At 43.3% G+C, this 63,546-nt stretch overlaps 2 protein-coding genes across 3 annotated transcripts; one reads left to right on the forward strand and one right to left on the reverse strand.

The window, feature by feature from the left end:
- Positions 1-598: 598 nt before the first annotated feature.
- On the forward strand, positions 599-11,135 carry SPC24 (SPC24 component of NDC80 kinetochore complex). Its single transcript, XM_038771534.1, has 5 exons — positions 599-785; positions 4,463-4,607; positions 8,175-8,276; positions 10,790-10,866; positions 10,980-11,135. Exons 1-5 carry the CDS (start codon positions 626-628, stop codon positions 11,084-11,086), a joined length of 591 nt encoding a protein of 196 aa, XP_038627462.1. The 5' UTR covers positions 599-625; the 3' UTR covers positions 11,087-11,135.
- Positions 11,136-29,540: 18,405 nt separating this feature from the next.
- LDLR (low density lipoprotein receptor) lies at positions 29,541-55,985 on the reverse strand. Of its 2 annotated transcripts, none has more exons than XM_038770760.1 (18): positions 55,794-55,985; positions 47,087-47,209; positions 45,974-46,096; positions 45,118-45,495; positions 44,464-44,586; positions 44,129-44,251; positions 43,407-43,526; positions 42,020-42,145; positions 40,845-41,016; positions 40,457-40,681; positions 39,586-39,704; positions 38,935-39,074; positions 36,916-37,057; positions 36,564-36,716; positions 35,585-35,779; positions 34,766-34,843; positions 34,132-34,289; positions 29,541-33,833 (listed from the first exon to the last, which is right to left on the reverse strand). In XM_038770760.1, exons 1-18 carry the CDS (start codon positions 55,873-55,875, stop codon positions 33,798-33,800), a joined length of 2,616 nt encoding a protein of 871 aa, XP_038626688.1. In that variant the 5' UTR covers positions 55,876-55,985; the 3' UTR covers positions 29,541-33,797. The 2 variants fall into 2 exon arrangements, with proteins under 2 accessions (XP_038626688.1, XP_038626687.1); XM_038770759.1 differs by having other exon boundaries at positions 34,766-34,846.
- Between the last annotated feature and the right edge of the window lie 7,561 nt (positions 55,986-63,546).

The following is a 63,546-nucleotide window of genomic DNA, read 5'->3' on the forward strand; positions in this document are numbered from 1 at the left end:
GCGCTTACTGTGTGCAGAGCACTGTACTAAGCGCTTGGGAAGTACAAGTCGGCAACATATAGAGACAGTCCCTACCCAACAGTGGGCTCACAGTCTAAAAGATCAATCGTATTTATTGAGCGCTTACTGTGTGCAGAGCACTGTACTAAGCGCTTGGGAAGTACAGATTGGCAACATATAGAGACAGTCCCTACCCAACGGTGGGCTCACAGTCTAAAAGGGGGGAGACAGAGAACAAAACCAAACATACTAACAAAATAAAATAAATAGAATAGATATGGACAAGTAAAATAAATAAATAAATAGAGTAATAAAAATGTACAAACATATATACAGGTGCTGTGGGGAAGGGAAGGAGGTAAGAAGCCTAGCGGAAAACACCAGCCCGGCGAAGCTCCCCGCCTCCGGCCCAATTCCCCAGCGGCGAGTGGCAACACTTAACGCGTGCGCCTCGGCAAAGGCGCGATTGGACAGCCAATTTCTCCCTCAGACCTGATTGGCCGATGTAACCCCAGCGAGCCAATGGGATCGCAGAGGTGGGCGGGGATTCGTGGCCTTTGAGTTTTAGCGGGCCCGAGGAGCGGTTACTAAGATTTCAACCGCCCCGGTTTGCTTCCCCGCGGTCATGGCAGCGTTTTCTGACCTCGAGAAGGTGAACCAGGAGCTGCTCAAGTTCCTCCATGCCAACCGGTCCGGGACCCTGCTGCGGCGGCTCTTGGAACGACAGGAACAGCTAGGGGACCGACTGCTGGAGACCCAAGACGACGCTGGTCGGAAACTCAAAGGTGGGGCGGGGGGACCCGGACGCCTGGGACGCTTGTGTCTCCACCGCCTGCCGGCCCGAGTAGTAGTAGTAGTAGTAGTAGTAGCTAGCTCTCTTCCTCCCTTCGCCTGTCCCGCCATCGACCCCCGGCCCACGTCATCCCCCGGGCCTGGAATGCCCTCCCTCTGCCCATCCGCCAAGCTCGCTCTCTTCCTCCCTTCAAGGCCCTGCTGAGAGCTCACCTCCTCCAGGAGGCCTTCCCACACTGAGCCCCTTCCTTCCTCTCCCCCTCGTCCCCCTCTCCATCCCCCCATCTTACCTCCTTCCCTTCCCCACAGCACCTGTATATATGTATATATGGTTGTACATATTTATTACTCTATTTCACTTGTGCATTTCTATCCTGTTTATTTTATTTTGTTGGTATGTTTGGTTCTGTTCTCTGTCTCCCCCTTTTAGACTGTGAGCCCACTGTTGGGTAGGGACTGTCTCTATGTGTTGCCAATTTGTACTTCCCAAGCGCTTAGTACAGTGCTCTGCACACAGTAAGCGCTCAATAAATACGATTGATTGATTGATTGATTCAAGGCCCTACTGAGAGCTCACCTCCTCCAGGAGGCCTTCCCAGACTGAGTCCCTTCCTTCCTCGTCCCCCTCTCCATCCCCCCCATCTTACCTCCTTCCCTTCCCCACAGCACCTGTATATATATTTGTACATATTTATTACTCTAGTACATATCTATTCTATTTATTTGATTTTGTTAGTATGTTTGGTTTTGTTCTCTGTCTCCCCCTTTTAGACTGTGAGCCCACTGTTGGGTAGGGACTGTCTCTATATGTTGCCAACTTGGACTTCCCAAGCGCTTAGTACAGTGCTCTGCACATAGTAAGCGCTCAATAAATACGATTGATGATGATGATGATGTTCTCTGTCTCCCCCTTTTAGACTGTGAGCCCACTGTTGGGTAGGGACTGTCTCTATATGTTGCCAACTTGGACTTCCCAAGCGCTTAGTACAGTGCTCTGCACACAGTAAGCGCTCAATAAATACAATTGATTGATTGATTGATAGTACTAGTAATAGCATCGACTGAGCGTCCGCGGGGTGCAATCGATAACTGTATTCAGCGATTGGGGGGTGTGAAACAAAGAAGTGACATAATAATAATAATAATAATAATGATGGCATTTATTAAGCGTTCCCAGCCCGCCAGGCATATTCCCTAACGGGGAGGTGGGGGAGAAGGGATGACAGGCGTAAAAGGATTTCCAACCACTAATCTAAATAATTGAATGTAGAGAAGCAGCGTGGCCTAGTGTGGAGACATCAGGCCTGGGAGTAAGGAGGACCCGGGTTCTAATCAATCAATCAATCAATCAATCGTATTTATTGAGCACTTACTGTGTGCAGAGCACTGTACTAAGCTCTTGGGAAGTACAAGTTGGCAACATATAGAGACAGTCCCTACCCAACAGTGGGCTCACAGTCTAGAAGGGGGAAACAGAGAACAAAACCAAACATATTAATAAAATAAATAGAATAGATATGTACAAGACAGTCCCTACCCAACAGCGGGTTCACAGTCTAGAAATAAATAAGTTTATTTATTTAGTGGCTCAATAAAATCCTGGCTTTGCCACTTCATTCATTCATTCAATCGTATGTATTGAGCGCTTACTGTGTGCAGAGCACTGTAAGGGAGAGACACTCCCTGCCCACACTGGGCTTACAGTCTAGAAGGGGGGGGGACAGACATCAAAACAAGTAAACAGGCATCAATATAAATAAATAGAATTATAGATATATAGACATCAAACAAATGTACCATTAAAAAAGGTGTTGATGGGGTTGGGGGAGAGAAGTAATAAAATGATAATTATGGTATTTATGCACTCACTAGGTACTGTATTAAGCACTGGAGTGGACACAGGCAAATCAAGTTGGACACGGTGCCTGTCCCACGTGGGGCTCACAATCTCAATCCCCATTTTATAGATGAAATAACTGAGGCACAGAGAAGTGAAGTTACTTGCCCAGGGTCACACAGCAGACAAGTGCTCTAGTCACTACGCCGTGCTGCTTCTCTAAGTATATACATAAGTGCTAAAGGTGGCTGTTGGGGTGATGTGACTTGGGTGTTGGGTTCTAATCCCGGCTTTGCCAGTTGTCTACTGTGTGACCTTGGGCAAACTACTTCACTTTTCCGTGTCTGTTTCCTCAATTGTAAAATGAGGGTTCAAAACCTGTGCTCCCTCTTATTTAGACTGCGAGTGCCATGTGGGACAGGGACTATGTCCAACCTGATTAGCTTGTGTCTACCCCAGCGCTTAGTGCTGGACACTTAATAAACGTTTAACGAATACCAGCGCTTAGAACAGTGTTTGGCCCATAGTAAGAGCTTAACAAATGCCATCATCATTATTAGTATTACCATAAAAAATAATAATCCGTGCAAATTAGGAAGGGGGTGGCAGGGGGAGCAAATTGTCTTCACTACATTGCTAAGAGGACTCAAACCCCAGATACTCTGATCTTCCTAAACAAATCAAACTGCAGTAGCATAGGAGCCTGAGTGGAAGTTGTTTTCATTTGTCCATATTTGCATATAAATTGCAGTTTTCTTATTCCCAACACTTGAGTTTGAGTTTTTAGCGTGAAAATAGAAAATTACGTTTTTTAGGCAAGGGTGATTATAAGTCAGTTTGTAAAGACCCAGGCAATTGGGAACTGGATTGAAGTTTACAGACTCATGAAGGGTGTGGAAAAGTTGAACACTGCATTGTTTCCCAAATCCCACACCACCAGGATAGGGGTCACCCATTGAGGCTTGGGGATGCAAAACAAACTACAGGTAGCCCACGTGGCCAGTGGGAAGCAGGCATGTGAAATTGATGCCTAGCCTCAAGATTAATAACAGTGATATTTAAGTGCTGGTGCTTAATTGGATCAGACCTGGTCCGTCTCCCACTTGGGGGTCTCAGTCTAAAGGGGAGGAAGAACAGGTGTTTAATCCCCATTTTACAGGTAAGGAAACCGAGGTCCAGAGTAGTCGTGACTTCTCAAGGTCATGAAGCGAGTGGCAGACCTGTGATTGGAACCCACTATTTCAACTCTCAGGCCTGTGCTCTTTCCTCATGGACCATAAATCAGACCGACCCTACGATATTCTGTCTCCAGCAGCAGCAACAGAACGTGAGCCAGGATGGTCCATTAGTTTGGCTCCAGAAGTGCATTATTTATATTCTTATTTTCTCACTATCAAATAACTATGATCATTTAGACTGAAGACTAAGTTTGTTGTGGGTAGGGAACATGTCTCTTAATTCTAATGTACTCTCCCAAGTGCTTAGTACAGGGCTCTGCACAAAGTAAGCACTCAATAAATATGATTCATTTCACTGCACTTCCTCTCTCTTGCCCCCCTCCAAAAGCCCTCAGTGACCTGTTTTGAGGTGGGCCCCAGTGTTTCTCTGAATGCTTTTTCTCTAAGGAATGGAGATCTGGGGCCTTTAAATTCAGGGAAATAGTGTCCACTGCCTTTTGTAGGGGGGACAGACGGATGAACATACATTTGTTCTAGAGTCCTGGCACACTACCAATAAAGAAGGAAACAAAAATAATTTGATTTTCTTTCTCATTTTCATAATGTGAATCTCTCTTTCTCTCTCTGATTTTCATAAGTGTCCTCTTGTCTGCAGATGCTTTAGCTTTGGAGGAAGGTGTGGCCAGGAAATTTCTTGATAAAAGAGAAGAGATGCAATGTACTGTCTCCACGATGGAGCAAGTTGAAAAGGAGTTGCAGGAAGCAACTGAGAAGAATGCCAGTCTGAAAGCCGAGCTCAAATATCCTTTACAACAAGTGTTTAGATGGAGCAGCCACAACTAAAGAGCTACAGTTTGAGAAATACTTATATGTCAAAACCTATGTATAGCCAAACAGGAGAGACCTAATTTGATCACCTGGGTTCTTTTAGACAAGGCAGAGGCAGTTTGTGTGTGTAATAACAGATGTATGTATGTACAGTAGACAAGTTTGGGGTTTTTTTTTGTATGGTACCTAATCCCTCAGTCTTTCTCCATGACAATTCCTTCCAGCTTTTCACACTTTTAGTTCTTTTGAAATTTCCTCCTCTTGTGGATAGTGTTTATGCAGAATGTGCAGGTGGAAGAGCGGTAAAGTCAAATGAACACAGAGCTTCCCATCTCCCAGAATGTTATCAGAGTAGGAAATGGAGCCTTGTTAGTATTCTGTTCATTCCGTCACCAAATCCTGTTAGTTCTAATAAATCAGTCAGTCAATCATATTTATTGAGTGCTGGGTGCAGAGCACTGTACTAAGCATTTGGAAGAGTTCATTTATTCATTCAATCGTATTTATTGAGCGCTTACTGTATGCAGAGCACTATACTAAGCACTTAGAAAGTACAATTCGGCAACAAATAGAGACAATCCCTACCCAAGAACAGGCTCACAGTCTAGACGGGGGGAGACAGACAACAAAACAAGTAGATAGGCATCAATAGCATCAAAATAGATAAATAGAATTATAGATATATAGACATCCTTTATAAAATAGTACACAAGTGCTGTACGGCGGGGAGGGGGGTAGAGCAGAGGGAAGGAGTAGGGGTGATGGGAAGGGGAGGAAGAGCAGAGGAAAGGTGTGGGGGTGTTTGTCTGGGAAGGCCTGGAGGAGGTGAGCTCTCAGAAGGGCTTTTAAGGGGGGAAGTGAGCTAGCCCCGCAGATGTGAAGAGGGAGGGCACTCCAGGCCATACCACAGAGCTGGTAGACATGTTCCCTGCCCACAAGGAGCTTATAGTCTGGAGGGGGAGACAGACATTAAAAACAAATTACAGATATGTGCATAAGTGGGACTGAGGGTAGGATGAATAAAGGGTACAAATCCAAGTGTACGATCAACGCAGAAGAGAGAGGGAATTGGGGAAATGAGGGCTTAATTGGGGAAGAACTCTCGGAGGAGATGTGATCTTTAATAAGGTTTTAAAGGTGGGGAGAGTGACGGTGTGTTGGATATGAAGGGGGAGGGAGATCCAGGCCAGAGGCAGGACGTGGTTAAGGAGTCGGTGTGCGAGACAGAGGAATCAAATGAATGTGCTGGGTTGTAGTTGGAAATCAGCAACGTAAGATAGGAAGGGGAGAGGTGATTGAGTGCTTTCAAGTCAATGGTAAGAAGTTTCTGTTTGTGGAGATGGATGGCAACTATTGGAGGTTCTCGGAGTGGGGAAACATGGATGAATGTTGTTTTAGAAAAATGATCTGGGTAGCAGAGTGAAGTATGGACTTGAGTGGGGAGAGGCAGGAAGCAAGGGAGGTCAGCAAGGAGGCTGATGCAGTAATCAAGGTGGGATAAGATAAATGCTTGGATCAACTTGGTGGCATTTTGGATGGAGAGAAAAGGGTGCATTTTAGCGGTGTTGTGAAGGTTGAATTGGCAAGATTTGAATGTGTGGGTTGAATGAGAGATGAGTTGAGGATAATGCCGAGGTTATGGGCTTGTGAGACAGGGAGGATGATGGTGCTGTCTACGGTGATTAGCAAATCACAGGGAGGACAGGAGGGCATATGAGGAGTTCTGTTTTGGACATGTAAAGTTTGAGGTGTCGGTGGGACATCCAAATCAAGATGCCCTGAGGGCAGGAGGAAAAAAAATGACTGCAGGGGAGGAGAGCGATCAGGGCTGGAGAAGATGTTTCTCTTCAAAACCTGTACTGCATTGATCCAAACACTTATCATTTTCTGCTTCAACTACTGCATCAGCCTTCATGCTGACCTTCTTGCCTCCTGTCTCTCCCCTCTCCAGTCCATACTTCACTCTGTCGTCCAAATCATTCTTCTAAAAAAAGCATTCAGTCTAAATCTCCCAAGTCCTCCTACCTTACCTCACTTAACTACTACAACCCAATCCATCTTCTAACACCAACCTACTCACTCATCTCACTGCCAACCCCTTTGCCCACGACTTCCTTCTAGTTTGGAATTCCCTCCTCCTTCATAATATGACAGACCATCATTCTCCCCCACTTCAAACTGCCCCCCTCCAACAACGATATAATCTCCAAGAGGCCTTCCCTGTCCAAACCCTCATTTCCCTACTTGCCCTCCCTTCTGTGTCACCTGTACACTTGGAGCTGTACTCCTTAAGCACTTGATATTCACCCTACTCTCAGCCCCACCACATTTATGTCCATATCCTAACACTCAGCCATTTCCCCAATCGGTAACCTTTAATGCCTGTCTTCCCCCTCTGGACTATTAACTTGTGGGCAGGGATTGTGTCTACCAACTCTATTGTATTGTACTTTCCCAACTGCTTAGTACAGTGCTTTGCACATAGTAAGCGCTCAATAAATACCACTGTTTGATTGTGGCCTAGTGGAAAGAGCATGGGTTCAGGAGTTAGGGGACCTGGATTCTAATCCCAGTTTTGCCTCCTGTCTTCTGTGAGATCTTTGAGTAAGTCACTTGACTTTGCTGTGTCTCCATTTCATCATCCTGTAAAATGGGAAGTAAATCCCAGTTCTCCCTCTCCTTTAGACTGATATGGGCATCAGGTAGGGAGACTTGAGAGCATTCACTGCTAAGAGCCAGATCCTGGTATCCAAACTCCATTACTTCATTTGGCTTTTAAAGGGAGTGAAGAGGGAAACTTTCCCCCCATGCCCTCATTTTGAATCTCCTTCCTCACCAGGACACCAACTAGCATTCAGCACTTTACCCTTGTTTTCCCAGGCCCGAGAGTTCATGCTTTGTAGACAGGAAAAATCAAAGGGTAAAGAGCACTTTAGAAATCTTACTTAAGAATTCAACAACAAAAAAAATCAGATTACCTTCCTCCTCAACTTCTACTTCCAGACTGGAAGTTTCTAGGGGAAAGGGTGGTGTTGTGGAGGTTCTCAGGGGGAATGTGAGAAGAATTGGAAAGGAGAGCTGCAATTTTTAGGGGAAAAGGCAGCAGAGTTTCCTTTAGCAGAATTTGATCTCTGTCTGTAAGTGACAATGAATCTCTGTAAGAGCTAAACCAGTGAGAGGACTGTCTCGGTAGGTTTGAAATAATCAAGTGGGAAGGGGTCCCCTAAAGGAGAGGTTCAGATATACTAAAATTATGACGAAAGGGAATAGTCACATCTGTTAAGGTTAAAAGTTTTGAATGTATCCAGTTTGTGTCAGGGTCGAAAGGGAAAAGCTGTATAGAATTTCTTACGAAGGTGTTCTATGGGAGAGGTTTTAGTGTTTAGAGAAAATATTTCCTAGGTGGGTCTTGTTTCTAGAAATCAATAAACAAGGAATAAGACCTTGCTTGAGCAGGGTGGCTGGGATTACGCAGGCCTGGCAAACATTGTGCCATTGTGGAGTCTTGAATGAGCAATTGTCCTTGACTTCTGTTGTACTATGTTAAGTAATGAGCTGAAAGAGCTCAAGGAGATGGAGGTGGACATCCAAAGACTAGAAGAAGAAGTAGGTGAAGATACTGCTATGATACCTTCAACAGTGTAAGTTCCACATGGTGTACTTTGCTCTCGAGTCTCTGGTGAACATCAGTAGCCCCTCCCAATGCTTACAGATGTATTCATAAAAGAGCTTGTTATTCATATTAGCATTTGCAAACTATTGTTTTCATGGTTAAGGGGATGTGTTCATGCTTTGTTGCGCCATAGTGTTGTTTTAAAATCAATTATTGAGGGCTTACTATATGCAGAGCCCTGTACTAAGCCCTTGGAAGAGTACAATACAGTAGAGTTAGCAGACATGTTCCCTGCCCACAATGAGGTTACAGTCTAGAGGGGGAGACAGACATTAATATAAATAAATAATTTATAATATTATTTAATGGTGTTGTATTCCAGGCTAGCTTTTTTTGCTTTCGTAATTTTGAAATACTATATACTTACTGGTAAGCTCCTATTTCACCCGCAAAAATCACAATGTCTTTCCTAGGTGTTAAAAGCAATCAGAAACTATTTTTCATACAAACTGATCTTTTTGTTCCTGCAAATCCCTATGTAATCCCCCCTGCCAAAAAAATCAGTGTCCACCATTGTTTCAGTGGGAAATTAGGGGGTCCAGGGAAAGACGTTCATAAACAACTGAAACAGTATATGGCTTCTATCACATTGGGTGAAATTCAAGAAGGTTGTGAAAAAGAAATGCATTTTCTGCATTATGTCACTTTATCTGAAGTTCATTAGCAGCATACAGTTAAACAACCAATTGGCAACTGCTTAAGGTTCACTTTTCTAATGGATCAGGGGTGGGAAATTCAGAGTGGGGTACAGCTAAGAGTGCAGATGTACTCAGTGTGGTGTCACTACACATCTACCTCCGGTGGCAAAATCATCCCCTCTTCCAATGGGGAAAGAGCTGACCGAGGCCGGGCACCTCTGTGTCCCATTTCCACAAGCCATCCTCCGTCAATCTGGATGGCCTCGCCCGGGGCTGGGACCGCGGGCGCTCCGAGAGACGCTATCCTTTCCGGTTGTAGAAGTGACACTTATACGTAGTGCAGTAGGATGGACAAAGTTAAAAACTCACCCTCTGCACACAATAAGTGCTCAAAAAGATACAATACTGAGTGAACCCCATGTAGACTGTGATCCCCATGCAGGAGAGGGACTGTGTCCAACCTAATTGACCTGTACCTACCCCAGCGCTTAGAAGAGTGACACATAGTCCGTGCTTAACAAATACCATAAAAAACAAAACAAAAAAGCCCTTCCCTCCTCTCTCAAATCAGCCAAACCATGTCTTTCCCTACCTTCAGGGCTCCCTTGAAGACATCTCAATAGTATTTGAATGCTTACTGTCTGTAGAGCACCATACTATGCACTTTCTTGCAAAAAAACTGATAGGCAAAAAATAGGAATAAATAAGTGGAATAAACCAATGGGAACTTAAGGGTCAAGGAGGTGACCTGACAAAAGGTGGCGATTAATTAGAGCTTGCCTCCTGAAGGTGTGTTTTTAGGAGGGCCTTGAAGATGGGAAGGGGTACAGTTTGGCAGATTTGAGAGGAAATGGAATTCCATGCAGGGAAAAGGGAGGGTTGAGTAATAATTGTGGTATTTAGGTGTACTATGTACTAAGCACTGGGGTACATACAAGGTATTCGGGTCTGACACAGTCCCTCCCCCAACCAGAGTTCCCATTCTAAGTAGGAAGGACAACAGGCATTGAAATCGCCATTTTACAGGAGAGGAAACTGGGAAATACAAGTGAAGCGACTTGCCCAGGGTCACGCAGCAGACAAGTGGCAGAGCCAGAATTAGAATCCAGATCCTCTGACTCTCAGGCCTGTGCTCTTTCTGATCTTGAAGGTGGGAGTTCAGAGCAAGGCATAGATAGGAGTGAAGAGTGCAAGCTGAGGTGTAATGGAAGAAAGCACAAAGGTAAAGAGCAAACACCTGGTGGAGAGCTTTGAATCCAGTAGTTTCAATATGTATGGCCACAATATCATAATTCTTTGGAAGCCTCAGGATTTTAATTTTGGTTTTTTCCCTTTTTTGGTATTAAAATCATTTTGATGAAAAATTACTTACACAGAGACCAGTGTTTTGGAGAGGGTAATATTAACTGAATCAACGTCTTACCCTGGCAGGAGAGTTTGCGTACGCTAATGAAGCTTAGAGCTATGCCACTGAGAGAGACTCTCTCGTCAGGGTTACCCAGAATGGAAAGGTCTAAGCCAAAGTGTCAGACAAAGTTGCTTCACCTATGCTGGGCAGCAGCGGCATGGGAAAGAGTCAAAGATAGATGATCAAGTGATCAAAATGTAGATCAGAGACAATGTCAGAGACTTACGTTTTACTTCGCAGAAGGCAATGGTAAACCACTTCTGTATTTTTACCAAGAAAACTCTCTGGAAAAAGAACCATAGAGTCGCTATGACTTGGAAACGACTCGACAGCATCTACGAAGAAGAACGTGGGTTTTGAGTGGCTACGTGATTAGGATAAATAAGTGGTTGGATTACATTTTCATCTCTTAACCTGTTGTCTTTTATATTACAGATACATGACTCAGCTTTACCACCGAATCAGTAAAATTGAGTGGGATTTTGAATGCGAATCGACTCTAATCAAAGGCAGTATCCTTTTCCCAAGACTTTTTCCTGGGGTGGGAAAGGGAGGGAAGGATGGAGAGGGGCCTCTGAGTGAGAGGAGTTATAAATGGAAGTATTTTCATTAACTATCTCTACAGTTCATCATGGTCCTGAAATTGCCCATCCCATCCATATTGACAGCATGCAGCATTCGAAAAAGTTTGTCAGTGACTACCTGTGGAGTTTGATAGACACTCAGTGGTAACTTGCCTCAGGGATTGGTCATGAATAAAGGATTTCGCTGCTTAACAAAGTAATTGGCTCAGGATGTGACTGGAGGGCAGTGTGATCTACTGGCCTGCTCCATGACCTTTGCCAACACATTAATAATAATGGTATTTGATAAGCCTTTGCTATATGTCAAGCACTGTACTAAGTACAGGGGGTAGATATAAGATAATTAAGTTGGACACAGTCCACAGTGTAAGGGGAAGGGAGGTCTTTAATCCTCACTTTACACATGAGGAAATTGAAGCCCAGAGAAGTGACTTGCCCAAGGTCACCCAGCAGGCAAATGGCAGAGTGGGGGGGAGTCTGTCAATCAGTGGTATTCATTGAGTGCTTATTTTGTGCAGAGCACTGTATTAAGCGCTTGAGGGAGAACAGTACAACAGAGCTGGTAGGCACATTCCCTGCTCACAAAGAGCTTATAGAGGGAATATTTAAAATAAATTATGGATCTGTACATAAGACATGTGGGGCTGAGGGTGCAGTGAATATCAAGTCCTTGAAGGGTACAGATACAAGTGCATAGGTGATGCAGAAGGGAGAGGGAGTAGGGGAAATGAGGGCTTAGAACCCAGGCTCATTTTCTTTCCAATAGACCACGCTGCTTCTTAACTTCCCTGGACCACAGTTTCCTCATCTGTACAATGTGGATAATACTCACTTCTCCCTACCTCCCAGGGATGTTGTGAAGAAAAAATGATATCATTGACTTGAAAGCAAAAAGTAAGGGACTATTAGCTGTCTTGTTAATCCCTAAATATGTTTGCTTCTTGAATCTTCTACTCTGGCCTCAAACCTGGAAAAGATATACAATACAAACCCATGTCTTAGAGGTTTGGGATGACGTGGGAGCCCGTAAAGGAGACAATTTGGACCACATGTTGCCCTTCAAATAGGAAGCTAGATGTCTACATGACTCAGAGTAAGTGGCTCTCTTGTTCTTGGCCATTTCTCCTAATAGGATGCTCATCCACTGAATCACCAATTCACAAACTGCCCTTTTTACCCAAAGCCTTTACCCTCTTCATTAATATTTCGCTCACTTCATGAGAAGCAGCATGGCCCAGTGGATAGTGTACGGGCCTGGGGGTCAGAAGGACCTGGGTTCTAATTCTGGCCCTGTCACGTCTCTGCTGAGTGACCTTGGGCAAGTCATTTAACTTCTCTGTGCCTGTTACTTCATCTATAAAATGAGGATTGATACTGTGAGCCCCATGTAGGACATGGACTTTGTTCAACTTGATTAGCTTATCAAGCTAATTGATTGATTACCCAGTACTTTGTACAGTGTCTGACACATAATAATAATAATAATAATAATAATAATAATGGTACTTGTTAAGCGCTTACTATGTACCAAACACTGTTCTAAGTGCTGGGGTAGATACAAGTTAATCAGGTTGGACACAGTCCCTGTCCCCCATGGGGCTCACATTCTTAATCCCCATTTTACAGATGAGGCACGTAGAAGTGAAGTGACTTACCCAAGGTCACACAGCAGACAAGTGGTGGAGCTGGTATTAGAACCCAAGTCCTTCTGACTCTCAGGCCTGTGCTCTTTCCACTAAGCCATGCTACTTCTCCATAATAAGTGCTTAAATACCATTAAAAAAAAAAGCCTTGTAGGAATGGAAAACCTTCCCTTGTTTTATGGTACTTGTTAAGCGCTGACTGTGTCAAACACTGTTCTAAGCACTGGGGTAAGTACAAGACAATTAGGTTGGACACAGTCCCTGTCCCACATGGGGCTCACAGTCTTAAGTGAGAGGGAGAACAGGTATTGAATCCCCATTTTACAGCTGAGGAAACCATTTTTTAATGGTACTTTAACTTTTTTTATGGCATTTGCTGAGTGCTTACTACGTGCCAGGCACTGTACCAACAACTAGGGTAGATACAAGAAAGTTGTGTTGGACATAGACCCTGTTCCACATAGGACTCGAGCGTATTCCCTATTTTACAAATAAGGTAACTGAGGCACAAAGAAGTTGTGATTTGCCCAAGGTCACACTGCAGACAAGTGGCAGAGCTAGGATTAGAACCCAGGCCCATGCTTTTTCCACTAGGCCATGCTGTTTCTCTGAGTCCCAGAGTGGGGAGGAGAGGACATCCCACTGCCCCATGAGGACCAAAAACCTAGTTGCAGCCCCCTCTTGGCTCCACCTCTTAGCCCTCTACCACTCCAAAGTGGGAGGTGAGCTAGCTCTGGTTGATCTCCTTGCAGAAAAACCTTTGGGGGCCCAAAGTAATGGCATCACCCCCTACACTGCTGAGCCTCCTTGCTGACCTCCCAACCTCTTAACTCTCCCCAACTCCAGTCCATACTTCTCTCTGTTGCCCGGATCATTTTTCTACAACGACGTTCAGTCCATGTTTCCCCACTCCTCAAGAACCTCCAGTGGTTGCCCATCCACCTCCACATCAAATAGAAACTTCTCACCATTGGTCTTAAAACCCTCCATCACCTTGCCCTCTTCTACCTCACCTCACTACTCTCATTCTACAACCCAGCTCGTACACTTGGCTCCTCTAATGCCAACCTTCTCACTGTACCTTGATATCGTCTATCTCGCCACTGATCTCTCTCCCACATCCTGCCTCTGGCCTCCCTCCTCATATCCAACAGACAATTACTCCCCCACACTTCAAAGCCTTATTGAAGACACATCTCTTCCCAGTGGCCCTCCCTGACTAAGCCTTCTTCTCTTCTTCAACTCCTTTTCTGCATCGCCCTGACTTGCTCCCTTTATTCATCCCCCACTCTCAGCCCCACGGCACTTATGTACATATCTGTAATTTATTTATATGGTCTGTCTCCTCCTCTAGACTATAAACTCACTGTGGGCAGGGAATGTGTCTTTAATATTGTACTCTTCCAAGCGCTTAGTACAGTGCTCTGCACACAGTAAGTGCTCAATAAATACAATTGACTGACTAGACATCTAGAGCTGCCCATGACCCCCACCCTCTTACCCACCTCTGATACCCTCCCCTCCATTAACAATGGACTGAACTGTCCCTACCCTCTCCATAAGCTCACTGTTGGCGGGGAACATGTCTCCAACTCTGTTGCACTGTCCTCTCCCAAGCACTTAATACAGTGCTGTGCACACAGTAAGCACTCAATAAATACCTTTGATGGTTCCACAGTCATCTGGAATTGTGACTGCCTGGCTGTCATCTTGGGAATGCGTCAGGCAACTGCTTACCTCATGCTCTGGACCAGCTTTGGCAATCAATCAATCATATTGAGCGCTTACTTTGTACAGAGCACTAAGTGCTTGGTAGAAAACAGTATAAGAATTGGTAATAATAATAATTATAGTATTTGTTAAGTGCTTACTATGTGTCAAGCACTGTTCTAAGCGCTGGGGTAGATACGAGGTAATCAGGTTGTCCCACGTGGGGCTCACAGTCTTAATCCCCGTTTTACAGATGAGGTAACTGTGGCACAGAGAAGTTAAGTGACTTGCCCAAGGTCACATGGCAGACATGTGGCAGAGCTGGGAGATATGTTCAGTGAAACTGGTCTGTTTGTAAAAGGTGGGGCTGGCTCAGTTGGGGCGGCGGGGGTGGAAATGAGGAAATATAAAACAAAACCTAAAAGCTGTGGTGGAGAAATTTAAAGAAGGTGTGGGGAGAACTCCAGCGGATGATGCCCCTCGAGCCTGTAAACTCGTTATGGGCAGGGAACGTATCTGTTAATTCTGTTGTACCTTCCCAGGCGCTTAGTACAGTGCTCTGCGCATGGTAGGCGCTCAATAAATAGGATTGGTTGATTGGAGACGACACGACTTTTACGGTATCGGGAACCTCCCTGATTTCTCCTTTACGTTGCTTGTACTGTCCACTAGCTGCCAGAAGATGGCGCCCAGCACCAAGCTATTCTTTAAAACGCTGCCACCGTTTTAAGAAAATCATCCATAATAATAATAATGGCATTTATTAAGCATTTACTATGTGCAAAGCACTGTTCTAAGCGCTGGGGAGGTTACAAGGTAATCAGGTTGTCCCACGTGGGGCTCACAGTCTTCATCCCCATTTTACAGATGAGGTAACTGAGGCCCAGAGAAGTTAAGTGACTTGCCCAAAGTCACACAGCTGACAATTGGCAGAGCCGGGATTTGAACCCATGACCTCTGACTCCAAAGCCCGTGCTCTTTTCCATTGAGCCATGCTGCTTCTCAATAATAATAATAATGATGGCATTTATTAAGCACTTACTATGTGCAAAGCACTGTTCTAAGCGCTGGGGAGGTTACAAGGTGATCAGGGTATCCCACGGGGGGCTCACAGTCTTAATCCCCATTTTATAGATGAGGTAACTGAGGCCCAGAGAAGTTAAGTGACTTGCTCAAAGTCACACAGCTGACAACTGGCGGAGTGGGGATTTGAACCGAACCCATGACCTCTGACTCCAAAGCCCGTGCTCTTTCCACTGAGCCATGCTCTGAGTAGCCACCCTTAATTTTTGCTATGCTGTAATATGCATCAGATACGGATTTTTAGTATTTTACCAGGAAAAAAATAGATTTCATTTAGTTTTCCTTTAACTGCCGTTGTTGATAGTAAAAATACTAAATTGATTTACCAATCCATCCCAATTCTACCAGTCAGTCGTATTTATTGAGTGCTTACTGTGTGCCCAGCACTGTCCTAGCGTTTGGGAGAGTACAATGTAACAGACCCATTCTCTGTCCACAGTGAGCTTACAGTCTAGAGGGAGAGACTGACATTTATAAAAACTAAATTAAAGATATGTACATAAGTGCTGTAGGGCTGGGAGGGGGGATGAATAAAGGGAGCAAGTCAGGGTGATGCAGAAGGGAGTGGAAGAAGAGGAAAAGTGGGCTCAGGGAAGGCCTCTTGGAGATGTGCCTTCAATAAGGCTTTGAAGGGGGGGAGTAATTCAATTTAATATGTTTGTGTAATAATTTGTCAGTATCTCTGACTGATTCATTTGGCCTGTTAATCTTGAAGATTTGACCCTTTTAAAAGTCAATTTTTTTTTCTGGGTGATTTTCCTTCTTCCCTCTCTGAAAAGTATCTGGAGATTTCATAATTTTTGCTGATCTAATTTGAATGCCCTCATACTGGTTCCAGTATAGAGTTGTCACCTCAAAACCAAGATTTGGATGTTAAATTTAGTACTGGCATGAGTCAGATGCCCTACATAAATCTAGGTTGCCTTAATTTTGCAATGAATCAATATTGTTTAAGGATCTACTGTGTAGAGAGCAGCTGTACTCCATCCTTGGGAGAGTATAATAATTTAGTAGACATGATAACTTTCATTTGATCGTATTTATTGAGCGCTTACTGTGTGCAAAGCACTGTACTAAGCACTTGGGAGAGTACAATAGAATAAACATTCCCTGTCCACAATGAGCTTATAGTCTAGATGGGGAGACTGATATTAATATAAATAAATATCCTTGCACTCAAGGACTTTACAATCCAGTGGGGGAGACATACTTTCATAACTTAAAGATGGGAAGGAGTAATAAAGTATGTAAATAGATATCTAAGTGCTTTGGGGGCCTCTGGTTTGCAGAAAAAAAACAATTTTGAAGGGAGGGAATGTGTGAGAGAGAAGGCAGTTTAGGAGTTTGTGGTTGGAGAGTGGGATTTCAGAGTTGGTGAGGTTAGAGATGATACAGTGACTAGTGATGATAAGATCTAGTGTCCAAGTTGGTGAGGTGGGGTGGAGCAGGTGGTTTCCAGAATTGAGGAGTGAGAGGAAGCAGGTGGCTTGGTGAGGGGGAAGAAGAATCACCACATGGATTTTGAAGCCCCCAAGGATCAGTGAGAAGGAGGAGGTGTTGAAATTGCTTAGAAAATTGGAGGTGAAGCCAGAGGGCTGGAGATGCTGGCCACTAGTAATTGTAGTGTGTGGAAGAGTCAGGTGACTTGGGCTTCAAAAAGAGAATCAATCAATCGATGGTATTTATTAAGCATGCATTTGAGTGCAAGCAAATACTTGGAAGAATACAATTCAATAGAGTTATATTGTAACTCTGTAACAGAGAAGGTGAGGGTCGGAGCCAAGCGAGAGTGAGGAACCAGGAGCAGGCTGACTCTTCCCCCCACTCTCCCCCCACCCCTTCCCTGGGAGTTTGGGGGTATGGAAGAAGGTGAGGCCCCTTTGGGAGGAACTGCTGTGTATGTCAACAAGTAGTTGTGATGCTGAGCTTATATAAACCATTTGTAAATGCCAGCGAGAAACACTTGCCATGCAGGTATAGAAAACCCGGTTTTAAAAATTTAAATCCTATTTTTACCTGAACTGATAATTACCCCAAAATTGTTTTTTGCCTGAAAATGCTGTACCATAAATTTACCATTTTCAGGAACTATGGTTTTCTGTGATTGTCCGTCAGCCTGCCATCTGCCCTTTCAAACCACCTCATCCTTATGCTTACCTTTTGCTTCATATCTTCAAGAATAAGTTGCAGATCTTTTTTTCCCCAATGTTATGATTTTTTTTCATTCTTGACCTAAACATGACCTCTAAGGAAAAAGCTAGTGTGCCAATTCAAGGTAAGTAAAGATTATTTCTACACATTATGTTCCTTTATTCCTGTATTTAATTTGGGTTTAGAATGTTTATTTTTGACTGCCAAAGACTTTCTTGAACTTTACCCAGCCTGCCTGAAGCTGCAGAGTCCCTAACTCCATTTGTCTCATAAGCCTTTAGTGTTTGCAACCACAGGAACTTTCAGAAGCCTCACCCCTGTAGTTGGCAAGAGAAACCTGAAACTTAAGTCCTCAGTTTCCAGGTGGGACAGTAGGTCGTGGGAGTTCATAAAAATGACTTCCTGGCCTCTAGGAATTCCAGGTAGGAGGGAGGGTGAGAGCAGGGCGGTGAGTAGTTTAACTTGAGAGGGATGAAAGCTGGGGTGTGGTGGGAGAAGAGAGTGGATAAAGAGAGTTGATGGAGTGCCTTCAAGCTGATGATCAGGAGTTTCTGCTCGATGCAGAGAGGAATGGGCAACCACTGGAGGTTTTTGTGCAGCACCACATTTTGAGAAATGATCTGGGCAGCTGTGTGAAGTATGGACTGGAGAGGGTAGAGGCAGGGAGGTAAGTGAAGAGGCTGATCAAATCAGGATCTGACAAGTGTCTGGACCAGCTTAGTGGTCATTTGGCTGAAGAGAAAGGGATGGATTCCAGAAATGTTGAGGAGGAAGAACCAACAGGATTTGACAACAGGCTGAATATGGGGGGTTGAGAGAGGGGGGAGTCAAGAGTAGTAATAGTATTTGTTAAACACCTAAGCAGCATGGCTTAGAGCCATGGGCCTGGAATTCAGATGGACCTGGGCTCTAATCCTGATCCTTCTGCTGTGTGACCTTGGGCAAGTCACTTAACTTCTCCGTGTCTCAGTTACCTCATCTGTAAAATGGGGATTAGGACTGTGAACCCCACATGGGATACGGACTGTGTCCAACCTGATTAACTTGTATCTACCCCAGCACTTAATACAGTGCCTGGCACATAGTAAGTGCTTAACGAATACCATTTAAAAAAACTATATAAAACACTTTAGTAAGCACTGGGAAAAACACAAATTTGAAAATTAGCCCCTATCCCTTGCTCCTCAGGGGCTCACAATCGAAGAATAATGAGGGGAGGGGATATTGCAAACAGATATATTAGGTAAGGTGCAACAATTAAAATACAAAAACAGAATACAGGCAAAAATACAAAAAAAAAGCCATATAAGCCTTATAACCATTCCTTAGTACTCTCTCTTGGGTTCAGCTGCACAAAGCCTGCAGCAGTCAAGCTCATCATTTGATAGACTGAGGCTTCCTGAGGAAAAGAGAGGTTGTTAGCTCGGAACTCTTACCTCATGTTGAAGTCCCCTGAAGGGTTAAGCCTGCCCAGAAATGTATTACACATGAGTCACAGTTCATCCCCAGTGCTTCCGGCCACTCCTCCTCAACCTCTTCCCTTACCAGATGACAGCGCTATCCAAATATTCCCCCCCCCCCCCATCCTTAGTAGGTTCGCCTACCTCTTTAGCTTTCATAAAAGGCCAGATCACAATGCCACGCCTAAAGGGCTCCCCAGGCTCTGACTAAGCAGCTTGTCCCCCCAGTCAATCAATGGTATTTACTGAGCGCTTACCCTATGCAGAGCACTGCACTAAGCACTTGGGAGAGGATGATACAATAGAATAGGTAGACATGATCCCTGTCCACATGGAATTTACAGTCTCATGCGGGAGACAGACATTGAAAGAAATTACAGATAGGGGAACGTGTCTGCCCACTCGGTTGTAGTGTACTCTCCCAAGCGCTTAGTATGGTGCTCTGCACATAGTAAGCGATCAGTAAATACCTTTGATTCATTTAATCGTATTTATTGAGCGCTTACTGTATGCAGAGCACTGAACTAAGCGCTTTGATGATGATGAAGGCAGGGGAGCAGTCACTTAACTTCTCTATGCCTCAGTTCCCTCATTTGTGCTAACCTTCTGTTCCTCTGCTATCTTACCGCTGACCCCCGGCCCGGCCTGCCTCTGGCCTGGAACGCCGTCCCTCCTCAAATCTGACCGACAAAACTCTCCCCTCGCTTCAAAGCCTTATTGAAGGCACATCTCCAAGAGGCCTTCCCAGACTAGGCCCCCGCTTTCCTCTTCTCCCACTCCCTTCTGCTTTGCCCTGACTTGCTTCCTTTGTTCTTCCTTCCCAGCCCCACAGTAGTTATGTACATATCTGTAATGTATTTATTTGTATTGATCTCTGCCTCCCTCCTGTAGACTGCAAGTTCCTGTGGGCAGGGAATGTGTTTATTATTGTATTGTACTTTCCCAAGCACTTAGTACAGTGTTTGGCACACAATAAGCGGTCAATAAATACAATTGAATGAATGAATCTGTAAAATGGGGATTAAGATGGTGAGCCTCATGTGAGACGTGGACTGTGTCCAATTGGACTAGCTGGTATCTACCCCAGTGCTTAGTACAGTCCCTGGCGCATAGTAAGCGCTTAACAAATACCATAAAAGAAAGAGCAAAACAGTAATCTGTTGGGGGATTTCTACCCTGTGCCCAGACAAGGGATGGCAGCTGGAGAAAAACAGCCAGAAAGGGCCCCTCTGCCTAATGTAGAAAGCAGCCAGTTTAAGCAGTTCGTGCTCCACTTTGAACTCTTTGATGGAAGGCTTCATGATTATTAACTATCCGACTCTCTCAAGTGCTTGGTACTTGGTGCTGCACGCAGCGCGTGCCCTGTAAATATTACTAATTGAAATATTACTGATTGATTTGCCTGCTGTCAACAGCGTTTATAGTATGTCGGGGCCCACACATTCCATTTGAAGTGGTCCCGCCCCTCTAGCCGGTGGTGTGATGTTATGGCTCCTCCCATCACGCCCCTCAGTCTGGAACAGGGAGAGGCCTGTCTGGAAGGGGTGGGGAAGAACATGGGATCAGCAGGGAGGGGCAGGATGTGACACTACTGGACCCCCCCCCCCCACCCCGGGTTGCTGAACTCACTTCCTCCTCTGGGTGAGGTAGTTGCCTAGGAAAGGTTGGAAATACATCAAATCAGATTGAGCGTGTGTGCATGCGTTCCTCTATTCTCCCTCTACATCCACTCCCTTGGAGAACTCATTCACTCTCACGGCTTATCCCACTCTATCTACGTGGATGATTCCCAAATCAATCTCTCGATCCCCGACCTCGTTCTGTAGTCTTGCATTTCCTCCTGCCTTCAGCACATCTCTACTTCGATTTACGTGCCACTGACACCTCATGTCCAAAACTGAACTCCTATTTCCATCCAAATCTTGTCCTCTCCCTGTCTTTCCCATCACTGTAGGAAACACCACCATCCTCCCTGCTTCCAAAGCCGGTAAGCTTGGCATTTTCCTCTAGACTGAAATGATGTAGCATGCAGTTTTACGTGTGTGGGTTTAGAACAGGACAGTAATTAGCCTCAGATCTGAAGTGGGCTCAGAGTCCTCAGTCCCAATCCAGGGAGAATTAGCTGGCTTGTCTGGATTACCCCACAAATGTGCTCTTATCAATCTCCATTCTGCCTGGCACTACTGGAAAAGCAGCGTGGCCTAGTGGATAGAGCACTGGCCTGGGAGTCAGAAGGAGCTGGGTTCTAATTCTGGCTCTGCCACTTGTCCGCTGAATGACCTTGGACAAGACACTTAATTTCTCTGTGCCTCAGTTACTTCAACTGTAAAATGGGGACAAAAACTGTGAGCCCCATGTGAGACAGTGACTGTGTCCAACCTGATTAGCTTGTATCTACCTGAGCGCTTAGAACAGCACTTGACACATATTAAGTGCTTAACAAATACAATCATCATTATTGCTTATACAAATATACCCATCCCTCAACCTCACTCCATGCTTCAGCAGTCACCTCATCTCACCTCACCTTTTTTAGTCCATTTGACAAGCCATCCATCAATCAATAGTATTTAATAACAATAATAATAATAATAATGATGGCATTTGCTAAGCACTTACTATGTGCCGAGCACTTCTAAACGCTGAGGTAGATACAAGGTAATCAAGTTGCCCCATGTGGGGCTCACAGTTGTAATCCCCATTTTACAGATGAGGCAACTGAGGCACAGAGAAGGCAAGTGACTTGCCCAAAGTCACGCAACTGATCAGTGGCTGAGCTGGGATTAGAGCCCACAACCTCTGACTCCCAAGCCCACACTCTTTCCCCTATGCCAGTAGTATTTATTGAGTGCTTACTTTGTGCAGAGCACTGTACTAAGTACTTGGGAAAAGTACAGTACAACAATAAACAGTGATGTTCCTTGCCGACGAGTTTACAGTCTAGAAGGGAGCGAGATAGACATCAATGCAAATAAAATAACATGTACATAAGTGTTGTGGGGCTGGGAGGTGGGGAGAGCAAAGGGAGTAAGTCAGGGTGAAGCAGAAAAGGAATTAAAGAAACAGGAAAGGGCTTAGTCAGGGAAGACCTCTTGGAGGAGATGCGCCTTCAATAAGGCGTTGAAGTTGGGGAGAGTAATTGTCTCTCAGACTTGAGGAGGGAAGGTGTTTCAGGCTAGAGTCAGGATGTGGGCTAGGGGTTGATGGCGAGACAGGCAAGATCAAGGCACAGTGAGGCTGGCACTAGAGGAGCAAAGTGTGTAGGCTGGGTGTAAAGGGAAAGAAGTGAAGTGAGGTAGGAGGGGGAAAGGTGATGGAGTGCTTTAAAGCCAATGGTGAAGAGTTTTTGTTTAATACAGAGGTGGATGGGCAACTACTGGAGTTTTTTGAGGAGGGGGGTGACATGTCCCGAACGTTTTTGTAGAAAAATGATCCGGCAGCTGAGTGAAGTATGGACTGGAGTGGGGAGAGACAGGAGGCTGGGAGGTCAGCAAGGAGGCTGATGCAGTAATCCAGGCAGGATAGGATGAATGATAGTATTAATGTGGTAGCAGTTTGGATGGAGAGGAAAGGGCGGATTTTAGCAATGTTGTGAAGGTGGGACTGACAGGATTTGGTGATGGATTGAATATGTGGGTTGAATGCAAGAGAGGAGTCAAGGATAATGCCATGGTTGCGGATTTGTGAGACAGGAAGTATGGTGGTGCCGTATACAGTGATGGGTAAGAGGGAGGACAGGCTTACTGCCCTCCCGTTGCCTGGATCCAGTTTATACACTGAAATTGAGTGAGACGTGACCTCAAGGGATTTGATAATGGAGGTGCCAGTTGCAGTCTGTGTAACTACCACTTCAGTGTGGATGATTCCTCACTCTACCTCACTGTTACTGACTTCTCACTTGCCTTACAATCTTACATTTTCCTCAACCTTCAGAACATCTTCATCTGGAGATGTGGGCACCTAAACTTAATAGGTCTAAAACCCAAAATCATTTTCTCTCTTACATCTTCTCCATTTTGTAATATTCCCAACCCACCCACCCCATCCTCCTCCTTTCCATTACCTTCTAGAGGTCCTCCTCGACCTCTCAGCAGCCTTTGACCCCATTGGCGCTCGCTCCTTCTCAAAACACTATAGCAGTACTTCCTCCTGGAACCACCACTCTAACCCTCCTTCTCAGTTTTATTTTCTGGTTCCTCTTCTGCCTCCCATTCTCCTGCTGTCAGCATCCTAAAAATTTCCAAGCCGAGTCCCCTACTTTTCTCACTCTACATTCACTCCTGAGGGGAGCTCAACTGATCACGTGACTTCAGCTACCACCTCTTTGCTGGTGGTTCCTAAATCCAACTCTCTAAACTTCACCCCTGCATCTTCTCTTGCCTCTAGGAAGTCTCACAAAACTATTACCACAACAAAACTGCTCATCTTTCCCCTTAAATCCATTCCTCCTCTTATCTTTTTCATCTCTGTCAGTAATAATAATTATGGTACTTGTTAAGCGCTACGTGCCAAGCACTCCAGTAGACGCAAGATAATCAGGTTGGGCACAGTCCCTGCCCACATGGGGCTCACTTTCTAACTAGGAGGGAATACGATTCAGTCCCCATTTTAGAGATGAGGAAACTGAGGCACAGAAAAGTTAAATGACTTGCCCAACCTCACACAGCAGATAAGTGGTGGAGCTGGGATTAGAACCTAGGTCCTCTGACTCCAGGTCTGCGTGCTTTCCACTAGCCCACACTGCTTCTCTACCACCATCCTCCTTGTCTCAGAAGCCTGCAACTTCAGCATCGTCTTCGACTCATCATTGTCTTTTATCTCTCACATTCAATCTACTGGCTGCTGGGTGACCTTGAGCAAGTCACTTAACTTCCCTGGGCCTCAGTTTCTTCATCTGTAAAATGGGGATTCAATACCTAGACTTTGAGCCCTGTGTGGGACAGGGACTGTGTCCTATCTGGTTATCTTTGTATCTACCCCAGTGCACACAGGAAGAGCTTAATAAATTCCACAATTATTATTTAATCATTGGAAAAGCCCAGTGTGCTGAAGCAGCAGAAACAATGAGGATAACTCTTTGAAGCCTATAATCACTCCTCCTCTGCCAACACAATCAGATTCCTTAGCTTTCCCGCAGGCAGACAGCTGGGCAAGGCTAAGAATTTAGAGATGGTCTCTGAGCAGGGAGGACAGAGTGCATACAGTATTAGATTATTTGCTGAAGGATGTGCCAGCCTGACTCCTCTTTCCCCATCTCCCCCCCCGCCCCCCCATCCCAACTCTCGCTAAGTGACAGTGGCAAAGGGAGAAAAGCCCAGGGGATTGCAGGGGACGTGTTGGACCCTATTTATAGGCTGCCCTGGAGTTGTGATCTTGCGATCGTTGGAAGGGACTCTGGATTTGGCCAGCGTGGGGACAGGGGAGTGTGATATATGGAGGCATGATCACATCTTCGGTAGCTGTAAAACCACCTGTTCTTCTGAACCTTGCCTTACATAGGAGCGGTGCAGAGAAAGCCTGTCCGAGAAAGACTCTGCATCTTTTTTTTTTTTTTTTTTTGCATCTTGCTTCTTGTTAGTCCCTCACCTGGCTGAGGGATGCACCTGTTGCTTGAAAAGAATTGGGTGTGACTATTGCCAGGCATTTCAACTGACTCCTCAAGATCAGAGTCAAGATTAACCCCTTTTAAAGGTCATCATACCCAAGTAATAGCTCAGATTTCCATATGCAGTAGTGGTTTTCAGGAGGAATTCCTATAAATCTCACTATAATAGCAGGTGTTGATGAAAACAATCTGATTGCTATTTAGCTGCCAAGGTTCCCAGTTTTGGTTCTTGGTTTCAATCCAAAGAATGCTGTGTGGCGGGGGGGACGACAAGGCCTTCGAACCTGGGCCCTGCAGATAAGGGGTGATAGGCAGGGGGCAAAGAGATGAGAGGTGCAAAAAGCAGAGATACTTTTTGCCCACAGCTTGAGGGTGACCCAAAGTTTCTGGAGTTGGTAGTTGTAAACTCATTGTGGGCAGGGAATGAGTCTACCAACTCTATGTTGTACTTTCCCAAGTGCCTAGTACAGTGCTCTGATTGATTAAATACAAAGCCCAAACAAAGTAAGTGCTCAAGGGAAGCAGCATGGCCTGATGGAGCATGGAAGCCAGAAGGACCCGAGTTCTAATCCCAGCTCTGCCACTTGTCTGCTGTGTAACCTTGAGCAATTCACTTCACTTCTCTGTGCCTGTTACCTCATCTGTTAAATGGGGATTAAGACTGTGAGCCACATATGGGACACGGACTGTGTCCAATTAGTGCCTGGGCACATAGCACAATAATACCATTTTTTTAAAGGGGTCCAATTTGGCCTATATGGACTCAGAAGCAGAACTTTCTGCTGAAAATTTTAGTCAAATTATTTCTCTGGTTTATTTTCACAAAAGTCTTGAGTATGAGAGAAGACAAAGTATAGCCCACAAGCGTGTCACCTGCATGCTTTTTTAAGAAATGGTATTTAAGTGCAATATGCCAAGCACCAACTAATTATTCATTCATTCATTCAATTGTATTTATTGAGCACTTACTGTGTGCAGAGCACTGTACTAAGTGTTTGGGAAGTTCAAGTTGGTAACATATAGAGACGGTCCCTACCCAATAGCAGGCTCACAGTCTAGAAGGGGGAGACAGACAACAAAACAACACATATTAACAAAATAAAATAAAAAGAATAGTAAATATGTACAAGTAAAATAGAGTGATAAATCTGTACAAACATATATACAGGTGCTGTGGGGAGGGGAAGGAGGTAGGGCTGGGGGGATGAGGAGGGGGAGAGGAAGGAGGAGGCTCAGTCTGGGAAGGCCTCCTGGAGGAGGCGAGCTCTCAGTAGGGCTTTGAAGGGAGGAAGAGAGCTAGCTTGGTGGATGTGCAGAGGGAGAGCATTCCAGGCCAGGGGGAGGACGTGGGCCGGGGGTTGATGGCGGGACAGGCGAGAACGAGGCACAGTGAGGAGGTTAGCGGCAGAAGAGCGGAGGGCGCGGGCTGGGTTGTAGAAGGAAAGAAGGGAGGTGAGGTAGGAGGGGGCGAGGTGATGGACAGCCTTGAAGCCGAGAGTGAGGAGTTATTCCCTGATGTGTAGGTTGATTGGTAGCCACTGGAGATTTTTGAGGAGGGGAGTAACATGCCCAGAGCGTTTCTGCACAAAGATGATCCGGGCAGCAGCGTGAAGTATAGATTGAAGTTGGGAGAGACAGGAGGATGTGAGATCAGAGAGGAGGCTAATGCAGTAATCCAGTCGGGATAGGATGAGAGATTGAACCAGCAGGGTAGCAGTTTGGATGGAGAGGAAAGGGCGGATCTTGGCGATGTTGCGGATGTGAGACCGGCAGCTTTTGGTGATGGATTGGATGTGAGGGGTGAATGAGAGAGCAGAGTCGAGGATGACACCAAGGTTGCCTGATTAGCTTGCATCTATCCCAGTGCTTAATACTGTGTTTGGCACATAGTAAAGGGTTTAACAAATACCATAAAAAAATTGGGTCTAACGAGCTTTGATCAGAATCTGTTTTAAAGTGGCTTTGCAAGAAAGTGACTTTAGATACATTTGGTTCAATTGGTGCCAGTTCTGTTTTCAATCTTATATGCCCGTTTCATCCAGTCTCATAAATTTGGGATTGACTCAATTCAAACTGCGTGAAGCTCTTCAGACATCATTCAGTGCTTATCATGAGTGCAGAAAGGCAAGGGTTTCAATCCTAAATCAGTTTTGAGGGTGATGTTGGTTCTCTATTTTAAATAGACGAGAACGGAGTTAAGGTCTACAGAATTATAAAATATAAATGGATCAGTTTCCTTGTGGGTAGGGATCACAACCACCAACTCTGCTGTATTTTCCTCTCCCAAGTGCTTAGTACACTGCTCTGCACACAGTAAATGTTCAGTAAATACTATTGATTTTGTAATGAAAAATTACAAAAAATTTTCATCCTCAAAAATCTCCAGTGGCTACCAATCAACCTACGCATCAGGTAATAACTCCTCACTCTCGGCTTCAAGGCTGTCCATCACCTCGCCCCCTCCTACCTCACCTCCCTTCTTTCCTTCTACAGCCCAGCCCGCACCCTCCGCTCCTCTGCCGCTAACCTCCTCAAACCAGCAGGGTAGCGGTTTGGATGGAGAGGAAAGGGCGGATCTTGGCGATGTTGCGGAGGTGAGACTGGCTGGTTGGACAGAGGTTGGACGGAGTCCCTGTCCCACATGGGGTTCGTGGCTTTAATTCCCATTTTACAGATGAGGTAACTGAGGCACAGAGAAGTTAAGTGACTTGCCCAAGGTCACAGCAGACAAGTGGCAGAGGCAGAATTAGAACCCAATGCCTGATGCCGAGGCCCATGCTTTACACCCACAACATTTATGTACCTATTTTTATACTTGGTTGCTTCCCCTACCTGTAATTTTTTAAATATGTCTCTCCCCTTTAGACTGTAAACTTCCCTGAAGGTGGGGATTGTGTCTACGAACTCTACTGTACCCGCAGTAAGTGCTCGATCAATCAATGGTATTGAGTATATCAGTACTTCAGTGATATTTGAGTGCTTACTAGGTGCAGAGCACTGTACTAAGCAATTAGGAGAGTATAATATGACAGAATTTGCAGGCACGTTCCCTGCCCATAATGAATTTACAGTCTAGAAGGGGGGATGGACATTAATATAAATAAATCATTTATATCATTTAAAGATATGTACATAAGTACTGTGGGGCTGGGGGTGGGGAGAATATCAAATGCCCTAAGTTCACAAATTCATTCATTCATTCAATCGTATTTATCATCATCAATCGTATTTATTGAGCGCTTACTGTGTGCAGAGCACTGTACTAAGCGCTTGAGAAGTACAAGTTGGAATCCTACAGCATAGATGACAGAAGGGAGAGTGAGCTGGGGAAAGGGTGGCTTAATCAGGGAAGGCTTCTTGGGGGAGATGTGAGGCAGCATGGCTTAGTGGAAAGAGCAAGGGCTTGGGAGTCAGGTGTTATAGGTTCTAATCCCAGCTCTGCCACTTATCAGCTGTGTGACTTTGGGCAAGTCACTTAACTTCTCTGTGCCAGTTACCCCATCTGGAAAATGAGGATTAAGACTGTGAGCTCCTCGTTGAACAACCTGATTACCTTGTATCTACCCCAGCGCTTCGAACAGTGCTTGGCACATAGTAAGTGCTTAAATACCATCATCATCATTATTATTATGTGACCTTAATAATGCTTTGAAGGTGGGGAGAGTGGTGGAGTGACGTATATGGAGGGTGAGGGAGTCCCAGGCTAGGGGGAGGATGTGGGAAAGGGGTCAGTGGTAAGATAGGTGAGATTGGGGCACAGCAAGCAAGCTGGGGCTAGAGGAGCAGGGTGTGCAGGCTGGGCTGTAGTAGGAGGTCAGTGAGGTGAGTAGGATGGGGCGAGCTGATCGAGTGCTTTAAAACTGAAGGTAAGGAGTTTGTTTGACGTGGAGGTGGATGGGCAGCCATTGGAAGTTCTTGAGCAGTTGAGAGGCATGGACTGATGATTCTGTTGAAAAATGATCCGTGCAGCATGGACTGGAGTAGGAAGACAGGAATCCGGGAGGTCAGTGAGAAGGCAAATGCATTACAGTGGTCTGCACATGGTAAGTGCTCAATAAATATGATTGAATGAATAAATGGTCACAGAGGGACAAGGCTAAGTGCTTGGATCAGCAAAGTTGGATGGGAAGGGTGGATTTTAGCAATGTTGTGAAGGTAGAACAGACAGGATTTGGTGACTGAATATGTGGGTGGACAGAGAGATGTGTCGTGCACAACACCAAGGTTATGGGCCTGGGAGATAGGGAGGGTAGTGGTATTGTCAACAGTGATAGGAAAGATGGGGGAGGTCAGGATTTGGGTGGGAAGATAAGGAGTTAAATTTTGGACATGTTTAGTTTGAAGTGTCAGCAGGACATTCAGGTAGCGATGTCCTGAAGGCAGGAGGAAATGTGAAATTGCAGGGAAGGAGAAGGTCCAGGCTGGAGATGTAGATTGGGAATCATCTGCATAGAGATGGTAGTTGAAGCCATGAGAGTGAATGAGTTTGCCAAGGGAGTGGGTGTAGAAGGAGAATAGAAGGGGACCTAGAACTGAACTTGGAGGGATCCCCACTGTCAGAGGCTGGGAGGCAGAGAAGCCAGCAAGATAAACTTGACGGAACTCAAGTTGATGAGTGTGTGAGGTGGGGTGGAGCAGGAGGGCACTGGAGTAGAGTGAGAGGACTGTACTATGCTTGGGAGCATGCAATAGAGTAAGTAAAAAAAGTTGGTTGGTTCGCTGATTGTTTGACCCATCATAGAGGATGAAACTAAAAGCACATAGAGGGGGAGTGCTTGCCCCTGAGCCACACAGTACACAGAAGGAAAGCAGAAACCAGAACTCAAGGCCTCCAGCCACCATATTCACTGGTCTTGGTATTTTTTTTTTTTTACTTTCCCTTGGAGGGCTTGAGCATGACTACAAGAAAGTCCCTCAGAACATCAGCTAAAACAAGGAGAAACAGCTGAGTGGATTTTAAGATGCATTTAATCAATCTAATTTGAAACAAATTTAACACAATTTTAAACAGGTACAGAATAAGAAAGGTAATAAACCACAGTTCAGAAAATGTCCTCATGCTGGCCCTCAGAATCCTTCTCCCTGAAACAATGGCTACTCTCTCCCTCAGTGACTTCATGAAGTCATGTCTGAAGGAGGCAGGACTTGCATAAATTTCTAGCCTACTCAATGTTGCCTTCCAGCTTGGCAGACATAAATGTAAAAAATACGGTAGAATTAGTTTTATGGATTCTGTGCCTTCACTAATAGATGTTTTTGTGTAGGTTTGTAAGAATCATACAGTGATGGGAACATGCTCTTGAAATTTTCAAGAAAGTAGGTCTTTTCTAGAAGGAACTTTCACTAGAGACACTAGTTATACCAAATAGAGGTAGAAGAGTTTTTTCCCTTCCAAAATTTGATTTACAACAGGGAAGGAAAAAATGAAGCTGACCTAAAATTATGATCAAATCATGTTCACTCCAATTTAGACTGTGAGCCCCATGTGGGACAGGGACTGTGTCTGACCTGATGAACTTGTATGTGCTTAGAACAGTGCTTGACACACATAGTAAGCACTTAAATACCAAAATAAAAGACTGAATAAATAGAAGGGGAAAATAAGAAATCAGTCTAGCACATATGTTTCCATCGTGCCTTTCTTACTGCAAGCTGCAGCAGGAGGGCAAGAGGTGAAAGAACTGTATTTTTGGTATTAGCTTCTGAATGAGTACTTGCTTTAGAACGCCAACCATCCTACCTAAGTGAGACTTTAGGGTGGGATTGTTGGCTACTGTTACTAACAGTTGCAAGTGAGTTTGGACTAACAAAACCCTTCACAAGTAAATTTGTATAGAAACCTTGTCTTGCAGAGTTTAAAAAAAATTCATGCCTACAGTTCTCCAACTAAAGCTGCTGAGGCTCACCCTATCATTTGTAGAAGCACTAACAAATATAATAAAAATAAAATCACGAATGGTACAGTCCTATGGGCTGGCACTTTTTTTTCCTCCAGCCAAAGTCTCCTGCAAGGAGAATAATTTGACCCATCCCAAAATAGGCTAGGGAAGTGTCTACTTGGTATTTTACCTATAAGCATTCACTTCCATCATAGAGAACATTCACTCTGAATCCTGACCAAGTATTAGAACTAAAAAACATCTTTTCAAATGTCCCAGAGTAGATCTACAGGGCACTTCTGTCCAGCTAACCAATCTGAATGAGGCCCCTTCACACTGTAAGGCTTTGGTATGATTATCATTAGAGAATTATCACTGGACTAAGAGTCCAATCTTCAACAATTGATATAAGCTCCACAACATATCACACTTTTGGTTACAATTTACAATCATGTTATATAGAGACCAGAATAGGCGACAGCCTATGAATGCTATCTCCCAATTTACAGATAAAAAGCTAAGTTGTGTTTTTACAATGCTGTGTTCTTTACATTAAGCATGAAAGCATTGTGCATACTTGGAGGTGGCACGCAAAGCCTTTAATAACCTTTAGTCTAGTGTAAAAAAATAAACTCGCAAGTGAAACAGCATCTGTGTCCACAATCAGGGCTAACAATCGAGTACAACAGTTCTCACTAGTTCATACATCAATATCTGCTGAGCAAAAACTCAAAGCCAGAGTAAGATTATAGTGCATGGAGATTTGGCGTCATTTTAATAATTTAGCTAGATAAAGTCTTTAGGCATAAAGGCAAGTATCAAAGTCACTTTTAGAAAGAAATCCATAGTGTTCTACAGGTCAAGAAGGAAAATCACGATAGCTTTACAGAAGACAGTTCATGGCCGATGCCTCTGCTGACAACGTTACTACAGAGAAATGTATGTAAAGCACATGCTGCCAGGTTATAGAATGACAATCCCTTCTTGACAACCAGAAAAATAACAGTGGGTTTGCCCTCTGTTCACAGGTTAAGGGTGACGTCCCTGAACAAACTACCAGACACTTCTACAATAACAACTCAATGACTTTAACTGCATCTATCACTATATCTATATCCTTTATTTCTTCAAATAGGGGAAACATTTTTTTTCTGGATTTAATTTACAAAGATAAAATAGAACTGACCAGAGAGATATTTCAGGAATTCAAATGAAGGGAACACAGGGAGGCAGAATAGCAGTGTGTGTTATGTTAAAGTAATCATATGATTTTAGAACTGTAATTGATGATGACAAAGACATTAGGTTTCAAAAACATTTCATATAGTCTGTTAAAAATCTGACATCCATTCCAAAGACAAGCTCTACATTTAATAGGACGCTATTGTTTTCAAAAGGCAGTGGTCCTGCCACGCAGGTGCAAACAACAAGATCAGAATAAAATTACCTCAACAACAGAAAGCCAAAGAGGATGAGTAACTTAAAAAGACAGCAACATGACTTTGAAAAAAAATAATAAATAAATCCTTTTTTTTTTCTTTTTACAAATTATATTCCAATGGATACTCCAAAGAATACACAAAAAAGGCTTTTTTTGGTGCAAAGAAACATTTAACTGTACATTTTTTTATTTATACCCTTAAGAAGAAGAAAATCTTTCACAGTTTCAGGCAAAGGGGTTTCTAGTGCTTTTTGTCTTTCCGTAGTGTACATATGCAACTCCTTCCGAACCACTAACGGGGAGGAGGGACCATCTGTAACCAGGAACGTTAAGTTTGCCATCTTCTCTTAAGCTTCAGGTCTACTACCTGCTGCCACTTTTTGAATTTTTTCCCATCATTTGCACACATCTTTTAATGGCTCCAAAAAGAAAAATTAACCCTCTCCTTTTAATCAATATAAGCTTTTTTGAAAGCACAGACATAATGGCATATAGACTAGAAGCAAATAGACAATGGCAATAAAAATTTTCTTTTTTTTTTAATATATAAATCACTATGGTTTGTCTCCTGGACATCATGCTAGCTCTCTAATCCCAGCATCTCTCTCTGGTCTATAAAACATTAGCACAAAGGAAATACAAGGATACTGTTGTTGTTAATAGGGGATTTTTTCATTCCTTTTAGCCCTCATTATCTGTAAAAACAATATATACAAGGGGGGGGGAGAAAACAGTGCAAAAGTAAAAAATATATATATATATATAAACTTTACAAATATACAACCCTGAACTGAAAAAAAGTGCAAGGGAAGGGGGAAACGCATGGGTAGAAATATAAAATTCACACCTGGAAAAGGAGTAAAAAAAGGAGAGAGCTTTGGGTAAGGAGCATATGTGTAAATTGGCAGAAGTTGGTCCCTATGTCTCTCCTATGTTCTGTATGGTACCTGGCATGGTACCCACTGGGCACCATGGGTGCCCAATAAATATTAAGGGATCATGATGACAACGGTCTTGCCAGGGCATTATCTGCTGCTGTTAAAATCATTTTGTCTTGGTTGACAACAACTACAAACTAGATTCTGGGCAATTTATCTGGGCAACCATCTCAGAATTGAGTGGATTTGTAATCTGGAGGGAACTGAGCACAACCAAGGCTAAACCCTGTCATCTACCCTAGAGTTCATTCATTTATTCAATCATATTTACTGAGTGCTTATTGTGCGCAGAGCACTGTACTAAGCGGCAGAGTTCCAAGATAGAAGTAAACACTTGCACTCCTGAGAAAGGGGCAGGGGAGTGGTGTGTATGTGCGTGTGTGTATGTGTGGATATATGTGTTGTGCATGTGCATAGTAACTGACCACAAAATTAGCACCTGGTTTTGTTTTTAAACTCACTGCTTCAGATCAGTCCACTGATCACCTTCTGCTGCAGTTCCTTGTCTGTTAGTCCTTTGGTTAGGAAAACACCTCCCTTAAACTTGGGAGGGAAAAGTCCCATTTGAAGAAGATTGGGATGACTGGCCTTACATCCAGAGAATCATTTCACCACTTTTCTTCCCCTCTCCTCTTTCTCCTTCATTTGTAAGAAAAGCTCCCCCTATAAGAAAAATAGAAGTCCGCTGCCAGAAGATTGACTGCATTGCCTACAAAAATAAATATATAAAACAAAAATCCAAGCAGACAGTCAAACTTCACCCAGCCTACTCCAAGCGTTCATTCTTCTGCGATTTCTCTTTTCATTCCTTCCAAAGTATGGAGACCCCAATTACCCAGGAAACTTGTCATATGGTGAGTTAGATGTTTAAAAAATTGGGGAAAGAAAATATATTCTATTCCCATAAATGAGCAGCAGCATTCGGGCAGAGGCACTTTGTGGGTAGCTTTCATGCAGCATCATCTTCCAGGCTTACAATCTGTCTCTGTCAATAAAAATGGGAAATGTTTACTTTTCCACCAGTCTTGGAAAAAAACAAAAAAAACCCAACACAACAACAAAAACACAACAAACCAACCCTGCATAATCCCAGGAAAGATGCCACTGGCTATCCACAGGCCCTGAGTAGATATTGAACTCTCTTGATCAGATTCAAATTATTTCTGGACTATACTGAACTTGAACAATCAGATCAAAGGCTGGAGAATTAAGATGACAGTTTCAGTAGCAGCTACGGCAGGACTCAGAATTAGGGAAAAAGCAGGTGTAGAAACATATCTTACCGAAGGATATGTGTAGCCATCCTGACTCCTACAGATATGAATCTCATCCTCAGTGGTTTTCTGATAGACTGGATTGTCAAAGTTTATGCTGTTGATGTTCTTGAGTCGCCAGTTCTTCCACACAAGGAAGGCACCAAAACAAATTAAAATCAACAGAACTACAGAAAGGCAAGAGGAAGAAACATTAATCGTACCGCTTTTACTGGTGAAAGATGGAATTTTTTTAAAATGCACACTAAATTTGCAAACTACAAAAGGATTTCAATTTTCCTATTATGGCACTGCCCCCAAACAGGATGGTTGGTAATTCTAGAACATGGAAAGAAATTAACCAAGTCCTCCAGGCCCAGAGCCTGCAAAGGCAAAGGGAGCTCGCTCAAAGGCCTGAGGAAATTGCAAAATCACAAACCAGCGAGTGGGTGAATGGCTCACTGACATTTCATCAGATGCCCAAAATGAATGAGTTTGGGAACCACTCTTCCTAGTTCAGCAACCAAAATTATAGATTTGATGTTATAAATCAATAGAGGACACAGTGGATCCACAGAGGTAAAACTGCAAATCCACCGATGTCATGTGGGGCCCTGGAGTCTACGTAAAGGTTCATTTAATTCTTAAAAGGGCTCTACGTTACCTAGTGGCAGGACAATAGACAGAGCTGTAGGACTGCTTTGCTTCTCCTGATTTGCTTCCGCAGCAATATCACTTTGCGCTGCTGGAGAGAAAACTGAACATCAGGCACTTCCAAATTACAGTAAGCAAATAATCTAGTTGTACCTAACTCCAAATAGGAAGCGGGGTAGCCTAGGTGGAAACAGCAGAGAACTAAGAGTCAGGAGCCTGGATTCTCATTCCAGTTCTACCACCGGTCTTCTCTGCGACTTTGGGCAAGTCTCTTAGGGTCTCTGTACTTCAGTTTCCTAAGCTGTAAAATAGGGATAAAATTCCCGTTCTCCTTCCCTCAGATGGTAAGCCCCGGGTTGGACAGGGAGTATGTCTGATCTGATAGTCTTGCACCCGCCACAGTGCTTTAGCCTAGAGCAAATGCTCACTAAACACTGCTATTATTAAAACGGTAAACAACGCTATCAACCCGAAGGGCGTATATTCCACCCAAGAAGTCCCGGCCCAGCAGAGGGTCCATGAAAGGAGGGCATCCCCCAAAAAGTCTCTCTCCTCATTCCCAATTTGTGAGCTCCCCTCAACCCCTCAAAAAAAAAAAGTATGATTAATTGATTGCTGCCCAGCTTGATTATGGTATACTGTGAGTGGGACGATTGTTATAAGTACCCTATCACCTACACACTAGTTGGGGCGGGGGGGCTCCCCTTTCCTTAGGCTTCCTTTGGGGCTCCAGGTTTCAGGCTTATGCCAATGAGTCCAACTATGGAATTGTTTGCTGGATTTAATAACTCAGTGGATGAATACAATTAAATGAACGCCTAAATTTTACCTTGTTGAGACAGTGTGACCATCTCTGGTGTAGTAAGATCAGGGAAACCCTTCGGGTGCTTGATCGATAATTCAGTAGTGGAAGGCTGGAGTCTGGTTTTCTGCGTCGAGGATGTAACAGTTGCTACCAATCGAGTGAGAGTGGTCATCTGCTGTGTTGTGCTTCTCGTGGTAGAAATAGCAGGTGATACAGCACCTAAAAGAAGTACAATGGCTTTGTCTTATTATAGTGTATGTGGTTATTAGTCCTACTTTCTTATATATTCTCTACAGTTCCTGGACTATTGTCAGAAAGTGCGTTAGGGCACCACCGTCATGATTTACTACCTGTGGAGAAGGGCCATGACAGTACAGTGTTTGGCACATCGTAAGAGCTTAACAAATATCATCATTATTATTATTAAGCCAAATCCATAATACTCAATAACCTTACTGTACCTCAATCTCATCTACCTCACCGCCAACCTCTCGTTCTCATTCTACCTCTGGCCTGGAACGCCCTCCCTCTTCCTATCTGACAGATAATTACTCTCCCCACCTTCAAAGCCTTACTGAAGGTACATCTTCTCCCAAGAGGCTTTCCCTAAGCCCTCATTTCCTCTTCTCCCGCTCCCTCCTACGTTGCACTTGTATTTGTTCCCTTTTTTCACCCCTCCCTCAGCCCCACAGCACTTATGTACATATCCGTGTATTTTTATGTCTGTTCCCCCTCTAGACTGTAAGCTTGTTGTGGGCAGGGAACGTGTCTCCTAACTCTGTTATACTGTACTCTCCCAAGTGCTTAGTACAGTGCTCTGCATACATTAAGCACTCAGATACGATTGATTACTCAAGCCCCTTCCCTCAACCCACGTAAATACTCGTGACAGAGCAAAATGAATATGTCCCTGCCAAAAGAGCAGTCTTTAACCAAGCTGAGAACCAGAGTTTTAAAGCTTCCACAATAAAATCAGCAGTGCTGAATTCCTCCAGTCCTATACCTTTGGTACATTTTCTCATATCTTCTGCTAGTTGCATTCCATCAGGACAGGCACAGGTATACTTAGGTGAGTGTTGGTTGATTTGTGGAGCAGGGAGGCACAAAAACTGGCAACCTCCATTAGGAATATGATTCTTCTCACACCAGTTTTCACCTATGAGGAAGAACAGAAAGTGAGCATAAAATGGCTGGGAGAACAAAAAGTCCAACCACATTCCCAGAGAAAACTGAAAGAATGACCCATATACAGATCAGTCACCAAGTAAAGCCAGGTCATTCAAGGAGAGAAGGAAAGTAGAAAGAAAAGTTTCAAATTAACTTTCAAAATTCTGTACATTCAAGCCAGCCATTACCTGTAGGCTGTCTCAGGTTGTGATATAGGATGATACCCTCGGGAGATATTAAATTTTCAGCCACCACATTAATATCAGATCCAGTGAAGCGGTTTGCACTGAAAATAGCTTCATTCATGATATCTGTCCAATATACTTTATCCTAAAGGATGATTTAAAAAGTGTGTACCATTAACCAGCAGCCTATCATGCCCACAGGACAAAAAAAATTCACATTAGGCCTGCTAAAATGAATTAGCTTTTCCACTCCCACCTCAGATAGGAAAGTAGACACATGTACACAAATCACTCAGTTAAGCAGGATAGGATCCTCTTGTTTAAGGCAAATGAGGCCACTGAACTTTGTACCATGTAAGGTAGTAATAATAATTATACTGATGTCATTTATTAAGTGCTTGCTACGTTCAAAGCACTGTTCTAAGCGCTGGGGTAGATACAGGGTAATCAGGTTATCCCACATAGGGCTCAGTCTTCATCCCCATTTTACAGATGAGGTAACTGAGGCACAGAGAAGTTAAGTGACTTGCCCAAAGTCACACAGCTGACAAGCAGCGGAGCCAGGATTTGAACCCATGACCTCTGACTCCAAAGCTCGTGCTCTTTCCACTGAGCCACGCTGCTGCTCTACAATCCAAACAATCCAAATGACTTACTAATATTAAAGAGGCAAATCCTTAAAACTCAATCACCATTTCCTCCCTAACATATTTAAGTGTCATCAAATGAGTTACTTCAAAATCCCTTTTCATACTGTAAACCTCATCTGAGACAGGGACTATGTCCAATCTAATTAACTTGTAACTACACCTTAGAACAGTGTTTGACACATAGTAAGCACTTAAATGCCATAAAAAATGAAAAACTGCTCATGAGGCAGGATGGTTAGCTTATTTAAAATTTCCCTCTCCCAAAACTATTTAGGAATGGACGCTTTCATGGGGAAATCAGGGTGAGGAATGGTCAATAGGAAACTTTAGAAAATGTTATTTTCCCAATAATTTTCCCTGTCCATCACTCCTCATCCTAAATGTTACATATTCTACAGGAACTCTTCACCATCTTTGAGAATGAAGGGCAATGACAACTGCTGTTCTTTCATATAAATTTGCAAAATTGAGTACTTGTATTCATTCTGCTTTCCCCATTAGATTGAAAGCTCCTTAGACCTTCCTCACTTCCTAAACCAAATGTCTCTGGAAACAGCCCTGCCATCCAGGGGCAGTCCTGATTTTGAGGGATCTGTTTGGGGTCACCAAATGTATCGAGCCACCTCTGTGTGATGCCTAGAAAAGTGTTTTGTATTATGCATTCAATAAATACCATCGTTTAATTGTGAACTCCATGTGGAACAGAGACTGTGTCCTATCTGGTTGTCGTCTATCTACCCCAATGCTTACTACAGTGCTTGGCACACAATGAGGGCTTAACAAGTGCAATTATTATTTGACTGATTAAATGATGGGATAGCATGGATCGTACAGAAAGGGAGCTAGTTTGGGGGCCCCTGTGGGGAGCACTAGGAGGCTGAGTATTGCACAGGCCTTGGCTAGCCTGAAGGGTTAAACCAAGCAACTGAAAGGAGAGGTGGCCCATGCCTCATGTGGCTTCTAAGCACAGAAGTCTGTGTACACCATTTGGGACTAAAGCTCCGTAGTATACAGTAACACCCATGTTACTTCCTGCTAAGCCAAGTCAGGTTCAGCCAAAAGGAAAAAATAGAGGCCAGTTACTGGTCTTATAATCACTGCCCACAACTCAAGTTTGGGTCAAGCCCCCAATTTTGACCCATGCAGCACCCAAGACTTGTTTGGATTGGCGGGGGGAGCGGGGAGAGAGACCTGTGACAAAGGAGCTTAGAGCCACTGTTGCAGACTAGATACCACAGCATGGGAAAAAGTCCAAGGGTAGGCAAGCTTGTACCAGGGAGAGATCAAAGTTCACCACAAATCCACAAAATAGATAATCCACATGCAAATAATTGAGAGTGGACCTGTAGGTACTTTTAAATGAGAGACTCACCTCAAAGACTGCCAGGGAAAATGGGTGAGCTAGTTTATTTTGATTCTCAAGCACTGTCTTCCTATTTCCACCGTTGACATCGACGCTTGAGATCGAGTGGAGTTTCGAGTCTACCCAGTACAGACGTCCATTTGAAAGATCTAACACCAACACAAGAGTACAGAGTGAGGACAAGATTCAAATATCTATAGATGTTCCATTTAGGTGAGTTATGGGGAGATAATGAATTCCCTCTTTTAGGTGTTTTGCTGCCTTGGAAAATTTCTGAGTTAATATGGTGTGTCTCTTTTTAAACATGCTTTGCTACATCTCGTTACTACGGTCACTACCGGCGACCTCCCCAAGACCAAAAGCAGTTTTACAAGTGCATCTGGTTCAACATTTTCTGTTTGAAAAGTTTCCCTCTCTGTGTGAAACTACTGATACAATTGAAGAATCTTTAAAATTGCTAAACTTAATTTTGGGACTTTGCTAAATGTAACAAAATTGTAGCATTCAGCTCCTGGTTCTCATATACCCAAAACAAGCATCTATTTAATTGGAATAATCCTATATTGGGGTCTTAAACTATGACCCATGGATAAGAGGGAAAACAAAAAAGGTATGCTCTTTCCTCCATATGCACATGCACTTTTACTGTTTATACCATACCTAGAGTGAGTCCATTGGGCCATTGGATTTCTTCAGTCACCAGTGGGAAACTGTCAACTCCATTCAGACCCCCTTTTTCAATCTTAGCAGGAGTTCCCCAGTCAGTCCAGTACATGAAACTAGGAGGAAAACAGGGGACGTAAATACCTAAGCCATACAGACATTGAAATGAACAACTTCCACCTAAATGACTTAATACATTAGGGCTGGAATTTTTTTTTTTTAAAAAAGGGAACTCATTCTTTTTGGTAAGACATCAGACACCACAGATGGCCAAGACTCATAAATGGAAGAGCCATGAACTAAAAACTTAATATAGCCAAGAGTCACAGTAACCAGATGGGTAGGGTAGAGGATGGGGCCACCACTGGAAGGGCTAACTCAGTGGCCCACTGCAGCCTGCCACTTCTGCACTAATTTAATAAGAAATATACGTACGAACCCTACGGCAAGTGAAGAATTACATGCAGTTCTCAAGCTTCAGTATGGCCACCCCCGTATACACCAGGATGAAATATTAGGATGTAAATTAAAAAGCCACCTGCCTCCTGAAAACGGTTTTTGGTGTAGACAAGTATATTAACACCAAGAATGCCAACTCCGTGGGGGCAACTGCCCCCAGTGCTTTCTCACACGACTTTAAGTGTTTCCAGTGAAGACCGAGAAAGACTCAAAATGATGGCTACTTGGCCTGTTAGCTCTTTGAAGCCTGTACCCTCCCAGTCCCCATTCCCCCTAGCATCCCTGCCCGCAAAATGAAATGCTGACACCGTTGTATCCACGTACCATCTTCTTAATCACAGGCACAACTACCACCAGTAAACCCCTTCTACTTCCCCCTCGAAACTGATATATCTTTAGAAATACACACCCTTGCATAGGATCCACTACAATAGCTCGGGGTTTAGCAAATTCCTGCTTGAACAGTGTTTTTCTCTTTGAGCCTTTAGTATCAGCCACAGAAATGGTGCCAAGAACTGAGTCTGTCCAATAGATGTTCCCGTGAATCCAGTCAACTGCAATGCCATCCGGGGCTTTAATATCCTCACTGATTACAGCGTCGTGGGTGAAGTTGTGAGCCTGGTCAATTTCAGCACTACAAAGAGAGACAGAGGCCACTGACTTATGAGTAAGTGCTCTTTGAACAACCTGTTTTTCCACCATTCAGTCCCTTGGAAATAGCTATGCGCTTGGACTGAACTGCACATGGATTAGGTAAACAGACTGGGAATCTGGAAGTGAAACCAAGCCTACTTTACCTGTAGATCTTATTTTGTGCTAGATCAGACCAGTAGATTTTGTTGCTGGCAATCTCTACGTCTAGGGCCACCACATTCTTTAGATTTGTAATGAGACTAGTGTACTCGCTGAGATCCAGAGTTATTTTCCTCACTTCGTGGCGATTGGTGAAAAAGAGGTATGCAATAGTGCCTGGAATGTGTAAGGAGAAGCAGTTTAGAATGGCAGCATAGATCATATCTAAGATCCAAAGAAATGAGTGACTCCAGAAGACCACATATCATGACTGTAAGAGGTATTCTTCCCATTTCACCTGTCTCAGAGGGCAGTACTTATAGAAATGTCTGCCCTGAATGAGAAGAGTTTTATAAAAAGAAATAGCAATCAAAACATTTTGCACATTTGGGGAAAAAGAAAAACATGGATTCATTTTAAGGAAAGAGACAGCAACGATGCTACAAGGTCCCTGAGGCTAATAATAACAGGGCAGCTTTAAAAAAAAACCCCACAGCACGTTATTGTTCCTCACTGTCAAACCCAAGTTCAATAAAAGTTTCTTTGGTCTGGTTGTTCATTAACTGTCTAACTTTGAGAGTAAATAGTCCATTCTTTGGATTAAATGTAGGTCATTTTACTTTGGTTTTCTGTAGCAAAGGTCAAGTGATGAAATGTGGGGTAGGGTGTCCAGGAGCAGTGTGGCTTAGTGGAAAGAGCACAGGCTTGGGAGTCAGAGGACATGGGTTCTAATCCCGCCTACACCACTTGTCTGCTGTGTGACCTTGGACAAGCCGCTTAACTTCTCTGTGCCTCAGTTACCTCATCTGTAAAATGGGGATTTAGACAGTGAGCCCCACTGGGACATCCTGCTTACCTTATATCTACACCAGCGCTTAGAACAGTGCTTGGCATACAGTAAGCACTTAAGAAATACCATAATTATTAGGGGTTTATTTATTTGTATCGATGTCTGTCTCCCCGCCTCTAGACTGTGAACTCATTGTGGGAAGGGAATGTCACTCTTGTTGCATTGTACTTTCCCAAGCTTGAACAGTGCTTTGCACAGAGTAAGCACTTAATAAATACAGCTGAATGAATGTTTTCCTCTCCCTTTTATCCTACTTTTTTCTTTTATTCACTTTGCTTCTCTTAAATATGGGGACATATTAATGAAAAACATTAGAACTTGCAGGCTTACCAACTGCTTTGCAGGTTTTGGTGATTGGATCAATCTGGTATCCTTCATTACATTCACACTTGTAACTTCCTTCAAGATTCCTGCAGATCTGGCTACAGGTCTCTGGGATCTGGCATTCATCAATATCTATGAGTCGGGGACAATCAATCAATCAATAGTATTTACTGAACATTTACTCTTTAGAGCACTGTACTAAATGCTTAGGAGAGTGCAACAGACTTAGCAGACCTTCAAAGAGCTTACAATCTAGCAGGGGAGGTAGCCATTAAAAATAAATTAAAGGTAGAGAGAAGCAATAGAGCATAAAGGGATGTAGATAATAGCAACGGGGGCTTAAGAGCACTAGCGCTTAGTGACTCAGATGTCCTGAAGTGACAGTAATTACAGTAATTTGAGGGGAATTAGGGGATGGGAAGGCCTCTGGAGGACATGTGATTTCAGAAGGGACCTGAAGATGGAGAGAGCAGTGGTCTGCTAGATGTGAGAGGGGAGGAAGTTACAGGCAGGCGGGAGGGCAGGAACAAAAAGAAAATAAAAGAGAATGCAGCACTGCGAGTAGATTGGCTTGAGATAGTGCCATCTTAAACTGCTCTCTGTCACAAATATTACTAAAGGGAAAAATATTCCATAGGAAACATGAACATAAACATCCTTATACTTGGATCTGCGCCCTTTATTCACCTCTCCTTCCACCCCACAACACTTATGCACATAGCCAAAATTTATTTATATTAATGTCTGCCTTCCCCTCTAAACTGAGGTCATTGTGGGGAGGGAACATGTCTGCCAACTCTGTTATACTGTACTCTCCCAAGTCCCTTGCACACAGTAAGCACTCAATAAATATGATTGATGAAAATGTAATAACCTGGGCCTTTCACACAGCTGAGTTGAATACCATATTCACTCACATAACCCCCACTCCAAACACAGACTCATTTTTGAGAAGGAAACACAAGATTATTTTTGTAAACAGAGTTGAAAGAGGGATAGGGTCAGAATGCTGCAGGTATGAACTCCAAAGTGGGCAGGGCTATTGAGTGCCTAATGTATGCAGCATGCAGTTGGAGAGTTATAATCTCAAGTCCCCCTTAATTCCCCACTTAATAGCCCCTCACCTGTTTTGGGGTTGAGAAAATTATGCCCCAAAAGTGGGGGCAAAATTATGCAAGTAAATACAGTATATTCTGTGCTCTGAGGAGGGACAATTATTTTGTGGAAGGTTGTCCACTGAGAAGTGAATGTCAGAAAAAGCGTGAGAGTAGCATTAACCACAGAGAATGAAAAGAAAAATGAAGGATATGAGTTACTAGTAATAGCAATCTCACCGAAAAGCTCCAAAGTAAAAGTAATGGAAAGGAAGGGAATAAATTACTCAGGAATTTACCTTCACATCTTTTCTGATCAACTAATTGGAAACCATCTGGGCAGAGGCACTCGTAGCCAATCTTGAGGTCATTACATATATGGGAGCACCCTCCTTTGTTATCCAGGCACTCATTTGTACCTGCCAGAAGGAACACAGAAAAAACCTCATGAGCCAGATATTTTGCTTTAGATCGAACTTCAGTAGAATTTTCATCTTTAGACATCTTCTCTCCTACAAACATTTCTCCAAGTGGAGCTGTTAATTATCGACCTCAGAACCACTCTGCTTTCGCAACTCATCGCCAAGGTCAAGAACCAAGTATATTCGGGTCTTCCATCACGTGTGCTTTTACTACTCACTTTGGACAGAAAACCGTAAACGGAATTAGAGAATATTCTTCTGATAACGTGTGTCTAACTAGATAAAACACAGTTACAGTGGTGCAGGAAACAGTTGCGCAAATGCACACGGTGCAAGTCGAGGAATGCATACTATGGCGTGAGTTTCTGAAAATGCAGTTCAGCAGGAAACCCCCATGTTATAGGAGAATCGAGTGTATGAGAAAAAATTTGGTTCTCTGTTTCTCAATTCTATAATTAGTGTCTTCTCACCCCAAAATGCAGTAGATTGCATCCCCCAAAGCTCTAGCTATATATCCAAGGCAATTCTGCCTCCAGATTTCAGTCCCCTATCACACACAAATACAAAATAGTATCATTTATTTCCCAAACTGTACCTACCACACTCCTTGAGAGGTTCATCAGACCAATCTCTGCAGTCTCTATGGGCATTGCACACTTTGTCCTGAGTGATGCATTCTCCACTGTGGCATTTAAACTTGTTAGGACCATCACACAATGTTACTGTCATGAACAAAACACAACACAAAACAAAAATGACATGTCATTAAGTGCCACCACCACTGCTTATCCCTTAGTTATCCCTTAGATAACTAGCTAAACTCTTAGAGATGGCAAAGTCCTTGAGTGCTTCCTTTCTTTTGTCATTCCCAAGTTGCCGTTGAAAAAAATTCACTTTTTAGGAATAAGCATGGCTTGCTGCATAGCTTACTTACCATTGGCACAGCCAATCTCATCACTCATGTCTTTGCAGTCGTACTCCTTGTCACATTGCCGACTGCCATGTACACAAGTCCCATCGTTGCACTGAAATTCATCTGGGCGGCAGGTTGCTTTTACTGAAAAGGTGAAAGGCCAGAGATGGGCAAAGGATATTTCTTTTTCTAAATCTGTTGCCTCGATGCAATAATCACATGTTGCAAAAAAGTGAGTTCTCAGTTTCCTTTAGTTTCTTTTCAAGGGCTTCACGATTGAGGACATTTTCAAATTGCTCGAAACAGTGAAGGGAAACAAAGCAATCTAAACAAGTCATACCCCTGGCTTGGGCACTACACAAAGCCATACAACGATTTGAAATAATACAAATAATAATAGTAGAATTACTTGAAATCTAATCAATGCTATTTATGGAGTGCTTCCTGGGTGCAGAACACTATACTAAGCCCATGGAGAGGACAATACAACAGAGTTGGTAGAGACGTTCCCTGCCTACAAAGAACTTACAGTCTAGAGGGATAAACATAGTTAACACAGAAAAAGAATGTTAGATTGGAGCCACGGTAGCAAGGGAAAGGATTATACTGCTCTAGAAATCTTTTAATACTTTCCCCCATCCTCCGACCCCCAAAATCAGTCAATTCTGGACATACCACAATTCTGCTCATCTGATTTGTCCTTGCAGTCAAAATCCCCATCACACTGCCATTTCATGTGGATGCATTCCTTGCTCCCACAGTGGAACTCCAGGAGAGAGCACGGTTTAGCTTCTTTGACTTTATCATGCCCATGACAATTCTCGGGCCATTCATCTGAGCCATCATCACAGTCATGGTCACCATCACAGACCCACAGCTTGGGAATGCATGCTGAGTTGTTGCATTGGAACATGGCAGGGCTGCAGGTAGGGACAGGGCAGGACTCTTCATCACTCCCATCCTCACAGTCATTGTCCTTGTCACAGACAAACTCTTGAGAGATGCACTTTCCATTGTGGCACCGGAACTTATCACTGGCACAGGTTTTAGGAGCTAGGAAAGGACAAAAATCTGGTCACTTTTAGCCACACCCTAACCGTTTCTTCAAATCTCCACTTTAAACCGTCAAATAGCCTAGGGATCAAAGTCCCCAAACGACACCCTGAAAAGCATGAGATAACTGATCTCACAGAAAACGTGACTAGTCAACATCATTGTCCATTTTCAATTTGGAGTGATGTGTTAGGAGTTAGCATATTCAAGAATACTTATGGGATGGACTGGCTGTGAAAAACCTTCCTGGGAAAATCCCCTGCCTGAAGGCTTGGGAGCAGAAGCTTCTTTAACCTTTTGACTATCACCCTCCAGCTCCAAGTAGCTCTCAAAGAGCCACTGGGAACCAGATGTGGCCCCAAAAGGCTCCCAAAGGCACTGGCGTTTCCCCGTTATCCTGATGGGTCAGTCAAGCCAGATATACCAGGGTTATCATCTCTCACTCAGAGTAAATTAGCCCAAACATGAGAATACTTACGGCAGAACTCCTCATCTGAGCCATTTTCACAGTCCGTCTGGGAGTCACATCTCCAGGATAAGGAGATGCAACGGTTGATACGGCCGCCACAGCTGAATTCTTCTGGCTTGCAGGTTACAGACACTATAAAAAAAAGAGAGAGTAACACACATTTTCTTCAGACAGTTTGGGAACAAGACCCTCTCCCAGGTTTTCTTTTATTTTTCTTTAGGAAAGAACAACACAACAAAGAACCATTTTATGGGGATGGAATTAACTATGTTCAAAAGAGAAGTACCATGGCATAGTGGATAGAGCACAGGCCTGGGAGACAGAAGGACATGGGTTCTAATCCCGGCTCCACCACTTGTCTGCTCTGTGACCTTGGGTACGTCGCTTTGCTTCTCTGTGCCTCAGTTACCTCATCTGTAAAGTGGGGATTAAATCTGTGAGTCCCACGGGGGACACATGGGCTGTGTCCAATGTGATTAGCTTGTATCTACTCCTGAGCTTAGTACAGTGCCTGGCACATAGTAACTGCTTAATACTATTTTTAAAAGACCAACAACACTTGTAGAGAATCATCCATTAAAAACTCACCAGAATTACATCGCAAATGCAACCATTTTAAACTGAACCACACCATTCTAATTGTCATAATAATAATAATAATGATAATGATGGTATTTGTTAAACGCTTAACTATGTGCCAGGCACTGTACTAAGCACTGGGGTTGATACAAGCAAATCGGGTTGGACACAGTCCCTGTCCCCCTGTGTGTGAGGCTCACAGTCTCAATTTTCATTTTACAGATGAGGTAACAGGCCCAGAAGTGACGTGACTTGCCCAAGGTCACGCAGCAAACAAGTGGCCAAGCCAGGATTAGAACCCATGATTCCCAGGCCCGCACTCTATCCACTACACCATGCTGCTTCTTTCCCAAATGCTCTGCACACAGTAAGCATTCAATAAATCCCATCGACTGATGGATTTTTCTCTGAAATACACTTGTATCTAAAAAAATATCCAATCAAGCATACATTGGACGTTAAATTCCCTAATTTGGCTAAATGGGTTCACTTCTCACGGTTTCGTAGTTTCAATTATGTACGAATATGTCAAGAGTGACTCACAGCAAGTATCTGGTGATTCATCAGATTCATCCAGGCACTCAGCAGTGCCATCACATATCCACTTGTAAGAGATACAGCTCCCATCTCTGCACTGGAATTCATTTCTTCCACACTTGTTCACTGCTGTAGAATTAGGAAGCACATGAAACAGGAGGAAAAAGAGTCACCACATTAAAATACATGATCCAGAAGCAGACTAGGTAAAATGAGAACATTATTCTAGTACAGTCAAAAGGGAGAGCTAAATAGAAGATACTACCTGGAAGTGAATAGCCAAATCGGAATCAATCTTAGCTACATAATGCAATTAAAATGCATGTCATATTAGCCAGACTCATAGATTGGGATTTAACAGTCCACACTGCGCTGCACCCAGCCCACCTACTCTGTGCCCTAGTGGGTATGTGACTGGCAAGGAAGAGAGGGTGAGTGGCACTGTGCAAACCACTAGCCTTATATTCAACTCATTTATGTGGATTACGCTCCAGTCGAGCAACAGGAGACTCCATCACTAACATTGTAATCTCCTCTCTCACCCTTAAATAACCTGCAAAGTAGTTATCAAAAATGGTGATTATTATTAATCACCCCCGAAAAAGAAAAATGCCTAGCCCAAGATTAGGGGATCTATTACAGCCAGTGGTTTTAATTGTAATGTTTATTAAGTGCTCACTTATGTGTTCTGCTAGGGGAAGATACAAAATAATCAGGTCAGATAGTCCCTGTCCCATATGGGGCTCACAGTCAAAGTTGGAGGGAGAGTATGGATTGAGTCCCCATTTTACAGATGAGGAAACTGAGGCATAGAGAAGCAAAGTGACTTGCCCAAGGTCACAAATCAGGCAAGTGGTGGAGCAGTAATTAGAACCCAGGTCCTCTGATTCCCAGGCCCTGGCCTTTTCCACTAACTCATACTGACTTTTCATCTTTTGCTGAATTTGGAAAAGCATACCTACCCACTGAGGGCCTCACTGTGGCCCTCAAAATTTCAATAATTTTTCATTAAGACTCTTATTATCAACAACTTTTCCTCACAGAGCTTACAACAAAAAGTAGGCATATACTTAAATATGTTTCCACCAGAGAAAGAGGACAAAGTCTCTAAGATTTTGTAACTTGTCTTGGGCAAAAATCACTTCTCTGTCCCTCAGTTTCCTTATCTGTGAAATGGGGATTCAATACCTGTTCTCCCTCCTACTTAGACTGTGAGCCCCATATGGGACAGGGACTGTGTTTGACCTATACTTTCCGGTATCTACCCCAGTGCTTAGCACAGAATATGTAAAAGCTTAACAAACACCAATTATTATTATTACAAATAAAAAGTACTAGAGACCAAACCAGAAAAAAAGAATCTGACAAAAGAGAAAGACAATTAAGCAATGAAAATTAAGGCATTAATTCCACCCAAATACACAAATGACAAAATATACATTATAAAATATAAATTTAGGGGAAAATATTGTTAAATTGTCTCAGAACAGAAACTACTTTCCATCATTCCCTCATTGTCTTTTCTTGAGAATGTATGTGCATCAATCATATTTATTGAGCGCTTACTGTGTGCAGAGCACTGTACTAAGTGCTTGGGAAGTACAAGTTGGCAACATATAGACAGTCCCTACCCAACAGTGGGCTCACAGTCTAAAAGGGGCTCACAGTCTAAAAGCAATGACTCAGATGCATCCTATAATTCTCACATTACCGTTTAAATATTTTCATTCATATTTCTGACAAAAGTTAAATTAATAAAGAACAGAGTTGAGATTCACATAAACAAAAGGATCTGTTCTGGCAGAAATGGAAAATTCCAGCAACTAACTGTAATTGGTAATGACATGCAAACAATATAACATCACCATAAATCGGGTCTATAGAATCAAAGAGAAATGAAAGGCTACCTAATTATGCCTTATTTGAGGCAGCCCGTTCATGTAGACCCAAAAATTCTGCATTGGTTAACAACATGGCCCCAAATTCACCAAACTATAATCCCCACTCTGCTTCAGTTAGGTACCCAAATTTGCAAATGTGGGCAACAACACTTAAGTGTTCTGTCACATCTTTTCTTGATTTAATAAGTGGATATTCTCTTTACTCAGGTTTAACAGTACTTGCATTTAGAACTTCATGAGATGAGGTAGACGAAATAATAAATAGGAGAATCTATTTTTAGTACTATAAAGAGGTTAGGTGTACAGAAAGGTTTTTCAATGGTATGTTTTTTAAATAATGTACACTCCAATCACTGTAAAAAAGTAATATTTTTCTATATATAGAAACATTTTTGATCACACCATTATCGTAAATAGTATTTTAGAATCTATTAAAATTAAAGAAGCTAAAAGGGGCCATCTGGTTTCGAAAGATAACAAGGAATTAGGTCTTTATTTATTGAAGATTTCATAAATTAATATATGTCTCATTTGAGAACAAGACTAGCAAAATACAGCAGACAGGTCCAGAAATTTAGGTCATTTAATTTTTCTAAAACAATGATTCCCAAATGTTTTCCTCTGGTGTCACAAACACCTTTTGAGAAGTGACACCAATGCAGGTCTTATCTTGTCTATTCAGAGGTGGCATTAAAAAAGGGGCTAGGTGGGTCTGTGAATTAACCCTTTGAGCCCCTTTTGCAGGTGGGCAGGCTCAGGGAGGAGACAAGGACACTAGAAGATTGTTAACCCCTCCAGGGACAGGGTTTATATTTAATTCTCACTGGTGTACTCTTTCCCAAGTGCTTAGTGAAGTGCTCTGCACACAATAAGTGCTTAATAGGTACTATTACTACTACTACTTAGGGCAGCCTCAGCCTTTTGAAGGGGCTACTCCTCAGACTGCTCAGAGAAGCAGCCTCTTCACAAATCCCACTGCCAAAAAGGTAATCAGTATAAAGGGAGATCCAAGATTGGGGACCCTTCATTTGGGGACCATTGAAATAGGCCACTTCTCTAGTTTAAGTAGTTATATTCTGAATACACAACCCCAAAAGCAGCAAGAATCAGTATGCAGTCTTTATGCTAAATGGTACAAGGTCTTTAGGCTACATGGATTAAGGTTATGTGAGTCAAAAAGAAACTATTCCTAAGAGGAAAAAGATTAGCTCCTTTTTGGTGCATCCATTTTCTTGCAATTAAAAGCTGGTCATCCAACTACCCACGGACCTGACTTGACATTTCAATTATCCCTCCTCACAAAAGTCAAAATGTGCTTAAGTCCCAATTTGATTCACATCGATTTAGTCATTTCCTTGAACTTTTGCCATCTCTTGTATAAAGAAGCAGCTGTGGTGTTGGTCAAGAGCATGAAATTCCTGATCAGTTAAGGACCTTCTAAAAAAAAAAAAGTGGCTGACAAAGAAATCTGTCCTTTTCATCTGGCTTCTAGTGACAACTAGTACTTCTAGTGAGAAGCAGCGTGGCCTATTGGAAAGAATACAGGCCTGGGAGTCTGAAGACCTGGGTTCTAATCCCAGTTTCCCTGATTGCTGTGTGACCTTGGGCAAATCACTTATCTGTGCCTCAGTTCCCTCATCTGCAAAATGAAGATTCAACACCTGTTCTCCCAGCTACATGCCAGTTTAGATTGCTTGACATTCAACATAAATAAAAAAATGTGGAAAAAAATCAGTTACTGACTACTGTACTATTTTTCAACCTAAGATTTCCCACCCTATTTTCACTCCCTTCAGTCTCACCTATGCACTTGAGTCTTAAACCCGTAAACACAAAGGGACACAGGACACTTATGTATACATCCTTATACTCAGTTGCTTCCCCCACCTGCAATTTATTTCAATATCTGTCTCCCCAGCTAGAACGTAAATCCCTTGTGGGCAGAGATTCTTGCCTATGCTATTGTACTGTAATAACGACTTAATTTCATGCTCTGCACGCAGTAAGCACTCAATACATACCACTGACAATTATCATTATGAGATTACAGAAATGTGGAAACTATCCCCTAGGCAAGGTAAAGCTGGTTTTTGAAAATGGGTCATGGCTTTGTCATGAATCAGCAAACCTGATCTTTACAATTTTGTGCTGAGGAAAAGGCAAATAAAATGCTAAATGTTATGGTGGTTTTTGAGAAAAGTCACTTTGATAGTGAGAGATACAGTGAGTCTTATCAGAAAATCATCACTAAATTTAAAAGCGTTTTTGAAATTGTTTTACCCTCTTTTGCTCTTTCCTACAGAACAAAATTTATAGTTATTTTTACCAACTGCAAACTTCTCTACTAGACTGTAAAGTTGTGGGTAGAGATCACATCTTCCAACGTACTATAATCTCCCAAGAGTTTAATACAATGCTCTGCACACAGCAACACTCAATAAACACCACTGATCAATTAAACACACAGTTGGAGCCATACAATATGATGGGAAATTTTTAGAATTTGGTAGAATGTCTAGAACAGTTAAGAAACGCTCTACTTACACAATGTAGTCTACTCAGGCAGCTGTCATCCATTTGTCGGTTGCTATTGGAATTAATGCTATTAAACGATCTAGATTTTGCACTAATCTAAAAAAAGTATCTCATCAGTAGCAATTAGGACGGTTATATTTTGGTATGGGTTGTAGTATGAAAAAAAATGCACAAAATTAGAAACGGTTGGGAAGCACAGATAATACTGAAGCTTTGGAAAGTGGCCTGCTCAACGTAGCTATTAAATTTTCTCACTGCTAGTTGTGAGGGCAGTTAGAAAATTGACACAGCTGGTGGTTTCCTTGAGGACATCAACAGGTCGATTGGTTTTAAGCAAATGAGAATTCTTGGTGCATACAATCAAGGGAAATAAAGCAGTTTCACAGGAAGTTGTTAAGGAATAATTTAGGAAACGAGAGCTGTACTTCTTCAGAAATGACTACAGCAATTTGAGAAGCAGCCCCACGTGGACTTTGTCCAACCCGATTACCTTGTATCTACCCCAGTACTTAGAACAGTGCTTGGCACACAGTAAGCACTGAACAAATGCCATCATCATTATTATTATTCCTATACATATTTATGAAATGAAATCACGAAGGTAATAATTACACATAATAGTTGCCCTTGATTTCCTACAGTTTATAATCCTCAACATCTGAGGAAGAACCGTGCATTCATTCTCACACTAAGCTAAGTTTCAATGAAAAATATAATTATTATATACAAAAAGTTTTCACTGGCTTACCGATAAACACAAGGTTTGTTGCATCCCTTCCCTTGTAATAACAATAAATGCGGTATTTATTAAACACTGTGCCGAGCACTGGGGTAGATTCAAGATAATCAGATCGGACAGTCCCTGACTCACATGAGGGCTCAGTCTAAAGGGAAAGGAGAACAGATATTTAATCCTTATTTTACAGATGAGGAAACTGAGGCCCAAAAGTTAAGTGACAGATAACCTGCAGGCAAGTGGCAAAACTGGAATGAGTCTCCTGTTCCCAGTCTTGTGCTCTTTCCACTAAGGCATGCTGTACGTGCACAGCAATATGTTTTATGGTATTATTTATTTTAAAATGTCCTGAGGCAGCATTCTCTGAAAGAGTTGGCTATGAACAGGTTAATGATTTCAGGACAAGAATAACTCGGAAAAAATCTGTTATATTAACTGCAATAACTGCCAATATATGACTATTAATTTCCAAATGTCTTCAAAATGCTCACAAACGCTTCGTACACCGCTCTGCACCCCGTAGAGAAGCAGTGTGGTTTAGGGGAAAGAGCCCGGGTTTAGGAGTCAGAGGTCGTGGGTTCTAATCCCGCCTCCGCCACTTGTCAGCTGGGTGACTTTGGGCAAGTCGCAACTTCTCGGTGCCTCAGTTCCCCCATCTGTAAAATGGGGATTATCATCATCATCAATCGTATTTATTGAGCGCTTACTGTGTGCAGAGCACTGTACTAAGCGCTTGGGAAGTCCAAGTTGGCAACATATGGAGACAGTCCCTACCCAACAGTGGGCTCACAGCGTGGCTCAGTGGAAAGAGCCCGGGCTTTGGAGTCAGAGGTCATGGGATCGAATCCCAGCTCCATCACAAGTCTGCTGTGTGACCTTGGGCAAGTCACTTAACTTCTCTGAGCCTCAGTTACCTCATCTGTAAAAATGGGGATTAAAACTGTGAGCCCCACGTGGGACAACTTGATCACACTGCATTCCCCCCGCCAGCGCTTAGAACAGTGCTTTGCACATAGTAAGCGCTTAACAAATGCCATAATTAGAGAAGCAGCAGTGGCTCAATGGGAAGAGCCCGGGCTTGGGAGTCAGAGGCCATGGGTTCAAATCCCGGCTCCGCCAATTGTCAGCTGTGTGACTTCGGGCAAGTCACTTAACTTCTCTGTGCCTCAGTTACCTCATCTGTAAAATGGGGATTAAGATTGGGAGCCCCACATGGGACAACCTGATCACCTTGTATCCTCCCCAGCGCTTAGAACAGTGCTTTGCACATAGTATGCGCTTAATACCAAAATTATTAGTATTATTATTAAAAGGGGGAAACAGAGAACAAAACCAAACATACTAACAAAATAAAATAAATAGAATAGATATGTGCAAGTAAAATATATAGAGTAACAAATATGTACAAACATATATACAGGTGCTGTGGGGAAAGGAAGGAGGTAAGATGGGGGACGGAGAGGAAGGAAGGGGCTCAGTCTGGGAAGGCCTCCTGGAGGAGGTGAGTTCTCAGTAGGGCCTTGAAGGGGATGAAGACTGTGAGCCCCACGTGGGACAACCTGATTACCCTGTATCTCTCCCAGCGCTTAGAACAGTGCTTGGCACATAGGAAGCGCTTAACAAATACCAACATTACACTCAAAGTAAGAGGGCGGATGGGGGGGGCAGGAAGGGTGACACTCCCCAGAATCCATGACAGGACCGGGGGGGGGGGGGGGGGGATACCTAGTTCCCGCGCCCCCGCCCTCGCTCAGGCCCCGCCCCCCGGCTCGCGCGCTTCGTCAGCTCCCCCTCCTATTGGCCAAGGGGAGTGGCCTGAGGATCGCCTGTTCGGGCAGCCTCCAATGAAAAAGCAGCAGCCGCTCCCCCCCCCCCCACCCCGACCCCCCCCCGGCGAAAAACCGCCCTACCTCAAAGGGTGACACGCCCAGCCAAAGCTATGTCAGCCCCCCTCACGGCTGAGGGAGCGGCCGGAAGGGGATTTAACGCCGCCATGTTGCGTGGCAAAGGCCACCCTTCGCCCCCTCACTGTCCAAAATAGGCTCCCTCACCAAAAGTCCTCGGTAACTCCTTAAGTAGCTGTAGAAATGGGGGCCCGGACCCTGCGGGTGACAGGTGGTTTAAGAACTATGGGCGCAAGTGGCGCCAAAAACGGTTAATTCCGTTCGGGCGGTTGCAGCACCTGCGGCCGTGCTACTAAATAATAATAATGATAGCATTTATTAAGCCCTTACTGTGGGCAAACCACTGTTCTAAGCGCCGGAGAGGTTACAAGGTTATTACTCTATTTTACTTGTACCTATCTATCCTATTTATTTTATTTTGTTGGTATGTTTGGTTTTGTTCTCTGTCTCCCCCTTTTAGACTGTGAGCCCACTGTTGGGTAGGGACTGTCTCTAGATGTTGCCAATTTGTACTTCCCAAGCGCTTAGTACAGTGCTCTGCACATAGTAAGCGCTCAATAAATACGATTGATGATGATCAGGTTGTCCCACGAGGGGGGGCTCACGGTTTTCATCCCCATTTTACAGATGAGGGAACTGAGGCACAGAGAAGTTGTGACTTGCCCCAAAGTCACACAGCTGTCTTCTCTAAAGTTAAACCGGGGAGATAATCGGATGGGGAGATCCCACTTCAACCTCGCAGGGAGTTACTCCCACTTCGATGGCCGGTTAATTCAACTCCATGACCACTTAGTACAGTGCTCTGCACACAGTAAGCGCTCAATAAGTACGACTGAATGAATGAAGAGACGATTAAGAGAAATGTTGCCTGCTGAAGGAAGGAATCACGCCAGGAGAAGGAAGAGTAAGTGAAGGGAAAAACGAGCCTTCCTAATTCTTTTCCACTCAGGACCTGAACGTTGGATCTCTCTTTCAGTGAATAAGATGTTTTCGGCCTACCGGCACTTTAGTACGATTTTCCCCCCTCACACCTCTTGAGAGAATGAATGACAAAAAGAATGAATGGAAGGAGGAGGCTCTTGAGGAGAATTAACGCTTGTAGGGGGTGATCAACCCCTCAAACCACCTAAAATCGACTATTGCATGAAAGCAACTTGTTTCAGTGTATTTGCCTCTTGGCCTCCTCCTTCCTATTCCCCCACCTTCCTAGACTGTGAGCCCACTGTTGGGTAGGGACTGTCTCTATATGTTGCCAATTTGTACTTCCCAAGCGCTTAGTACAGTGCTCTGCACATAGTAAGCGCTCAATAAATACGATTGATGATGATGACCCTGCACCAGATACTCTTTTAAAAGCCAGTCGCAGTTATGGTTCCCCATCATCTCAACTATATTCGAGTTGTCTATTAAGTGTCAAATCGATTTGAAGCTTCCCAAACGTTCGCTAAAAACGGATAACCGAACTGTTTAATCCTTGCTAACTTAATGAAATTTATAAAGGTTCACTGCAGTTGCTGCGAGGACCGGAACTTAAAATTGTGCGGTCGATAGGACCTAAAGTTTTTTTTATTAAAACAGTTTAACATTCCTCACATTCATAATACAATCTTAATGCAATTTTGAGAAGTAAACCTTACCTGCATATTTCATAGCAGTTTGATCCGGGATGAAAATTAATATCAAGCTCACCAGCGTTGCTATATATTTCACTTGTCTCATTCTTTCTTTTCCTTTCCTGGCTTTCTTTTCACTCCTTTATTTAGTAGTCAGTACAAATGCCAATAGTCTGTCCTTAATGGAGCTTTAAAATTTAAGAGAAAACCTTACCAAAACTGAACACGTCCTGATTGCAAATGCATGTGTGGATGGAGTTATTTGCAGAATTTCAATATATGTAATTGAGGGGGGAGGAGTCTAAAGTGGGGTGATTTTCAAATATCTGCACCTCACAGAAGGAGGAGGAGGAGTTTTAAACGCATGATGTGACATAGGCACTTAACCCGTAAATCTCCCGCCGACTTTCATAACAAGAAACATGCTTTCTGGCCAGCAAGCAACAAGGATTTTATTTTCCCCCCTGAATTTGGTCTTTAACTATTTTAAAATATGAACATTTTCCCATTTAGAGGATTACTGGATTATTTCAAAAATCTAGTTAATCTAGTTAAAAAGAATATCAAGTATTTTATACTCTGTATGCAGTATATGCTAAATAAATACCATTGATTGATTTTCTAAATTAACTGCCGAAAACCTTTTAATGCTAAATTGGCATTGGCGTCTTTCCCTTCTTCTAAATCGCTCATTTCTTTCTAGTGATTTTGTTTTTCCTATAGATGTTCAAAATGGCCATTTTTAAATGAGTAAAAGATGTAAACAAAACAGCAGATAAAATGCACTTATTACATATTAAAATACATTGCACAGCATGTGCTTCTCTAAACCAATTATTATAATGACCCAGAACAGGTTTTGAATTAATATTTTCTCCTTTCAGGTGAAGAAGGTGAACTGGAAAGCAAAATTGTGTAGTTTCCCTGCCCAGACTTGAAACAAAACCTCAATGGAAAAGCAGCGTTCCTGGAACATTGCTTTCAGTGACAAGCTTCACGGGCCTTGATGCTAATTAACAAGAACTAAAGAGCCTGGAAGAAACAAAAGATTCTGTACTTTTATTAGTCTTGCTACAAAGACCCTGTTAATTGGGCCCATACCTTATAACTTTTCTCAACTATGCCACAGTCTTACAAAACTGCTACTTATTTGGGGCTTTCCCAGAGAGTGAAATATATTGTAAAGGTTGAGGAAACCGAAACCAACTCTTGCACAGAGGAGTTAGTTTTTCAGCGCTTAGAACAGTGCTTTGCACATAGTAAGTGCTTAATAAATGCCATTATTATTATTATTTTCAGCAAAGATGGGGAAGGAAAAATATAGGAGGGTGGAAAGGTGGGGAAGTACATGGCAAGTTTCAATTTAGTTTTTGTCTTGGGTTGAGGTGGAACATCCCTATTGAGATGAACTGGTTTAGCCTGCTGCAGGTGGAAAACATTGTTTCTCAGGTTCTCTGATGAGTCATTTTTATGTGCCCATTGTCCATTTCCACCCTAGAGAAAGAGTGCTTTGCTGTTTAATCTTTATAAATGGGAAACTGGGATGTGAGAATTTCCCAGAATCTTCATTGTAAGTGTTTAAACTTGAATTAGAATTCAGATCTTCCTGCTTTCAATGCATTTATAAAAGAAAAAGGACCAAGTAGCTATGTAATGATGTCATCAGCTTATAAAATCGGCTGTAATAGCACATTATAACTGGCCAGGTACAGGAAGTCAATATTGCAGCCTTAAGAGAGGCTCGACTACCAGGCGCAGGACAGCTCACAGATATGGGTACCAGAAGTAGCAGTGCGGGCTAGTGGAAAGAGCGTGGGCCTCCAGGTCAGGGGAGTTGGGTTCTAATCTTTCCTCTACCACTTGCCTCCTGTGTGACCTTAGACAAGTCATCTCCCTTCTCTGTGCCTTAGTTTTGTAAAATGGGGATGAAATGATCACTTCTCTTCCCCCCTTAGACTGAGTCCCATGTGGATCAGGGACTGTGTTTGACCTGATTATTTTATATCTACCCCAGTGCTTTGTACAGTGCCTGGCCCAAAGTATTTAAAAAATACTACAATTATTATTAGATGCATTTTCCTTCCCTCTTCAGAACGATGACTGTCAGGGGTGGGATTTGCAATCAGGCAAGCACTAATATCTGTCTTTCCAAATCAGCCTAGAGGTAGAAGTGATTGTCAGGTGACACTAGGCCTGCCCCTGAAACAAAAGCACTCTGTCACCATCCTGAGTGCATTTGCTCCCACAATTTTAATCTACAAAGAGAAAGAATACTTATACAGATAGTCACAGTATTACTGAATGCCCCCTGGGTGCTGTGTACTGTACTGAGCACTTGGGGGGGTCACATCTGAGCTCCAAGAGCACTGTCCTGTATGGGCTCCCCAGCCCACTCTTCCATCGGCATCCCCCTCCTTTCCAGAGCAGTGACTGGCCACTGCTCATATGTAGGGTTAAAGGGTCAGGGGGCTGGGGGGGAGAAGGCTGAGGTCTATGAAATCCAGGCCAATGCCAGTGCCTCTCCCTCCCTCTCTGTCTTGACCAAAGTGGCCATTTGGGAAAGTTATATTTTAGGTGTCACATAATGTCCCAAATGACAGACATTTTGGTAGAGTCAGAAAGAATATGATTGCAATTTGGAGCTGGTAGGCGTTCAATAGATACAATTGATGGATTGATTGATGATGATGATGGTGGTATTTGTTAAACGCTTACTATGTGCCAAGCACTGATTGAGGGCCCTGGCTCAGTGCCACTGCATTTATAATGGAAAAAGAAGTTTAAAGTCACAGGGGTTAGCCGGACCTTGGCGTCTGTGGTTCTGTGTGCGTCAAACCAAGTAGAATGCCTCAATCAAGGCTAAAGATTGCATTGGCTTTTTGTCAAGGGCACAAGTTGCAGATCATCAACAGCTGTGGTTCAACCAAACATGTTTCTAGGAAAGAAGTACAGACACCCAGGCAAGGCAGCCCCTAGGATAGGGCCAATTGCCCCTTCCCCTTGCTCAAGGAACGCTTATGCTTAAGATGGCTATTTCCACCCTAGGGAAACAGCTGAATACCGGACAGTGGAGGATGGAGGAAGCACTCTTACGCAACCAAAGAGATATTCACTCACTCAAATTCATGATTTAAAGGTAGGATAGGGTGTCACTGCCCTTACTGCCCCTGCTTTAGGGAGAGGAGTTTTGTGAGCTTTCTGTACCACTCCTGGAGCTCCCTATTTCTAGTGAAAGGTGCTCTGGAGCAGTGAGAAGGAGAGGGACCAGAATGTGGTCAGGGAAATATTTATGGAGAGAGAGAGAGTTTTTTGTTGTTTTTAGCTGCAGAGTTCTAACTCTGTATTACAAAATTGTCTCTGGTTGATTCTGACTCCCTGGGAGTTAAAGCACTGTTCTTAGTGATTTTCCAATTTGTAGTCCTGCTTATTCCAGAATCTTACACCAACACAAGTTGGCAACCTTAGGAAGCTGATTCAGTTTTGGCAACTTAAAAACTCAGGCATAAGAGTCCTCTGCAATCTCTCTAATTCTATTTAAAATTTTATCATATTCCCCTGCTCATCTGTTAAATACACATTCATTCATTCAATTGTATTTATTGAGCGCTTACTGTGTGCACTCTTCCACTCCCTTGTGTATCGCCCTGACTTGCTCCCTTTACAATAATAATAATTGTATCTGTTAAGTGCTTACTATGTGCCAGGCACTGTGCTAGGGTAGATACAAGATAATTAATTCCCCCTCCCAGCCCCACAGCACATATGTACATATCCATTTTATTTATTCATATTAATGTCTCTCTCCCTCTCTAGACTGTAAGCTCATTGTGGGCAGGGAACATGCCTGTTATACTGTACTCTCCCAAGCGCTTATTACAGTGCTTTGCACACAGTAAGTGCTCAGTAACTATGACTGACTGACAGGTAGAAAGACTTTTTGTGTGTAATCTCAAATGGCAAACATCAAAAAAGGAACTCCCTTTTTTCTGCCTGCCCTACCTAGCTCTAATTTATACAAGTAACAATTTGCTTTTCTTTTTTAGCTCAGACCATGTTAATGTCAATATCCCAGTTAATCTTTACTACTTCCTTTTTCTGTCAGTGTCTTATCAACAGAACTTTTACAGTCATCACTGAAATGACTTCTGAAATCATAAATGCCAGCATTATCATCAACAGCATTTATTGAGCACTTTCTGTCTGCAAAGCACTGAACTAAGCACTTGGTACGTATGAGAGAAACATACAAAATACCTTATCGTGATCATTTTAAACTGATTGACTCTTTAGCTTTGAAACTCTTAAGACCAAATGTGGGTGAAAAGCTATAGTTGTGATCCAGTAATGGGCATTTGAATATAAGAATATCATAATTCTGTTTTTATTAGTAATATTATTGGTATATGTTAAGCACTTGCTTATGTGTCACGCACTGTTCTAAGCACTAGGGTAGATCCAAGTTACTTAGGTCAGGCATAGTCCCTCTCCCACATGGGGCTCACAGTCTAAGTAGGAGGGAGAACAAGTATTGAATCTACATTTTGCAGATGAGGGAACTGAGGCACAGTGAAGTAACTTGCCCCCAAGGTCACACAGCAGACAAGCGCTTAGTACAGTGCTCTGCACACAGTAAGTGCTCAATAAATATGATTGAATGAACTGTCAGATCTGGGATTAAAACCCAGGTCCTCTGACTCCCGGGCCTGTACTCTTTCCATTAGGATATGCTGCTGCTCCTCCTTGAATTGATCTTTAATTTTCTCATCCAGGTTTCATTAGCAGAGCTCCCCATTTCAGTCATTCAGAAAAGGAATACTTCATCGGAAAGCATGTGCAATATCTTTAGGTTTTTTTAAATGATATTTAAGCATTTACTAATGCCAGGCACTGCACTAAGCGCTGGGATAGATTAAAAATAATCAGATTGGACACAGTCCATGTCCCACATGGCGCCCACAGTCTTAATCCCCATTTTACAGATGAGGGAACTGAGGCACAGAGGAAGGGAAGTGATTTGCCCAAGGTCTCTAAGCAGACAAGAGGCAAAACCTGGAGTAGAACCCTGGTCCTTCTGATTCCCAGGCCCTTGCCCTATCCACTCGGCCACATTGCTTCTCTTTTCTCCTATAATGCAAGGATTATATTCTGTCAAAGCCCCCATTAAGGAAAACTCACATAATAGTATGCTGGGAGAAGGGCTATATCTTGGCCTGTTGAGAAGTGTTCTATATTATGCAGGGCCTCATATTCAATAGGAGAACATGGGTGAGGAGAATACTAAAATGTCATCACCATCCAATATTCCTAGACTTGATATGCATGTCACAGTATAGGTTTTAGTAAGCTTCATTTTTGCACAAATCAAGATGTCCTGCAAGCTTTAGTTTGCATAGTAATTGTTTTTGCTACATGAGAAAGTGTAGTTTACTGGGTGGAAGAGGAAACCACCAGGATTCTGGATGGCATACTTGGATTTTCTACTGGATGCTTTATGCCTTTAAGACCAGGAAGCAACTTCTCTGATTCATTCAGGTTGCCCCCACAGACGTGTCATCAGGGATGAAATGAGATAATTGTGGGTCTACAACTCATTTAATGGGCACCCCCTTACATAAGTGAAAAATCAGTTAAGTTATTTAAAGGTGAAAAATCTCCTTGTTCTACATCTTATCAGAGGTCAACTTTGGGTGACAGAATGGACAAAAATGCAAGTCTTGGTTGTCAAGACAGATGAATTGACAAATGACTAATGACAGGAGAAGCAGTGTGGCTCAGTGGAAAGAGCCCGGGCTTTGGAGTTAGAGGTCATGGGTTCAAATCCCGGCTCCGCCAATTGTCAGCTGTGTGACTTTGGGCAAGTCACTTCACTTTTCCAGGCCTCAGTTCCCTCATCTGTAAAATGGGGATGAAGCCTGTGAGCCCCACCATGGGACAACCTGATTACCTTGTACCCCCCCAGTGCTTAGAACAGTGCTTTGCACATAGTAAGTGCTTAATAAATGCCATCATTATTGTTATGAATGGAGTAGAAATTTTTCATTACAAAATCAATAGTATTTATTGAGCACTTACTGTGTGCAGAGCACTGTACTAAGCACTTGGGAGAGGAAAATACAGCAGAATTGGTGGTTGTGATCCCTACCCACAAGAAAACGGATCCATTTATAATATTTTATAATTTTGTAGACCTTAACTCTGTTCTCATCTATTTAAAATAGAGAACCAATATCACCCTCAAAACTGATTTAGGATTGAAACTTTCTGCACTCATGATAAGCACTGATGTCTGAAGAGCTTCATGTAGTTTGAATTGAGTCAATCCCAAATTTATGAGACTGGATGAAATGGGCATATAAGATTGAAAACAGAATTGGCACCAATTGAACCAAATGTATCTAAAGTCACTTTCTTGCAAAGCCACTTTAAAACAGATTCTGATCAAAGCTCGTTAGACCCAATTTTTTTTATGGTATTTGTTAAACCCTTTACTATGTGCCAAACACAGTATTAAGCACTGGGATAGATGCAAGCTAATCAGGCAACCTTGGTGTCATCCTCGACTCTGCTCTCTCGTTCACCCCCCACATCCAATCCATCAAAAAAACCTGCCGGTCTCACATCCGCAACATCGCCAAGATCCGCCCTTTCCTCTCCATCCAAACTGCTACCCTGCTGGTTCAATCTCTCGTCCTATCCCAACTGGATTACTGCATCAGCCTCCTCTCTGATCTCCCATCCTCCTGTCTCTCCCCACTTCAATCTATACTTCACAGTGCTGCCCGGGTTGTCTTTGTGCAGAAACGCTTTGGGCATGTTACTCCCCTCCTCAAAAATCTGCAGTGGCTACCAATCAACCTATGCATCAGGGCTTCAAGGCTCTCCATCACCTCGCCCCCTCCTACCTCACCTCTCTTCTTTCCTTCTACAGCCCAGCAGGCACCCTCCGCTCCTCTGCTGCTACCCTCCTCACTGTGCCTCGTTCTCGCCTGTTCTGCCATCGACTCCCGGCATCCTCCCCCTGGCCTGGAATGTCCTCCCTCCGCACATCCGCCAAGCTAGCTCTCTTCCTCCCTTCAAAGCCCTACTGAGAGCTCACCTCCTCCAGGAGGCCTTCCCAGACTGAGCCCCCTCCTTCCTCTCCCCCTCCTCCCCTTCCCCATCCCCCCCACCTTACCTCCTTCCCCTCCCCACAGCACCTGTATATATGTTTGTACAGATTTAATACTCTATTTTACTTGTACATATTTACTATTCTATTTATTTCATTTTGTTAATATGTTGTGTTGTCTGTCTCCCCCTTCTAGACTGTGAGTTGGTTAGGGACCATCTCTGTATGTTGCCAGCTTGTACTTCCCAAGCGCTTAGTACAGTGCTCTGCACACAGTAAGCGCTCAATAAATACGATTGAATGAATGAATGAAAGGTAGGACACAGTCCATGTCCCACATGGAGCTCATGATCTTAATCCCCATTTTACAGATGAGGCAACTGAGGCACAGGGAAGTGAAATGGCATGTCCAAGATCACACCGAAGACAAGTGGCAGAGCAGACAATTGAGGTAAAGTGCATGGGGTCTTTCCATTAGAAATCTTAAGCCACTCATTTTCTTGGAAAATGAAAAAAAAAGTTTATCGAGGTATATGTAATATGCTAAACACCAGGCTACATAGTTGCCACCTTGGAAGACAAAATACAGTACCTGGTTTGCATCTCAAACACACGAGCATTAGCATTTCTCTCTCTTTGTAAATTCCTGAGCTATTCCCCTGTGGCAGA

The sequence above is a fragment of the Tachyglossus aculeatus genome, chromosome X2 (assembly GCF_015852505.1).
Source record: "Tachyglossus aculeatus isolate mTacAcu1 chromosome X2, mTacAcu1.pri, whole genome shotgun sequence".
In the NCBI taxonomy this organism is placed as follows: Eukaryota; Metazoa; Chordata; class Mammalia; order Monotremata; family Tachyglossidae; genus Tachyglossus; species Tachyglossus aculeatus.

Bases quoted from the DNA above. Each gene is read 5' to 3' on its own strand.
- SPC24 (XM_038771534.1), top strand. From the start codon at position 626: ATGGCAGCGTTTTCTGACCTCGAGAAGGTGAACCAGGAGCTGCTCAAG. The intron at 786-4,462 runs GTGGGGCGGGGG...TCTTGTCTGCAG, and splicing joins CGCTGGTCGGAAACTCAAAG to ATGCTTTAGCTTTGGAGGAA. The intron at 8,277-10,789 runs GTAAGTTCCACA...TTTATATTACAG, and splicing joins GCTATGATACCTTCAACAGT to ATACATGACTCAGCTTTACC.
- LDLR (XM_038770759.1), bottom strand. From the start codon at position 55,875: ATGAGACAAGTGAAATATATAGCAACGCTGGTGAGCTTGATATTAATT. The intron at 41,017-42,019 runs GTAAGCCTGCAA...TACACATTCCAG, and splicing joins CAAAACCTGCAAAGCAGTTG to GCACTATTGCATACCTCTTT. The intron at 34,290-34,765 runs GTAACGTAGAGC...GCCTTTCTGTAG, and splicing joins GTCTATTGTCCTGCCACTAG to TTCTGTTGATTTTAATTTGT.